Here is a 70,853-nt window from a genome sequence, read left to right as displayed (position 1 = left end):
GACTGCCTGCTCAAGGGCTGAATACGGGATGCTCCAGATATCAGCAGTAGGGGTCTGATCATTAAGGCTGAATACAATCTCTCTCTGCTGGAAGCGACATGGAGGTCATGCTGCTTTGCCGTCCCTATCAGCCTGCAGGTCCACTTCTGATTCTATCTGCAGTGATTCCCTGGGGACACTGTTTGTTGTGAATAACACACACGCACGCACGCGTGCACACACACACACACACACACACACACACACACACACACACACACACAGCTGTAAAGGGAATGAATGGGGCAGTTAGCACCAGTTCATCTCTGCCATGGGAAAGAGAGCCAATCATCCTTCCCCTGCTGGTCGATATGAAGAGCGTTTGTTTGCTCTTGTTTGAGTTAAGCTGGGGCCTGGAGGATGTGAGGAGGAAAGTTACAGACACGCTACATTAGTAGGTGACTTTTCACAAGGGCTGAGATTTCCATATAACATTGTGAAAGTAAGGTGACTTGGCTTTCATAGCACTCAGGTGGATCATGAATGAGGTGTAAAGTGACCCATTATGTCTCAACTGACAAGTGACAGCTGTTCCGGCCATTAACAAAGAGGATGCCATCGATCTGAGTGTCATCTAATAATAGTTGAAAGCCGAGAACTCACTTTTCTGACAGATAACAGATAACAGATAATTGCCTTTTAACACTTTCCTTTTTAATTTGTTGTATATGGTCCTTGAGTCTAAGAAAAACACTTTTGAAATCAAAAGGACTTTCTGCTTTGTCTTTTTCACCTGTCTCTGGATTCCGTTTAGTTCTATTCAATTCAATCCGGATGGAAGTGGAGAAGGACCTGTATCTGTGACTCTAGCAACATAATCTTTATCCCCTGTTTGCTATTATAAACTACTTAATAGGCCTATATCCAGGATATGTTGGCATTTTTCAGTGTTTGTCAAATGGATCAAAGCTGAGAACACATTTCTATATCCTTCCAGTTTTAGGGGAGACAATTTGAAATTGTTATTATCACTATTACCCTGTCCTAAATGATGTGTGCACCCGAAAACAATGTATTCGTTCCACAATTAACCTGAGCTCTCAGGGGCCAATCAGTCCCTATCACAGCCATCCAGGTAGCCAATCATATTAGAGGGAGCCTGTGGGCAACCGGGGAAAAGGTTACTTCTGATGGAGGTTTATCAGAAGTGGATTTCTGCCAAACTATAAGGCAATTTTGCTCACAGCTATTTTCAAATGTTAGAAATGGAATATGGTTTTCTCGGATTGACAGGATGCTCCCAGGCATTTTGTAAAAAGGCTAGATGGTCAGGTAGAAACCCTTTTTTTATTATCTCAGTGAATGAGTTTGTGCGGACAATGGAGAGGACAAATGCTTTATCTGAGATTAATTTGTTGTGTCTGACATTTGGCTCTGGATAATCTCTCTATTTTATAAATGAGCTGGAAAGACACTGTCTCTGTTCTTTTCATGCATTATATCCAACCAGAGGCCGTGTGTTGCATTAAGAGACATTCCTCATAATTATCCTTCTAACAGAATTAGCATGCCAGCTAAATGGAAATTGAAAATATGATTAGTGTTGAGTGGCCGGAAAAGGGAGAGGGAGTGAGAGGAAGAGCTGGAGGACAGGACCCTGAGCAGAGAGGACGGCTAGGGCCTCTGAGGGAGTGTCTGCAGCAGTAGATTGTGATAGATAGATAGATAGATAGATAGATAGATAGATAGATAGATAGATAGATAGATAGATAGATAGATAGATAGATAGATAGATAGATAGATAGATAGATAGATAGATAGATAGATAGATGGACGGACGGACGGACGGACGGACGGACACACAGACAGACACATACATTTTAGGCTTAAAATGTAAACTGTAAGTCGCTGGTAACTGTAGGTTAACTAAGTAACAATCTATACTATCTGAATTGACAAGAAGACCATGCAGTCGAGGCCTATATGGGGATTTACAGACTATATCCACTTCTTTTTATTTTCTTGGACACAGATTGAGTGTGTAGTGTATTTTGTGCCTCCTTTGTGCCTTAGTGTTTTGTATCTATTGGTGTGTTTTGTGTATTTTTTTGCTGGAACATAATAATTATCCTTCAGAGATAAATACATTTTATCTATCTATCTATCTATCTATCTATCTATCAAAATTATTTTGTTGCAGCAAAAAAATACACAAAACACACCAATAGATACAAAACACTAGGGCACAAAGGGGGCACAAAATACACTACACAGTATACGCTATGTGTATGCAGTATGCAAGATGCACAGAGTAGACTACTTATAGTGAAAACAAAGCTGAGAACACATTTCTATATCCTTCCAGTTTTAGGGGAGACAATTTGAAATTGTTATTATCACTATTACCCTGTCCTAAATGATGTGTGCATCATTACTTTTTAATTATTACTTTGAAATAACTGTGAAATACATTTCACATATACTGTATATATACACATTGCACATAATTTTGTATTTGCCCCTCGCTCCCTGCGTTACTATAGCCTACATTTTGCACTGTCCTGTCTTTGCACAGTCCTATCTAGCCTTTCACCCTGTCTATTGTTGTCAATCCATCAGTGTCATACACCAACAGACCAGAACAAATTCCTAGTATGTGTAAAAATCTACCTGGCAAAATAAAATCTGATTCTGACCACAGGTCTGTGTCTGTGGAGTACTGTATGTAGGCTAAGCATCAACCACAGCTGTGGTTATTCATATTTCAGTCACCCTTCACTACAACTGTCAAGTCAAACTCAATGATAGGTTATGCATTCTTTGAGGTAAACAGCATGACTACAACTGTAGTTTATGGCCCAAATGGCCGCCCCACTGAAACCAATATAGCTCTTTCCTACCACCCAGTGGCCATAGTCTGGAATGATCTAAGCTACCAGAGGTTTAGTGTCATTATACCAGAAATAATGTGTTCAATGTGGTGGATGCAGGGTGTTAAGTGTTCGTAGTGCAGCAGAGGTGTTCTGTGCACTGTGGATGGCTTCAGGTAGGCTACTGCTGGGTTCAAAACGTGGCCTAATGAATGTACACCTACAAACTATTTATTGCTGCGGGGCTGTTATCTAGTCAGAGTGACCGCTTAGTGCTGTGTGAGGAGGAGACGGCAGCCCTCGCTGTAGGACTACTCGGCTATTATAGTGAGCTCGGTTGTAACGTGAACCGCGGAACGGGATATGCATGTTAGATGCTTTTGCAGAGCTCTGTCAACACAATAATTCCCCAAATGACCGGAAAAACTCGCTAGATTTGTCCCTAGTCGCTTTTGACTAAATAAGTCGCCAAGGGGGTCTGGAAAGTCGCCAGATATAGCGACAAATTCGCCAAGTTTGCAACACTGGAAAAGCCCATGTATGAAGTCTCATCTGCGCATGTGCGCATCTGTCATTTTGTTCACTTCCCTCTCGCGCGTTTTTGTTTTCAGCCAAACAACAAAACTATCACAGGAATCGATTATTCGCCTGTGCGCTGTTTACGTTATTAGACGCTGTAAAGTCCACTTTCAATACTTTTACTCCGGTTAAGCATCTGACTTATATTTTCTAGCTAGCTAGCACAGTAGGCTACACCTAGCTAGACGTAAGTTAGCTGTTTTACTAGCAGAACCCGCCGCCTGGTTGTTGACAACATTGAATGCTTTTTGTCGATCGGCATATGTTTACGGGACTAACGTTAGTAGAGACGCCAGACACGTCGGTGCCATGAAGCTCCAGTGTGATGTGGAGGTGGTGAGTCGACTGCTGCCCTCCTTCGGGATGAAGAGAAAGGGGAAGGGGGCCCGGGCCGTGCTGTCCATAGGCAGACATGTGGATAAGCTGAACACCCAGTGCAGCAACATCTACCTGATGATCTGTACCAACAAGGACCGAGCTGGCTCCAAGTACAAGGCGAGTAGTTATTTAGCCAGGACCAGCTAGCTTATGTGTCTATCGTGTAGCTAACTTGATCTCAATAAGAAGTTCATTAGGAACCTGTCAGGAACACACAGGACTAGCTATAATATATCTAGCTGTGAGTCATATAGTTCATTGAACTATACGAAGTTCAGACAACTGAAAAAACCCTATAGCTTACAGCACCCCCTTTCTTTGACAGTGATATATGTCCATCCTCAAAGTTGTTATCATGTGTACACATAGATGCATGAATCTGTCTCTTGACATACTGTAGATTGATTCACACTATGTGAAACTGTCAAAACATCTCATATCAAATTTGGGATACCTGGTTATCTCCTTCAAATCATGTGATTGTGTCTGATGAGTGACTCAGTTCAGCTTAATGAGTGCTGATGAACCAATATGTCAATGAATGCAATACTATCCAGTGTGTATGCAAGGAACCACACAGTTCTGATGTGTTTTACAACTGCTGGTCTGATGTGTCAACTCCCTCCACAGTTGAAAGACAACATCGAGAAATTCTTCACATGGTTTATGGAGGAGGGCAAAGCCACAGTCAGGCTAAAGGAGCCGGCTGTGGACATCTGTCTGAGCAAGGTAGGAGTCTAACTGCACATTATTGAATGAGTATGGCAGGGCTCAGAGGCTTTACTTTCTATTTTAATGGAGGTGTGCTTAGAAGTAAATTTTCCAAAGAACTTAAGTGAGTCATTTTAGGGGTGAGGCAACAAAACAAGACCTGACAAATCAAATATTCCTGTAAATGCGTCTTCAACGGACATAATGTTTCGTGTCATACATATCCTAGAAGTGAACAACACCTACATGACTTTGACTGCCAGTGTAGCAGTAGTTCGGGAAGCATGTTTGCTTTCTTTACATATTCCTTGTAAGTAGGCAATATTCTGCCTGGTGAGAGTGACATCCTTTGGTGCTATCAGACTCCCAGCAGCCCCGTTGTTTCAGTGGGTGTGAATGCCTCCGGGTCATGTTGGGTCAGCTATGACCTTTACCCCAGAGCACAGTTCACTTCAGCCCGTCATCACATGGACAGGAGCATCACACAGAAAAACAGCCAGACTGAGACATGCAGCTATGGGCCTGTGTTAGTGGAACTAGTTTAGTGTCTATGCGAGAGAGACTCCTGCCAACCGCTGTGAGTGGTTTTATTATGTTAACTAGTAGGGCACTCGGAGAGCGCAGACCTCTGCCCATGATGCATGTTACAACAGTTAACACAATATAATAGTATAAAATAGCATTTTGTTTCTACTTCGTAGGGTGTAACACAATAAACCTTCTATTCAGGTGGCAAGTTCCCCCCCTTCGTAGCTTTTTGTGTCGGTGCTGCTGTAAACTGATGTGTGGAGGGAGATGTGGCGTATCGCACAGCTTGTTTTCTTATAACATTATGGTACAGCAGCCTGCCACCTGGTTTTCTGTATCTTTTAAGAACCATTTTCTTCAAAACTAATTTCTGATCTATAGAAATAACGCGGGACAAGATTTGTTTGGGACATCGGAGGCATGGTCTTATGAAATCAACCTTATTGGTTATTATTCTCAGTGTGATTGTCAGGTCAGAAAGGTCTATTACAGGTCCTTATCTGCACTGAGTTTATGTACAAGAGAATTCATCATTAGCGCAAGTATGCTACTCGTCCATTCTGTTCAACTTTTTTTAGGTCTTTGGAAAACTGTCTTTGTGATGACAGTCAGTCTCCCGCTCCTGATAAGTTATTGTGAATATTAAATATAAGAATACTGTGAGAACAAATCACCACTTTTAACACTAGAAATGTGTAGCTCAACAATGCCTCCTGGCGGTTGGTGTCACTCACTTTGGGGAACAAGATAAAATGATAACAAATACCGAGCTGCAGCCAGTGAAATTGCAATTGATAAAGGTCTGCATGCATCTAGTAAGTCGTACTTTCAATTTAATATGGCCACACACACCTTTTCCCTCGTCATAGTGAAGCTTTCTCTTTCTCATTTACAAGGAGGACATGTCTCAACTTATTTTTGAAAGGTGATTGGCTAATAGGCTAGATGTAAAAGCCTGCCTTTCATAGGCATTATCTTTCAGTGGTAGAACACCTTAATAGGCAAAGCTACTATAGGTATAGAAGCCTTTGTAAAAACCTTGTGAAATCTACTGTATGCTGTTGTTGTTCCAGGCTAATGTGTTTTGCTTTTGTTGTTGTTGTTGTTGTTGTTCCAGGCCGATGCCAATAACCTGAGGAACTTCCTGTCGGCTGCTCGGCTTGCCGACAGAGGAAGTGACACAGACAGTCTTGCCCTCTCCACACTGACACCGGTGCGAGCACGTGACGTGGAGAAGCCGAAGAAGAAGCTGAGCATTGTGTCTAGGAAGGACTACCCGCTGACCTCCAGCTTCCCCTGCTCCCTGGAGCAGCTGCAGGTGTCCTACTGCAGGCTGTCCCGCATCGACATGAGGATGCTCTCTCTCAAGTCCCTGCGGAGGCTGGACCTCAGCAACAACCACATCAAGAAGCTCCCCGCCACCATCGGCGACCTGGGCTGTCTGGCTGAGCTGATCCTGCACAACAACCACCTGGAGAGCTTCAGTGAAGCCCTCTGCCTCTCCTCGCTCCAGCACACCCTTCAGCACCTGGACCTCAGCCAGAACCGTCTGGCGGCCTTGCCCGCGCAGCTCTGCCAGCTCCGGGAGCTGGTCAACCTCAAACTGGACACCAACAAACTGAGATGGCTACCCTCCCGCGTGGGGAGTCTGTCCAAGCTCCGCTTCCTGTCCGCCGCCCACAACGAGCTGTCCCAGCTGCCTGGAGACTTCCGGAAGCTAAGCCTGGAGAACCTGGACCTGTTCGGGAACCCGTTCAGTCAGCCCAACCCCCTTGACCACCGCATGCAGCTCACCTTTCCCCTCAGCCTCCAGGAGACGGCCTCCAGAGCCGTGGTCAACCTCAGGTCTGTTTCACCCAGCTCCTCTCTACTCCCTGTCTACTCTCGTCTCTACCCTGGCCTCTACCTGGCTCTGTAGCCTTGTGTCTGTTTTATTCATCTCTGTCATTTGTAACACTCTTTGTTAAGCTCTTTTTACTTAATTCAAAGGGCCCTTTGAAGTTTTTCTGTGATTACGTCTTCCCCGTAGGGAAATTGCTACACTGACAATGATTTTTAAAAGCCTTTAAGCATTTAATCCAATTAATATTAACTTAAACAAGCGTGACTGTGCCCTTTTAAGCTCTGTTAGTGTTTGACACATCTAAGATCTGGCTTTAAAGATGTACGTCTGTAAACTTAACAGGTGCATGTTGCATCGTCTGATGCAAGACAGTGTGATGGCTTGACTTTGCTCTATGTTGATGTTGGCTGTCCTCCCCGGTTCGATTCCAGCTCCTGGCAGTGTGCCGAAGTGTCCTTGAGCACGTGTATTAAGAGTGTGCTGCATGATGAATAAAGATTTCTTCTTCCTTCTGCTCTCCACCTCCTCCCAGGATCCAGTACGGGCCCCAGCTCATCCCCGCCCACCTGTGCCGGGACCTGGAGAGGGCCGAGACCTGCGCCTGCGGCCGCACCTGCGTCAACCTCTTCATCCAGACGGCAGTGAGCATGAACCTCCACCAGGTGTCCCACACCGTGGTGCTTGTGGACGACATGGGGGGTACGGAGGCCCCCGTCCAGAAACACTTCTGCTCCCTGGCGTGCTACTCCAAGTTCCTGGACAGCTGCCTGCAGAGGGGCATCAGATGATGAAGATGGTGATGATGATGCACTCAGACTGTAATGGCAGTGTAGTGCCAATATGGGCAAGCCCGAGTACAATGGCAGCCATGGTCGTTCTGTAATACTGAGCGGGACCATGACCACCAGGGTGTGTGGAATGAGATGTCTCGGTGTAAAAGATGTCTGTGTCAGGTCAGGTGTAGTCTGAAAACTGGTTGTGATTTCTGAATGTAAACAGTGGTGACGAAGAGTGACTGTATGTGAGCCAAGCCGGGTCAGTACTGTTTATAATAATGTTTATTCCATGACGACTGACTGGAGCTCTGCTCAGACGTTGTCCAGACCGTCTTTGTGTGTGTACCTGTGATGTTTCCCTTGGGGCAGCAGTGATCCAGGTGGGAGGACCCACAGGGTCTGTCTTCCTTCTGCCTTTCTGGTTGGATATGGTGCTTCTAGATACCACTCATAAGCTGTCAGAAACCTAAATTTGTGTAGGGAATTTTATGTTGTTTATTTTTTACTTTGCTGACTGATAATTTTTGTTGACTCATAATTAAAGTGAATTTTAAAGAAAATTTAAACAATTAAAGAATGGAGGCTAAAGAATCCATCATTGCTTTTGTGTTTATTTGGAAATGAGAACACATGGTGCAACATTAATCTGGTTACAAGACCACTGAACAAAAACAGCCACTTGAACACAACACTACATAGGACTTGGTAGTATCTACTGTAAGAAGAAACAACGATTCATATCACTATTAAAGTAAATCTGAGTCACTGATGCCTTGGGCTCATGATGAACGTTCTGTTAACAGGTACATTAATATAGAACACATGAACATCTCTTAAATACTGTTGTTGAGGAACCCGTCACCTTCTGGGGGAGGTTATAGCTTTCAGCTGAGATCAGGTTGTACAAGGCTTAGGAACAATGTTCCAAATCCACTAAGTCTTACACAGACACTTCGGGGGGACTGATCCAGCCAAGAAAAGTAATTTTACATTAAACGTATATAAACCTATTAAATAAAATAAATATTTGCTGTCTTTAAACAAGATTGCATCAACAGTCGCATAGAAACCTTGCATAGCTTAGAATAGTCCACAACGGAACCTACAGAGTACAACAGAACAAAAAAATAGTTTTATTGCCATGAAACCCCTGGACAGAAATGTCAGTCCAGCTCGTACAGGAAGGAGTTGTTGAAGGAGAATCCGGCAGACGTGGCGTGGTCACGGATGACAACTTCCTGTCCATCCTCCCTGGTCTCCCTTAGCTCTGCTGGAGCTGGTCCAAACTGCTTCCTGTCACAGTCCTGCTTGAAGGTCTGTTCTGAGGGCAGGTCATCTTCGTCCACCCCCTCCTCCTCTTCCACCTCTTTTTCCTGCAGGGCCACAGCCACATCCTCACAGAAGTGCAAGGCATTCTTGCTCACCTTAGCAGGAGTTGGAGTTGGCATTCCTTCTGTTCCTCTGTCTGGACTTCCTGTCTCCCCCTCTAGACCTCTCTCTACATTTGCAGATCCTGTTTCACCCTTCAGACCCCCTGCCTCCTCGCTCAGGGCCCATGTCTCCCTCTCAGTAGCCCCTGTCTCCCCCTTGATAACCCCCATCTCCCCCTCGATAGCCCCCGTCTCCCCCACGATAGCCCCCGTCTCCCCCTTGGTAGCCTCTGTCTCCCTCTCTGGGCCTGTTGTCTGCCCTTCTGTCTCCCCCACGTGTCCTGGTCTGTCTGTGACCTGGTGGTAATGGTCGTTGGCAGGCAGGGGGTCTACAGAGGACCCGGTAGCTGTGAGATTTATCTCATCCACTACGCTGGAGGTCAGGGATAGGGCCTGAGATTCCTCCTACAGAGAGAGACACAGCGAAAGGAAATGTTGGGATTCAACGACATGGAGTACATGTTTGTTTTTTAGACGAAGTACTACAGAATTACAACGGCCTACGATGTACATCATGGCTCACCTTGTCCTCCTCTTGCTCCTCACCAGTCTGGCCGTTGGACTTATGGGGAGCGTCTGCGGTCTCGGCCTGGTCTGGGCGGCGCTCCTGACCCCCCTCCGGGCCAACCGGCTGGCCCCTCTCCTCTTCTCTGTCCCTCAGAGCCGAGGCGGGCTGCTGGCTCCCAGCATTGAGTGACGAAGCTGGATCAGACCCACCACTGTAAGCTGCCTCGGTGCCGTCTGCCAGAGCGGGGACACAGTGATCATCTGGAAACTTGTCCTGTAACCGCTCAGCCCGGTTGCCGTCCCCCCCCCCCTCCTCCTCCCCCTCGCTGCCAGCCACGGGGACAAACGGCAGGCAAGCCAGCGGCTGCTTCACAGGCAGGACAGGCAGGCTGATGGTCAGCTGATGGGTCAGCACGTTGAACTTGGCGTCGCCCTTGTGGTAGTCCACCGGGTACGCCAGGGGCACCTCCAGCCGGTAGCAGGGCTTCCCAGACTGCAGTAGGACGGTCTTCTCGTTCACCTCCAAGTCAAGCTCTCTGACAGATCCGAGCAGAGGCAGATCCACCACCATCACCACCTCCTTGGGTCGCGGGCTGCGGGCCGAGTCCCTGGAGCACCTAAAGTCCTGCAGGTCAATGAGCTCCCTGTATTTCAGGATGTAGTTGGGCTTGGTAGGGCCCTCGGCACAGTTGAGCTGGCTGGGTTTGGCCTCGACTTTGGGATCGTCCTGGGGATTGGCCTTTGGAGCCACGTTTGGACTCTTCTCGTCTGGGTAGGGGAAAGACAGCGGGTCAGGGTGAGCTGGCTTCTCCCTCTCTGGGTATCCAGGGATGGGTTTGCGAGTGACAGCCGGCTGTGGTGTCCCCTTATACTTGATATTCAAGACTCTTGTATTTTTTTTCTTGTCCAGCTTCACATTGAATCCATCTTGAATGGCCTGAATGGCGAGGCCATCAATCATGTCCATGAACCTTCTGTTCTTCCCCGCGATGTAAAGAGTGTCCGGATGGAAAATGATGTCATATATCATGAACTTGTTGCCCTTTACATCCACGTCTGGCCTGCCAGGCGACACGCTGTGGGGCAGAGACCAGTGCTGGCCCGGACTGCCATCAGCTGACCTAGCGGCTTTGAACTCGGGCTTATTAATGTACTCATTGGTGCAGATGTTGATGAAGCACTTCTGTTTGCCGTCTATAGTCGTCTGCAGGACCCGGCCAGGCTCTGGGTGAATGAAGTGGACGGCCATGCCCCTCTCCAGTTCCAAAAGTGTGATTTCCTCCTCGTACTTCCTCTTGTTCTCTGGGTCAGAGATTTCCTTGGAGTAGTCTTGTAACAATTCCCTGAATTTGGGATCTTTAAAAGCTTTGGAGAACCGGTTTATTTCGTCGGTTGTCATTTTCATTTCTTTGAGTTTTTCGCCGAACTCCATATTGTTGTTGTTGGCGGATGTGGCCATGGTGAGGCAGGTGCTGGCGATAACTAGCTAGCTATATATCTTAGCTCGCTATCGTTCGCAAGTTGACCAACGAAACTTAGCAAGCCTAACGTTAGCTACCACAAACTTTCTTGTTGGTGTGAATATTGATGGTACAGATACAGGCGAAGTCCATATAACTTGGGCAAATGAGTCAACTCAGTGCATTCAATCAAAACGGCTGCTTTCCTTCTTTTGGTTTGAGCCGCTCCGCAAAGCACGTGTGTTGACGTAACCATGGCAACATGGCACCGGAAGGTAGCTTTTTACATTGTATTTACTTTTATTGTGTAGTTGTCTAATGTTTATGTAGTCTAATGTTAAAAGTGAATTACGCTTTTATTCCCTTAATTAAATAATATATTTTGTAATAATTACATGCACAAACACATTACATTAATGTGTCTCTTTATTCAACATGCCACAGACAACTTTTTTCTAGAGGCAGAAGACACATAGTAAAAAAAACATATTTTAAAATATCCATTCAGATATAATTATGTAAATCACTTAAAACATTTTTTTATAAGAACAATGCCCCAAAACACCCTGATAGAAGGCGTAGGGAGCACTGCACTAAAATCAACTCTGCATTATCAGTGCCAATTGTTGTCTACTGACGAGCTGTAGTGCTTAAGACCAATGCACTTTCTTTTTCGAGGCTCTGTAGAAGGACATTCTCCTGTGGACGGCCTGCAGCAGTTTTGAGGGCAGCAGTGGGAGCTGCTTCTGAAGCATCCTGTTCGCCTTCACATTCTTTGCAATGTAATCCTCACATAACCTGTCAGATGAAAAAGTTGAGGAAAGGTTATTGGTTGGACATCATCATGATGACCTCACCAAACTCTGAATCATTCCTTTGTTAATATACTTAATATAGTTTACCTAAAGAGGGAGTGAGGCTGGATCTGGAAGACAAGTGCATCATTGCAGTGGCCCTGGAGGCAGAGAGAGAGAGAGAGAGAGAGAGAGAGAGAGAGAGAGAGGGAGAGAGAGAGGGAGAGAGAGTTCCTTTTATCATGCAACAAACACCATCCCTCCTGCTGCTAGTGGTAACATCAGCCTTGGGGGGGTATGTCTGTCCCCTGTGGTTTTATCAGAACACCTACCGTGTCAACTAGCAGGATGTAGTCACAGCTGCCCCCGAATACGATGACATCAGAGTCCCTGCCCGGGCACGCCGTGTGCCACAATCTGGAGACAGGGGAAGTTGGGTTTTAGTAAACGGCAGAAAAGTAGTTCACAGGGTACTTGTGTGATCTACTGTACATAATATATAATAGAGATGACTGATTCATCTTCATAGGTTACTGAGGCATTTAAGACTGGTTTTAGACTTAATCATTGCAACTATGTGTATGTTGGCTACCGTGGTTTGTTCTTGTAGGGATGCTCGACCTCTCTCCATCTCTTTGTCTCGACGTCCAGCACCCAGCCGTCACCTGGTGGTGAAAACAACAATAGGTTTTATGAAAACAAATACAATGTTTCCATGCAGTATAATGAGCTAGTTGACTGGATATGTAGACCGCTTACTCATAGGTTTGCAGTCTACACTCAGCCCACCGAACAGAAACAGAGCACTGTCTGATACTGCGGTCAGGGTGTGCCACGACCGCCCCACTGGCCCCGTAGAGGCAGGTACTCTAGAGATAGGGATAAAAAAAAAAAAAAAAAAAAAGTGTTTTCCTGATATTTGGGAAATCAATATAGTCACATTATCAGAATTTGTAACAGGTGGGGTGGGTCAGGTGTGAAATAGGATAGGAGTTCGACTAAGTGTAAACACCTACATCTCTGTCCATGTCCACATCTCTAGATCCAGACAGTGGATGTCACTGGTCCTAGTCTCCTACAATTGAAGAACATCACTCTTTAGTGTAGTCAAGAAGATTTTAAACAACTCAGTAGCTCATCGTGTAGTGAAATGAGTGTTTAACAAGTGTTAAAACATGTAAACATGTTGTCCCCCACCAATTATACATGTTCCCTTGTGGTAACAAGCCCCCTGCCTCTCACTGACTCTGGGTTCAAGTTCAATGTCTCCATCTAGTGGGCAAACAAGTCCATGCATCTGTATGGTTTAAAGTCCTATCCTATGTTGAAATACAAATATCTAGCACTACTAAACACCTCAAGCTCTGCTCTCTGCGGATGTAGATAGTATATGTTTGTCTGAGACTTTATTGAGACATCAAGCATAGTTTTTTGTGTAAAAATCAAAATGTACTTGTCAATGGAAGACTGACTGGCCGACTGCCTGACTGACTGACTGACAACATGACACCCGCTATCTTAAAGTCCCCCCCCCCCCCCCTTGGCTGTCGCCAGATGGGGGACAATTTGGATGTACAGTAGGACTCCACTTATCCGAACCCAACGGGACCGAAGGTCGTTCGTATCTCTGAAATGTCCGGATGACTGAAACTTATGTTAAAATGCACCAAATTCAATAAGTGGTATACTTGTTCCATATAGACTCATAATAGACCGATAAATAACCTTAATTACTTGTGAAAATGCATCAAAATTGCAATCAAATAGCCAACTAAACTCATATAGCCTAGCCTATAATAGACCTACAGTAGCCTATAATAAAATAACCGAATTTCCAATTGAGTGCGTGCTTTGATCAAATATAGTACTTTATTCTCAAATGAGGCGTACGCTGCATCGATAGGCTACTGTATTTGTAGAAAAAAATGGTATAGCCTAAAAACAACCCAACATTAGAACAATTAGAGCAAATTATAATCAATAAATAAATAAATGAAATGACAGACAAGTTGTCGTGTCTTAGGCTATTGTAGCCTAAAAGAAAGTCTCTAAAACAACCGATGTAGGCTAACGTGGCCTAGGCTGTAGGCTATTATTTAACAAATACAGTAGGTTTAGTAGGCTAATCTACATGCCCACAACACGTCTGTGTTCCTGAAGTCCATTAACTGGGAACGAAAAATGACTCGATGCTCCTCTGCTTCAGGTTGCTGACGCGCCTTCTGGCTACCAAGGAATGCAGCTCTCGCGCAGCAGACTCGTTTGCGTTTTGCACTCGACATTAAAGTAACAAAGAAATGAAACGTGACAGTAGGCTACAGCCTACAGGCAACATGTAGGTCTACATATAGTTCTGTTTTTATTCACAGTAGGATACAGTACTGTAATGAAAATCCCACCAGTAACCAGATAGCAGGCTAAAAAAAATAATAATAATTTGAAGCCTGTCCGGTAGACCGGGAGGTTTGGATCTCTGAAGTTCGGATGAGTGGGGTCCTACTGTAATCCCATTTACTGTGCACTGTGCTGCAGGGGTCCTGACTGTTCCTGGGCTTTTACACATTATGAGAAGGGTTGATACAGTATGAACATGTCTGAACTTATCCAGCTGGTTAATACTTGCACATTTACAGTAATGTTGATTAACATGCATGGTCCCTGTAAAACTAAATTCAACAGTAAAATAAAAGTACGGTGTAAACTATTAAGTCTCGTACAAATGCAGCTCTCACCATCACTCTGCCTCCACACACGTACCCTTTGTGGCCCAGGGTGGCACTGGCGTGGGCAGCCCGTGGGGCGGGGGCACGACCCTGCACACACAAGCAACCGTAACTTCTAGGAGTACTGTACAGTATTTCATGAGAATCATCATCTGGTGGCGTGGCTTTACGGCACGGGACCAGGGCTGTGGCAGTTCAGTGTCTAAGGCAATCGTGATGGTGAAGTCTTTATCTTATATCTTTGTGGATCCGTATGAATTTAATAACCGTTTTTTGTCTGTCTTACACTGGTGTGGGGTTCACTCCAGCTGGCTGCATTGGAATCAAACACATGGACCTCGTTGTTCCATCCCCAGAAGACGTCCTCCACCTGAAGAGCAGACCGTTACAATATCAAAAACTAGCACTACATTAACCTACCTGGAGTAATACACGTGTGTGTGCGTGTGTGTGTGCGTATGTGTGTTTGTACTGTTGTTAAGGAAACATTGACTAATTGGTTGCATATTACACATTGGTTGAATATTACATGCTTATGGATCCAGTCTCAGAGCTATTTACCCATGACGCCTCATCAAGTATGAAGCTTCTGTTATTGCTGATGTCTCCTAGCTGCTTGTGGCCATAGCCTCCAAAGTAGATGAGACTGCAGAGGGATGACAGAGATCCACACCGCCAGTGTCAGTTTGTCAAATGGTGCGACGAGAACCACCTAATCCTGAATGTCGGTAAGACTACGGAGTTAATTATTGAATTCAGGAATAAGAAAACCAAGACTGCCCCACTAATCATCAATGGTAACCCGATTGAGACCGTATCATCATATAAATATCTTGGTGTACACATTGACGAGTGCCTGAACTGGAAAAAGAACAACAATGCTGTGGTTATAAAAGGCCCAATCCAGGCTGCTTTTTCTCAGAAAACTGAGATATTTTGATGTGGGCAGGAGTCTCCTGAATATGTTCTACTAAAGCATTGTGGCCAGTGTTTTGTTCTATGCCATTGTATGCTGGGGCAACATCATCACGGCCGATGATAAGAACAGAGTAAACAAGCTAATCAAAAAGGCCAGATCCATTGTTGGTTGCCCACCAGATCTTACTGAGAATATCATGGAAGTCAGAACCAGGAGAAGGCGGAAGGCCATACTTGACCATGAGGACCATCATCTGTACGGTGTGTTCAGTGGTCTGAGGAGCTCATTTAGTGGCCGGCTGCTATTGCCAAAATGCTCTACTGAGCGCTTTAGGAAATCCTTTGTGCCTATGGCCATTAGGCTACTTAACAGTACACATGGGCGGTATGTATAGGCCACTTGAAAGAGTGTTTTTAATTTTCTATATTGCAGATTGTTATTTTAGCGACTGTACATTGTGTTCTTTGCGATTGTGTTTTAGTATTCCTGATGCCCCAGAGGAATGCGACTTGGGAATGTAAATGTCTGTGTGTGTGTGTATGTGTTTGTGTGTGTGTGTGTGTGTGTGTGTGTGTGTGTGTGTGTGTGTGTGTGTGTGTGTGTGTATGTTGCACTTCGTAAGTGTTTTTGTATTTTATGTGATGCTGACTATTTTAATTTCCTCCTCCTCGGATCAATGAAGTAATCAATCAATCAGTAACAACTCTCCCAGACCAGTGCAAAATACAGAATTATCATTTAGTACACTATTAGCCCTCTATTAACAGCCAACTACACTAGAGCTGCCCCCGATGGTAAAGGATGGTGGTGTATAGCTGCTGTACCCATATGTACCTGCCAGCATGGACCCAGCAGGAGAGCTTGTCTCTGGGGGAGGGAGGGGAGCCGCTCCCATGGACGACCCTCCTCCATGAGTACTCGCCATCCAGCAGGTTAACACAGTACAGCTGAGTGAGACAACACATGTTGTTACAGCATGTAAACTGAGCAAGAGGCCAACATATGAAATGCTTTAGTGATAAGATGTTGAGATGTGACTTGCTTTTTCATTAGTATTCCAGCATTTCTGTGTTGTTGCTTGCTAAATATAGTGTTTTTTCAGATTAGTATTTTACTGCTATTGTACTGTATGTTTGTCCTCTTCCACAGAACCTATAGCCTATATTGTGTGAGTTGGGGTCACCTGATTGGTCTGTCCATTGTCATCACAACCCCCAAATATGTACATATGTCCATTCAGAGAGCAGCCACAGGTGCCGGACATGGAGGGCGGGACTTCCCCAGACATCTGGAACATTTCCCTTCAGTGCAGGGAGTAAAAACGAGGTCAGGAAAACTAAAGTTTTGGCTTTGAAACAACAAACACACACACACACACACACATGAATAGATTATGAATGAATAATAGACTGATGTGTACTACAGTCATAGTGTTGTTGTTTATGGTGTGGCAGTGTGCCTATGTACACATTTTGCATTTGTATGTGGCAATCTAGACCTTTCTATCTTTAGCCATTCATGAACCTTTGGCATGCGTGACATCTCAAACATTCATAGACGTTACAATATTCTTACCATACACCTCTTTCTAAGTCATATACCCAGATTTCATCATTGGGTAGGAAAACTTCGTCATCAGCAATTGACTGGAGAGAACAATTAAATTGTGGCTATATTACTGTGGTTAGGCTACATGTTATGCATTTCTTGACATCTGATCAAATTGTTTTGTCAATGCCATACTGTAACACAGTTAACAAACGGCAAACCATGACGTCCAAAATAAAACAACATTAACATGACACTGCCAGTGTTTTCTTCATCATTATGTATGCATTACTGGTTTGCGTGGTTTCCCAGCTCTACTCACCACATAGCCTCCCCAAACATACAGCTGATCCCGCTCAACTAGAGCAGTGTGGCCGCTTCGCTCTCTGGCCACCAGCTCAGAACAGTGCTCTTCAAGTGCGGAATCCATAGCGTCTACATTTAAAGAAAGAGACGTTTTGCATTAAATAATGTCCGAGGAAGATCATAAAGAATCATGTTGACAATCCAGTTGCTGCTCGTTTCATAACATGAGAGGAGGAGAGGCAAGTGACGAAGCTAGTGACGAAGCTAATTATAGGCCTCGGTAGTCCTGTAGACCGACTGAAGTGCTTGAGAGCAACTGCTCGAGGCGAACGAGTTTTTCTGGTCTTGTGTGCACCTATTAAGTAAATGTCTCTTGACACCGGGCAATCTGCGAATCTCTAGCCTACAATAATTATTTCACGCCATATGTCTATAGAACCATGTAGACGCTAATACCATTGAATACCACGGAATCAGGCTACTCACAATCACTAACAAAAATGTACTCGCATAGCAGATCGTGTTTCATCTTATATAATCTAGTAATAATGTACAAATGTTTTCGGACGTTTCTAGTTGTATCCCATGTGTCCATTGTTTTGAAAACATCACGTGATTACTGTCTTGCAAAAGTGGACACGCCCACTTCTCCTGGTGTCCACTTGTGGGGGAACTTCCTGGTGGACACTGTCTATATATTTATAGTCTATATATATTATAATACCAATAAACTGTTCAAATACATCTCATATAGGCCTAGTCGTGTTTTTAAATCGGTGCTAAAAGGGAAAGGAATCCCATTGACACTACTGAGATTCACCCTTTGATCCACTAGCGTTCTTGCAAGGCATTTCAAAATAAAGGTCTCGAAAAACAAATGTAGGCTACTTGTTAGGGACAGGTGTTGTGCCGGACTCTCAATCCCCCGCAGAATATCCCACTCCTACTCTACATCTTCAGACTGTCCTCCACAAACAATCTTCACAGGTTTTTGAAATATATAAAATTGAGCCCACAGTGCATCAAAATGTTTTATTGTAAACAGCACTGTATGCAGCTACTGAAAATACTCACTCACATTTTTCATGACATGGTAGATGTATTGTGAAATTTTTCAGAATTGTATTATTATTATTATTATTATTATTATGATTATTATTATATTTCATTATTTAGTATTTTGAAGTCTGTTCTCATTTTGTTCCCTCAAACTACTGCTGTTCATATAGGAAAAAAGACAGCAATGTCTCCACCAATCAGAGATGTTATTGTTGGCCCCAATAGTGGACCCTGGGACTACAACTGGCTAAATTGACTCCGATTGAGAGTTCCATGTGCCACTGATTGTTTGATTGGTTTCCACCTGTCTTGTTAGTCTGTATATATAGCCTACATGTAGCTCCCCGCTGTTATTTGTCTGTACATTATTTGCTGTAGCTGTGCATTGTCCCAGGCATTTCTTGTGCCATCTTGTAAGTTTCTAAGCTTTGTCTTTTGTTCTCCACTTGTTGAGTGTGTACCTTGGTTTTATTTTTTTAGTCTTTGGTTTTTACCCCTTGTGGTACTTTTAACAAACATTTTGTGGAAACTGATGAAACATCCATGTAACATACACATGTTACATACATCTGTGACATTTACATGCAACCCTTGTGATTGTGATGTTTTAAGTCATAGTTTGAAACAATCTGTGGCTTCTCACATGGCCGTTAGCTCAACAAGAGTTCTAGTCCAGGGGAATTCAGAATAAAATTGTATAATGCATACTCAGGCATTGTGCTGTAACATGATTTTTTTTTTTTTTTTTTTTTAAGATTTGTAATTAAATAAGTTTTAAATGATGGTCTGGGCAAATACATGGGCATTATACATTTTACATTGTCTCCTCGTCCCATTGTCTCCTCGTCCTCTTCTATCTCATGCACACTTCCCCATAGTTTATTTGTATTGTGGCAACCCAGGGGACAGGGAAGACCACAAATGCCAAAATGGCAGTGGCACACAGACAACGGAACTAAGTTGCACAAAATAGCCAGCCTTTTAATAAACTCAACTTTGTGTTTCAAATGGAAGATCTCAAACAAAATCCACACATGAGGCTGCATGCTTTCTGCCTCACCCCTCTTCTCCAAGGCTTCTTCTGGCTTGGGTTTTCCAGTTTTTGGTGAGGGAAAGTGGCTGATTGTCACCAATCAGCCCAGGTACAGTCATTCAGCCCTCTAACCCACAACCTGTGGGGTTCTGGGAACTGCAGTCCCACAGCTAGTGGCCACGTTGTGGCACAGGCGGCCATTTTTTGGGCTGTGAGGGCCCCAGGTTGCCACAGTATTCTATCAAAATTCAATCATGTTTTCATGTAAAACAAAATGTGTGCTTAAGTACAGTAGTTGGACTGAACCAATATGACATCCAATAAGACTAGCTGTTGTCCACTGAAGAACATTTTATTTGTTCCCCCTGCCCCTGCCTGTAAAGTCCTCATTTGAATGCCTTGCATTTAAATGCAAACCTCCATTCTCCATGACAATTCTCCTGATCTACCGGCCACCCAAACCAAGCTCAGCTTTCATCCCTGAGTTACATGACCTTCTCTCTACACTCTGCACAACCTCAGCCAATATAATACTTGGAGATATTAACATCCATGTCAACACCCCCTCCTGCCACTCTGTAGCAGAGTTCCTGCATCTCTTAGACTGCCTCAACCTGACACAACATGTTGATGTTCCAACACACACCAGGGGCCACACTCTGGACCTTGTTATCACCAACTCCGCCCCCATCAGCAATCTTCAGGTGTATGATCTGGGCGTGTCTGCACACAAGGCCATTTCAATGGAGCTGCCGTTCCTGTACCCCCTCGACAAACCCAAACGACAAATCAGTTTCAGGAACCTAAAAGACATCAACCCGGATACTCTGGCCGTGAACCTCCAGCATCTCTCCTCGGTCATTTTCCCATCAGTCATCGAGTCAGTGGACTTCTACAACACATCACTGAGCGGCCTCCTGGACCTCCATGCCCCTGCCAAAACCAGAACAGTTACCTTCACGCGCTCTGCCCCCTGGTACACCACCGAGCTATGGAAAATGAAGAGAGTGGGGTGTGTCCTTGAACAACGTTTCATGGACTCAGGACTCACTGTTCACAAAATAGCCTATAGAGAACACCAGAAGGCCTACTCAAAGTCTCTCAGTGACGCACGGTCCCGGTTCTACTCCAATATCATCAACAATAGCCCTGGAAACTCAAAGCAACTCTTCTCCACCATAAATCAACTCCTCAAACCCCAAACTACCCTACAATCGGACACCACACAGGAGCAGTGCAACAACTACATCTCTTTCTTTAGGACGAAAGTAGATAACACCCACTCCTCTCTCTCCAGCACCCCTGCCCCTCCAGTCCCAACTGTCGACTCACAGCCTGGGACTTCCCAGCCTCTCTGCTGCTTTGTGGACATCATGAGGAAGATGAAACCCTCCACCTGTGTCCTGGACCCCTTTCCCTCAGCCCTGATAAAAACCCACTCCTCTGCCATAAGTCCTTTGATTACCAAAATCATAAACCACTCCGTCCTGGCTGGTCATGTTCCCACTGCCCTGAAAATTGCAGTCATCAAACCACTCCTTAAAAAGCTCAACCTAGACCCAGAAGTGTTTGCCAACTATCGGCCTATCTCCAACCTCCCATTCCTATCTAAGGTGCTGGAAAAGGCAGTTGCTGCCCAACTTCATGACCATCTAAAAACCAACAACTTGTTTGAGAAGCTCCAGTCTGGTTTTCGCTCTAGCCACAGCACAGAAACTGCTCTAGTTAGGGTCACCAACGACCTGCTGATGACGGCTGACACTGGCTCACCATCCCTTCTCATCCTCCTTGACCTCACTGCAGCATCTGACACCGTTGACCACCGCATCCTCTTACATCGCCTTCACTCCACCATTGGACTCACTGACACTGCCCTAAACTGGTTCCTCAAGGATCAGTCTTCGGCCCCACCCTTTTTACGCTCTACATGCTCCCCCGCCGTATCATCAGCCGGCATGATGACACCCAACTCTACCTGAAAACAATCACCTGCCTGGAGGAGATAAAGGCATGGATGAAGCACAACTTTCTGCAGCCCAACAGCTCAAAAACAGAAGCCATTCTCATTGGCACCCCACACCAGACCCGGACATCCACCATCACCAGCATTACCTTCTCTGGTCATGGCATCCACCTCTCATCATCAGTTAGTAACCTGGGTGTTAGAATGGACTCCCACCTGACCTTTGAGGCTCACATCAAACATCTCTGCAAGACCTCCTTCTTCCACCTCAGGAACATTGCAAAACTCCGCCCCACGCTCACTCTCTTAGATGCTGAAAAGCTTGTTCACGCCTTTGTCTCCTCCAGGCTGGACTACTGCAACGCTCATCGGGATCCCTAGCAAGAACATCCAGAAGCTGCAGTACATTCAAAAGAGCGCTGCTAGGATCCTGATGAAAGTGCGAAAATACGACCACATCAAACCCGTCCTCAAATCCCTTCACTGGCTTCCTGTCTCATTCAGGATTGAGTACAAAGTCTCCCTGCTTACCCACCAGTGCCTGCATGGAAATGCCCCCCTCTACCTCAAAGAGCTGCTCTCCCCCCAATCCTCCACTCGACACCTCCGCTCTGGACAGGCCAACCTCCTCCAGCCCCCGAGGACCAAGCTCCGAACCATGGGAAACCGGGCTTTCTGCTCCGCTGTTCCCAGTCTGTGGAACGCTCTTCCTGACCATCTGAGGGCACCACAGACTGTGGATGCCTTTAAAGGCCTTTTTAAGGCCTAAAAACCCATCTTTTTAAGAAAGCTTTTTGTTTTTAAGAAAGCCATTTAACACAGCTTTTTGTTAATGTTCTTTGTATGCTAGCTTTAGCCCTATGAAGCGTTCTTTTTTTCTAAATGTTTTTATGATCTGTAGCACTTTGAGATTGTTCATTCGATGTAAAGTTTATTTACAAATAAAATGTATTATTATTATTATTATTATTATCCACCTTCAATCTTCAACTTTCAGCAACACACAGCTAAGATTCATTATTTGGCTAGTTAGCAACAGCATGGCATGTCTTTGGGTGTTTGCATATACAGTAGGGATCTATTGTGATGTGAATGGTTTCTCGCTTTTAAATGTAGGTTATGTGAATGTGTGTACGTGGGAGTGAGATATCATCACTCAGTACTTCCAAACATGCACTATAGAATGAGTGAACAGCTTTTTGTGACCTTTCGCACTCCTCAGGAAGAGGGGACAGGAAACTGTTACTCCAAGCTATTGTTTTCAGTTCTACAGCCGTGACCCCAAATTTAAAATAACCTTTTATGTCTCAGTTCCTCCCTGATTGAAGGTTAGCCTGACCTCTTCAGTTCTTGAAAACCTTATTTTGTCAACCATTTAGCTGTACAATTCGGAAGTGACCTCATGGAAGGCCTTTAAAGCAACACATCTTGCATATCTGCATTCATAGGAGTTCACCGAGGCTCTGCGTGACCAACAACCTGTTTGGCTCCCCAGTAGTGCGCATGGTGCACTTTAATGTCAGTAAGATTACCCTGGCGTCACAGAGAGGTGAGGTGAGTGTTCACATTCGCAGAGTTGAATTTTCATGTAAACTCTTCACAAAATAATGGGGAGCTGCTTGGTAAAGTTTTAGTCACATGAACTTTATTAATGATGAGTGAATTAGGCTATGTGATTTTTTTGCATGTTTCCATGAGAGACGAGGAAAAAGATGTCCTGCAAATATTATAACCTATACAAAGTGCATGATTATTCACCTGCTCCCGTTTTGCTCAGACATTCTGATATGCAAATCAATTTCCTTAACTTATTGCTACTGTAAATTGGCAACCTTTTTATCTGATCTGGCAGCATTGTAAATTAGGATGAAAGATTAGCTCGACAGGGATATTTGTATCCAAGTTTAATAGGATATTACATATCATGGATTTTAAAAGATGTAGAATGTTTATATGCTTTGTTTTGTTTTGTTTTATGTTTATATGCTTTGTTTTGTTTTGTTTTTTACTTTAAAAGGCAGGAAGTGGCTTAGCCTCCAGGCATTTTCACATTTCACATTTCAAAGAAATATGTAAGGGTTTGATATTTTGTTGCATCAAAGGAAGCCATCTCCCTCGGTCTCTCAGTATATCATTCATATTCACCATTATACAAATATTCAGATGTTCAGTTTCACTTCTATGTTATACCCTCTATTTTTCTCCTCAGCAACCATGCACATGGTGGATACAACCCAAACTGCCACAGTCGCTGTGGTCAACCACACCTCAACCCCTAACTGCACCCTTCCATACAGTGAGGATCGTGTCCCCCTGGTGGCCTTGTACAGCTCGATCTTCATCATTGGGCTGCCAGCCAATTTGGCCACAGTTTACATGACCATCCTACAAGTGCACCGCAAGAATGTATTGGGGATCTACCTTCTGAGCCTGTCTCTCTGTGACCTACTGTACCTGGGCACCCTGCCACTGTGGGCTGTCTATGTGAACAGTGGCCACCAGTGGCCTCTGAGCACGCTGGCCTGCAAGGTGACAGGTTACATCTTCTTCAACAACATGTACATCAGCATTTTCCTGCTCTGCTGCGTGTCGGCGGACCGCTACGTAGCGGTGGTCTACGCCATTGAATCGCGAGGTCTGAGGAAGCAGAAGGTGGCTGGAACAGTGACCCTTCTCATCTGTCTTGTCGTGGCAGCAGGGCACCTGAGTGTGTTCTTCATGTTGGAGGGCGAGGTGGACAACAGTCAGGACAGAGGCTGCTTTGAACCAGGCCACAGCAGCCCTAAGGTAGCAGCTTTAAACTATGCCCGCTTTCTCATTGGATTCCTTCTCCCACTGGCCATCCTAGGGACCACCAACCATGCAATATTGTCGAACGTGCAAGCAAGCGCTGGACTGCAATCACAGCAAAAGGAAAAAGTCAAATACCTATCTGTTGCTGTTGTCGCCTTTTTCCTCATCTGCTTTGGTCCTTATCATGTTATCCTACTGCTGCGAGCCCTCATCTTTCACATCCCCATCTCCCAGGACAAGTGTGATTTTGAGAGAAATGTGTACACACCCTATACCATATCCCTTGGCTTGTCTACTCTCAATAGTGCATTGAACCCCATTCTGTACGTGCTGGCCAGCAACAGTATTCGAAAGGAGATTCGCCGTGGGCTAGCCAGCTTCTGTGGCGGGAGCTCTTCTCTACGACCACACCTCACAGATAGTGCTCAGCAGAGGAGACACAGTTTGAAGAACTCAGAGAGTGAATGCTGCCCTCGGGAGTCAGGAGTGAGGTAGTGTTCTGTGTGGAGCTACAAGTAGGACTGTGGATGGAGACCAGTCTATTCTATAATAAGTTTTAATTTTGAGCCTGATTGGGCTAAACTCCCAGTATTTACTTGTCACTGGACAGGAACAATCCAAAGTGGAATGTAAAATTAAATCAAATGGTGCTCACAGAGCACAGACCTCCACCCCCTAAATGTATTTTGTGGCTCTGTGTGCGCGAAAATTGAACGGGTTCGTGCTGCACCCCTCCACCAAATATCATTAAAATCGGTCAGGTAGTTTTTGTGTAATTCTAGCCCCAAAAATTAATAGAGGATGCTACACCCCTCCACTGAATTCTGTGAAAATCGTTCCAGTAGTTTTTGCATAATCCTTATCCAAACCTTGTCCCTGTCTTAAAAATATATAAAAATCAATCAATCAAAAAATGAATGGAGGTGATTGGCTGGCCATATTTGAGAGGCTTGTGGACCCACCCCATGATTCAAATCCACACCAAAATGTAATGGGTTCTAAGGTTGCCCATGCTACAGTCCTCCACCAAGGGTTAGGGTTAAAAAAATTGGTCTGGAAGTTTTTGCATAATCTTTACAAATACGGAAACAAACAAACAAACTAAGAAACGGCTTGTGGACCTGCTCTGTGATTCGGATCAGCTCCAGAATTTAAGGGGTTCTAAGTTGGTCCATGATACATCCCTCCACCGAGTTTTGTGAAAATTGGTTTAGTAGTTTTTGTGTAATCCTAGTCCAAAAAATGAAAAGAGGTGAATGGCCAGCCGTGTTTGGGTGGCTCGTGGGTCCGCTCAGTGATTTGGATTTGGATTTGTAAATTGTATAGGTTCTAATGTGGCCCATGCTACACCCTTCTACTGAGTTTTGTGAAAATCGGTCCTGTAGTTTTTGTGTAATTCTGCTGACAGGCGTACGGATGGACAGGCCACCAAAACATTACATCTTGCCCTGCGCTGGGGTGGAGGTAATGAAACGTTATTCATATAGCACATTTCATAAACAGAAGCAACACAATGCACTTCAGAGAAAGGAGGGAGGCGAAATGCATATTATATACCAAACCTGACACTCATTTGAAAAAGAATGTATTTAACTCAGTGTCTGTGGCTAGTTTCTGAAAAAGCCATCTGCACTCTGCACACACAGGAAGTTGGTTCGGTTATGTTCAGAGGAAGCTGGGTTATTTCTTGGTGGTGCTGTAGTCTACATTTTGGTGTCACACAAGCATTAAGCCATTCACCCTTGTGTCCATGTCACGACCTTCATTACATCAAGAGCTTAGCACCCCTCTATTTTATATTTGTATTTCCTGTTTGTCTCTTGTTATTTGCTACAATTACATTGTATTTTATCGTTTTAGTGCCTTTTAGCCGACTGTACAGTACTTTGTTCAACCACTCTTGTTTTTAAATGTGCTTTATAAATAAAGTTTGACTTGACTTACTCAGAATTTGTAGCAGGGGGAGGGCTGTTGCAATAGTCTAGTCCAGGTTCGTTGCTGGCGAGTGGCGAGCTAGTGTAGCAAGTCAAGCCATGGATGAGAGGCTATAAGAGAAAAAAAGAAGAAGAAAAGAAAAAAAACTTGACATACTCTCATCCTGTCAAGGCTTACTCTCCTAGCCTAGGCCTAGTTTGCTATTTTTTCTATAGTTTTGAGTGGCTTTGGCATCTTTATTTGTTTGTTGCTCACCTGCATATAGGCCTACAGTACTTGAAACTGCATTGTAAATGATCATGCATCAAATAAAAATAGGCAAATTATGTTGAAGGTAATTGTGATATCTGACACCCTCAGACATTAAAACCTGTTCCTCCTGTACATATAGCTTACCTGTATTCAAAAAATATATGTCAATGTTGTTCAGTGGCTCTCCTCTCCCTGTTGGACAGCCTGAAATGGAAAATTCCTAAATCAGTCGAATTCATTGCAATAACTTTTACAATTGACTATTTGGGAATGCCGTTATTTTTGTGCTATAGACTATTTTCATCAATGCACCAAAATATGTGTTTTTACCACACACAAAAATCACCATACATTAATTTTGCAATGTGTCTTTTCTATTTGAACTCCACTCTCACTCATCAAAATGACAACTAGGCCCATACTGATCAAAGCGATCAAGGTATCGGGGTGCATTGCATGCGTATCGAGTCCGCCCCGTTACCCCCTCCCCCTGTCTGCCTGGCTCTGCTCCACCAGCAAGCAGGAGTGAGCACAGAGAGCTAGACGTATGAGCAAGACTCGAGAGCTAGCCAAGCCAGTAGGACTGAAGCCGTGGCACGAATGATCTCATCCCAGCCTGATCTCCGCTATTTACAGAGAATCCCATGACCGACACTGGTATAAAGTAAAAACAAATAAAGGTACGCTGAATTGATTTATAACCAATAATATACATTATGGTCGTCAATTACTCTTTTTGTGTGCGGTAGTTAGCTAGCTAGCTAGGCAGCTACCTGGCGATCACCGAAACTAGTCTTCTTCCTGCTAGCTAGCATTAGCAAGCTAGCTTATCTGGAGTGACTGAGGACGATGGTGCCGCACCAGGGAGAGCGCCGCAGCAGTTAGCCAGCTAACTACGATACCACGCCGTGTCTCATACGGAAAAAGTTGGGACTCTTAAAATCTAAGTATGTATCTGTTGCTAGCTAACGTTACGTCCTTTATGTGATCTTGTTTCGCACGAGTAAGACCGCTAGCTAGCACTAGCTAACTGCTAACTAGCTAGCTAGTTATTTCAAAATGGCCTCATCTCCATTGTCGCCCTCGCTTCTCAGTGGCTAGACAAAGCATGTGGCTCCTCCACCACTGATACACAGAGGACGAACAATTGCAGACGAGTCTGGATAGCGCTGATTGCGTTATGAAACGTGCTTTGTGTAAATGTATTGTGAATTGCAGGACCAGCCCATCATCTCACTTGATGGGTTGACAGATTATTACTTCTCCATTCAAATAACCCGAGCCAGCAGCAGTAGGAAATACTATCAACGTCAGTGGTGGGGGAGGGGAGTCAATACCGAGGTGGAGCCAGAACAGAAAAGGAGGATCTCTGGTGAACAGCAACATTCTCATTATGTAGCTAGGATTCTTGTTTGTTCTTTCAAGTTTAACATCACTGTGCAAACCGTATCTGCTAGTACAGATAGCAATCATACCACATCAATATTGGTGCAATTTGGACAGATGAATGTTGTCTTCTTGACTCATATTTGACTTGTTTATTATCTCAATAACCTATTTAATCACTGTTGTCCATCAGTTTGTACCAGGCCCTAACAGAATTGTGTTGAACAGTCCTTTTTAGGTTTGCAGCCTGTTTTCTCATCGAGGATCGAAGCCCCTTAGCAGCAACCATACTATTTCCTGTTGCACTCAAGTTTCCTTGTTGTCTTGTCACGATTACTTCTCCCTTTTCTTGTTTTCAGACAGCCAACTAGTCAGATACATCCACTTAGTAACATGTATCTATTGTGGAAGGATTGGTGCATTGGCATGAACATCATTATTTGGGCTTGTATTTTTTGCTTGTACCCTATCTTTTCTTGGGTAGTTTTTTTAAACCATTTTATTGACATGCTTAACTCAGGAAAGGAAACTTTTAAGAGAATACTTTCAATTTGTCCACATGTTTTGTCTTTTTAATGGCAAGGTAACTAACAACCTCTTATGAATTCTTGTCAGACTACATGACAAATTCAGTTTTATACGACAGATGGTCCCATGTCACACTGCAATGACAGCAAGTTAAAATCTTAACAGCCTATGTCACTGTACAACTTGTTGTTCAGTGGTCGTACCCCGTGGACGAGTCTACATTGGCTGACACGAAACCGTGGGATCTCGGTACAACTGGCTCCTCTTAGACAGTGTGTTTGTTTACATCCCGGGGGACCATTGGTCAGTCGCAACAAGGATTGGCGTGTAATATCTGTCACACTATGCCACGAAGGCTCAACGTTTCTGACACTGCTAGACTTCAGTCAAGACTTAAGAGAGAGTGCGATTGTATTTAATGGCCTGTTCTTGAACCTGCAACTCTGAAATACAGGTCTATATGCTAGTAAAAGGCTTGGTACTCAACTTGGAACACAGATCAACCCGAGCTAATGTTTTGGTTTACTCCAGAGGTTTGTATGGGAAAACAGTCCTCGACAGATTAAGTTGACGTAGCTAACATCATTGTCTATTTCAGGAGAAATACAAGTGCACTCTAGTGAAATATGATTTCTTAAATCTAATAATTAGTTCGCACTCCAAACACTTTGAAACACTATCGTGGGTGGGTGAAACATGGATGAAAAGTATCCTTGTGATACCATTTTGTTGCAGCATTGTATCGATGTCCTTAGGGGTAGGACAGCTTGATCTTCTTGCTCTGGGCAGACATGTAGTGTTCCCCAATGAAGTGCAGTAATATCCCTAGAGTAGACCCAAGTTATCCCTTTTGTTGAAATGTAAGCACAAGGTGCTTCAATATCAAGTCTACGTACTACAATAGTGTAGTAAATGCTTATAAATCTTTCAACAATCCAAGTGTGATGTCCAAAATGTATCCTGTATATTTTGGTCTTCATTACATGCTTGCCTCCCGTTTGAAATCCTTAGTTGCTTCTCAGATGGTTGATCAATGTAGCGGAGTAGTAATTCAACTGCCTTACCCACAGCTCTCCCTCAGTGGACACTCATCCTGACAATACTTTCTTTGTTTTGGCCCGATGGGAAATGTAGTTTCAAATGTAGCAAGACAATTGTGCTCTGTTCAATCCTTATCATGGTGACTTTCTTGTTTGTTCCTTGGAATCAGGAGCTAGCCATTCAAGCTGCCAGGCATGTTTATTTTGAGGCAAGTGTTCTTTCTGACATCTCTTGAGGAAGTTCGGTCAGGAATGGGCTTCTTGATTTAGGACGTTTAATTGATAATTTTCCCCCCTGCACTTCTAGTTTTTGTAGCATGGTGTGTATACATGGAAACGTAATATCACATGTGCTTATGTGTGGTATTAATTGAAATTGCCTTACTAATATTTTTCGTATTGTCTTATGTTAACACTAGCAGATTGAAGCACTTCACTTTAGGACATCTCTTGACAACAGGTGGCAGTGGGAAATGTAATCGAGATGAAATTTAAGTGTTTTGCTTTTGAGAACGGCCTGTGACTCATGCTTACTTTAACGCATTGACGGCAGTTGATTGGTAACATGCTATATTTCCGGTGGTTCCGTGGGTCTGTTAAAAGTGTGGTTGTTCCGCCCAGCAGGAAGACTGGCCTAAAATGGGCAGAAATGGTGCAGAACAAAAGCTGCTTGTTGCTTGTACAAAAGTACTGAAGCGCTGCAGCCGGGACCAAGCTGCTATGCTAGTGCCTGTGCCTCTCAACAGGAAAGGTATAGCCAATTTTCAGAAAAAAAACAACCAGCCATTTATACTATAGCCTACATGATACCTGTATTACAAGTCTCTGTCTGCGATTTACAGTATCTCCTCAATAGTTTCTCTTTTTACAACACATTTCAATACATCACATTTTACAATTTCATCCCTCATATAGAATATAGTTTCTGAGTTGTGAAATTCAGCAAAAACAACACTTGAATTTGTGTGTCTGTCAGTGTGTTTTAGATTTTTGCGGATAAAGCTTTGTCCAGTCTGACAATTCTCTATCCTCCCTCAACGCAGAAAGCCAAAATGTTCCCGAAGGGCACAAAGCGCAAGTTTTCCGACTCCAGGGACGAGCCTGGGTCCGGCGGCGGTGAGGAGAACCAGTCGAGCTCCCTGGCCATGCGGATGCTGTCCTCCTACAGCCTGCAGCGGCAGTCCCTGCTCGACATGTCCCTGATCAAGCTGCAGCTGTGCCACATGCTGGTGGAGCCCAACCTGTGCCGGTCGGTGCTCATCGCCAACACGGTGCGCCAGATCCAGGAGGAGATGACCCAAGATGGCACCTGGCAGATCATGACCCAGGCGCTGAGCGCCGCCCAGTGCCCCGCCGACCGCCTGGTGGCCACCGAGGTGCTGTGTCGGCAGACGGAGGCCGCTCAGGGCGACCAGGTGGCCAAGCCACTGTCGGAGGACGGGGTGGACGGCTGTCACGCGGAGGAGGAAGAGGAGGAGGAGGAGGAAGAAGTGGTCGTGGAGGAGGAGGGGGAAGGGGAGGAAAAAGTCACCATGTCCAATATGTCTACTGTTATCCCACAAGCCCCGACCCCCTACCTACCAGGTACCTTCGGCCTAGATCCCTGCTGGGAAGAGGAGGACACCGGTGAAGATGACGACGAGGATGAGGATGACGAAGAGGAGGAGGACAGTGAGGAGTGTGGGTCTGGGTCGGAAGGGGAGGAGGGAGACAACAGGCTGGTGGGGGACTCCAGGACAGCAGAGCAGGTCTTTGGCACGTTTGAGATCAAAAATCCCGCGCCCAGCCCAGACCCCGCGCTAGAGGAGCTGTTCTCGGACGTGGACGCGTCCTACTACGACCTTGACACGGTGCTAACGGGCATGCAGAGCACGCCCAAAATGGGGCCTTACGACCTCCTGGAGAGCCTCTCCTCCCATGCCCCCTCCCCGCTGAGCTCCAGCGCGAGCTGCCGGTCAGACCTGAACGAGCTGGACCACATCATGGAGATCATAGTGGGCTCTTGAGATACGTAACATTCCTATCCTCTCACTGACATTGCAGACGCTTACCAGGCTGTGCACATTCTCGGTGCATGGATGTGGTCTTATTACACATGGAGATGTTGAAGGTTTATGAAATCAAAGACTTCACAGTGTTATATATCTGTGGAGAGGGCAGCAATGATTACTTATACCATGTTTTTTTTTTTTTTTTTACATATTTTATACGTTTCCTTTTGTCATACATTCTATATTTTCCAGTCTTGTTTATTTATTGCTGTATGGACTGAAAAACAATTCCACACTACATGACGAGAGATTCTGAACAAATTGCAATGCGTATTTTCCTAAAGAGTAAAACAAATATGAAATATATGTATATGTACGTATGTATATAGAAATATATTTTTTGCATTACACAGCTTGGGAAATTTACCTGTATGACTTAATATTATTTTTTGTTGATAGTTTTTAAAATGTTCATGTAGCGAGATTCACCCTGTCTTCCTCTGGTTTGGTATCCAGCAGACTACATACTGTAAAGGTGTCAAAGACTGACGTGGTCATGATATTCAGGCACTGCTATTTCACTTGCTTAACATCTTTTATTTGTATGGAACTATGGACGGTCTCCTGAGGTATTGAAACCCCTGAGCTTTATCTGCATAAACAAGCCATATTTTCTGACATTTGTAGAATTACAAATGATGAATTATGGGTCAACCCACCTAAGTTATTGCATTTTAATTTATTTTATTTATTTAATACAGATATGAACATGCCAAGTTGTATTTCATAGAAATACAGTAGTACTTCATTCCTTGTTTTCTTAATAACAAATATGGGGTCACTATTCACTATGCAGTTCTTTCATACTGTTCACGGATTATTGTACACAACAGCAAGAGTATCAGTGGTTTTCTTATTTACAGGCAGTTGTACTTTATCTAATAACGTTCCTTATCATGATGAAGAGATTACTCAGGCAAAACGTATTGGTGAAATCAGACAGTATTATGACATGCTTATTACCTTACTACCACACTCCTCTTCGAATGATGTCACTCTGGTTCGTACAGGAGCTAGAATTTCAAAGACCTTAACAGTTGTAAAGTATATGCATTTTTATATTCTGAAAAAAAAAAACATTGTACCATCTTTGTAAATATTTTTTATAATAAAAGGTGCAAGTTTATTTGTCGTTTCATTATGAGTGCAGGCCAGTCACTTGATTGTATTATGTTTTTTTGGGCCAGACAAAAACCCTGTTTTATTATGAAATGTGTAACTGAACAGTTCAGTCTCAACTAGGTCAAGATCATGGAGACCAACGTGTTTTTGAACACAAAAACCGAATGTTCCATCATGAATTTCCCCCATCTTGTGATGGTTCGCCGGCCGTAAAAGATGGGGACCTTTGTCCCCAAGTGGCGCGCACATAATGACCAAGGCCTGTAGCTGATTAATTATGTCAGAGAGATTTGCAAGAAGAAGACTTATTAACATTGAACATTATACACGTTTTTGAAATGGACTGCGCTGCTGTATGAAGTGGTTATGTGGCCCACAGGAGTCCACTTTTGCTCTCACAGGACAAGTGACTTGGTCATATTTGCACATTCGCAGCCCCGTGAGTGGCGAGACCGCCCCCTGATATGAGACGGAGGCTGGGTTTTCTAGCCGGCCGGCCAATCGCTTTACCGGAGGAAGACGATCTCCGCCTTTCACTGTGCGCTCTTTGGCACGCCCTGCCCCGTGCTTGTTCAGAAGCGCTGTAAACGTCAGCCTCTCTCGTATAGACACTGTGTTTATCAATCGTCGGGGAAGAATATCCCTTCCCATGGAATTTGGAAAACAAGGCATTGCTTTTGTCCGAGACTTGTCCTGGAGGCTATAGCGTTAAGAAGTTGATGTATAGGCCTATTTGCTGAATCTCGACTGGACGAGGAAGAACCAAGTCACGCGTCAACAATGCGGAGGATCTGAACGGAGAAGTTGGAATAAAGCTTTAGAAACCAAAGGTATGTGAGATAGTCTTGTAAACTGGGATTTTGTACGTTTCCAAACAGTCTCTGCAAGTAATTAGCTACTGAATACTGCAGTCGATTTACTTATTGTACAGTAGGCTAGCTAGCCTATACTGTAGCCTAATAAGAGCATGGTGTCACCGACAGTGTTTCTCCCCGTCCCATTCATGTTCCATTAGTGAAACTATGCCATACGACAGATAAAGGGTAGCCTATAGTGGTGCAATGTGCAGCAGACCTATCCTCTCACAAAAAATCAATTGCATTGATACCTCATCCATTGCTAACATTCAGTCCTGACTCTTGCAGACAACTAGCTAAAACGTGTATTCCATATCTGCTGATCAATTAAAATAGTTTATTTTGATTAGATCCCATGTCGGGCCGTGGTGTGAAACGGAAGCGGAGCTGTTCTGAGGAGGTGGAGGAGGAGTTCGCCGTAACAGCAGCAGGGAAATACGAGGTAGGCCTACCGACCGAAGGTAGGTCCGACGATTCCGACCTAGCCCACCTGCAGCAGCGGCAGCTGGTGCTGAGACTGGGTCTGGATAAGCTGCAGCGCCACCACCAGATGGGGACGGAACACCGGTTGCACCGCTCTGTGTTGCTGGTGAACACCCTGAGGCAGATTCAGGAGGACATGCAGAGGGATGCGTCTGGGTCTGTCCAGTTGCTGTCCCCCTACCCTGGGGCACTGGTCAACACACCAGACCTCTCAGACGCACCGTCCAGCTTACCTCCTGGCGGTGCTCCACTCGGCTCTTTCCCTAAGAGAGACCGTCCGAGGGAAGAAGTTCCACCGACGTGCCCAGGGTGCGCTGAAGCTGACCAACTTGCCTTTGCTTCGCCACACCCCTCCCATCCCACATGGTTGGAAACCCCTTCACGCGAAAGCTTGTCCGGATGCTCCAGACTACCCATTCACCCAGTTGATACAGCAAACTTGTTGGGCTACCTCGCCGACTTTGCCCTGGATGACATCTTTGAGGACATCGACACCTCCATGTACGAGTCGACGGAGCTCCCCTCTGCCTGGACCGCCTACTCCTCCTGGGCTGTGGGCGTGTCCTCCTGGCGAGACGAGGAGCTGAAGGTGTTCAACAGCTACGCCTCGGCCAGCACTCTGCCGTCGTGTCTGACAGTGAATGATCTAGACCACATTATGGAGATTCTGGTAAACTGCTGATTAAGGGATCACATACTGGTAATAGGACTGGTAGCAACTTGGCCTTGGCTGCTCTGAATTTTAAATGGTATTTTAAAGGTGTCAATAGTATTTTGGTACTGAAGGTTTTACAGTGAGAGAGGCTGGCTTAATTTGCACATGCTGTAGGCCATCTCATGGACACAACAGTTGTTTAGAGAGTAGAAAGCACAGAAGACGATAAGGAAAAATGCATATCTGCCTCCTCTTCATCAAGGTGAGCTTTACTAATACAACGAATCAGCCAAATTATTTCCAACTCTACCTCTTGATCTGCATATTGTACATAAATCACTGCTTGTTGTGGAAACCATTGAATAGCCGTTTCCATATAAAACATTGTGCCTTAGTAAGGAAATAGTTACCATGTTGATATTTAAGTCTCATATACAAAGTCCTCCAAGTAACATTTGAGCAGTGAGCCCCTTTCTCAACATGCAGGGCTGTCATGTTGAGATATAATACACAATCATGCTTGCCCTCTTCACCATGGCTCTCAGTCCCTGTACTCTTAATTAATCCTGACATCTTGTCTGCACTGGCTGAGGACATGGCACAGCAGTCTCATCATGTAGGAGGGACTTAACGGAGAAGAAGTGATTGTTTTGCTGACTGTCAGTTCTCCATCCACCAACCAATCAGGGGTTCAGTGTAGGAAGTTTTGCTCATCCAGACGTCCACTACCCCTTTGTTTTTGTTGTACTTTCAAGAGCAAATCCTGGTACTGACAAAGTGGGAAAGATGCAGAGCACAAACTTTGTCCTGCAAATACTGTATACTGTATGAAATACCTTGGGTCCCTAGCATCTGTTACTAGGTGATGTTGCTTTTCAGCATAGTCCCTTTATAAGTGCTCAGTCAGATTTCTAATTATGATGAATGTTGTTTTGTGTTGAAGATGTTATAGATTTTGGTATAATCTGTTTGCAATTACAATGCAAAACATTATGCAATGCCTTGTGTCCCTGTTTTTCTATATTTATAGTAGGACTTGTAAGAAGGAATTAATGAGACTAGTGCATTGTTTTTAAATATTTATAACACCGTAATTTTAAATATTTACATTGTAAAGTAGGGTACAAATATTTGTTATAGTGCAAAAGTATCATTGACCTAGTAACCACTAACAAAAATGTAACAAATAATAAAATTCTGTGTTTAAAAGTGCCCAGTGGAAGCAAGCTCTTTCAACCATGTACTGTACAGTACAACACCTCAATTTTCAGGTAGTACTACTACAGTACTTGTTTACAGGAATTCTGAGGACAGAAAGGAGTAATACAGTATCAGTCTCCTGACTGCCCTCTAGTGACCATGTAACAGAGTGCATTATATAGTCTATCCAGAGTTGCATCATCTCAGCAGAGGAGGATCCTGCCCTCATCTTGAGCATAGAGCTAACAGCAGTAAAACATATCAGAAGCACTGGATTCTATATGAAAAGACAGACCCTCTGCAAACCAATGACATAAAATTCCATGTTAACTACATAAATAAAATACTGTATTCTTTTAAGTGTTGCAATTCTAAACCTACAGTCCCACAAAGTGCAGCGTCTCCAGCTCTTTGTCCCCGGACATAGTTCACTGCAGGAGATCTTTCTTGCGGTGTTGGGGTTGCAGGCGGACGGTGCACTGAGCCAGCCAGTGGCGAGAGACCTGGTACAGGAAGGCGGGGGGGTTACCATGGCAGGGCGGGGCCAGCAGCTGAGAAGACGCAGGTGACAGATGAGAGTGAGGCGATGCTATCTATCTGAACTTATCTTCATCTATTCAACGTGTAATAAAACATATACATCTGCACATGCAGGCACATACACACACAAACACAAAGACAGACAGCGACGCACACCTTGGTTTGGATAAGAGGAACAGCTGTCGTGGGGAAAGAGAGCTCCTTGGTGGTTGTTTCATGGTCCTCCAGAGAGTAAGGAACACGCTATGGAAGAGACATGAGAAAATAAGGTTTGTTTGTTTTTTCATGCAGAGAACAGAGCGCCACCAAGTGGATATGAGGAATAACACCAGCTTCAGCAATATACAGTATAGTATACAGTACCTCCTGTGTCTTGCAGAGAAAACAACATTATAGTGTTTTCCCGGCCGTTGGAGGTGTTACTGAATGTAGATAGCTATTGGTCTATCTGTCTATTGATCTATCCATCTCCATTCAGTAGCCTAGTACCTCCAACATGAAAACACTTTTATTGTCCCTCTGATGTAGTCAAACAGTAATGTGCTAGGCTACAGAAATCGAAAGAGATCCTCATAATCATCAAGATTACAGTGTGAATCAATTTGTATTTACATTATTTGTTATTTTGTGTTTTGGCCTATTAACATATTCCATTCATGTATAAAATAAAAGAAACTGAGGTAATTCCTTCCTTTCCTCTCTTCACTCCTGACCGTCTCACCTGGCCAGAGACGCTGTGTGAGGGTGTCATTCCGAGGGTGGACACCAGTCTGCTGTGGCTGTGCAAGATGGGCTTTGGCTCTGAGAGTCTCGGTGTGTTGGTCTGAGACAGCAGACGGCCCCACAGACTGGCACTGTCACTGAGCAGGACGGGGGGGGGGGGGGGGGGGGGGAAGACAGTCAAGTCAATACAAAACAAATGGTTTTGCCACATAAAAACTTTACTCCTGACACAGTATTGGTAATTTGATGGTCAATCAGGGGAGAAAAAGGCATGTTTTGACAGGACAGTGGATAGCTCTGACAAGGAGGAAGGAGAAATAAGTAAAAACACAAGAATGTGTACCATAACAGTAATTTTGGGTGCTTTCCTGTCCAAAGTAACACCATATTCCCTTACAGATTTCCCCAAGGACTATATTCACTTAAAATGGGTCAGGAGATAAAACTGAAAAAAGATGGGTCACCATATTGTGTCTGATGGTTGAGGAGGCTTGGCAGGGGAGTTATGGGGCAGCTGAGACAATGTTGCTATACTGCGGTCCTCTTTACATTCACCAAAGTCCTGGAAGCACTCTTGGAAAACCAACCCGGGTTTCGTCACATAAATCTCCACCTGTATACAAACAAAATACAGCCAATTAGGTGTTATGAATCGTAACGTATGAATAAAGTAAACCGTATAACTAAACATGGAGACTACAAAGCACCTTTGCACTGAGATCAAACACTTCTATTTCCTTTGGTAAGAATTTAGAAGCAGATTGAGGAATCTCAATTGACTCCAACTCGCAGGAGGCACCGTTCCAGTCTCCAAATGCGCTGGCCTCGTCATCGATCGACCCCCAGACAACTTTTCCCTCAACATCCCCGAAACCTGTGGGCCTAACTAATGCCGCCTCCATCGAATGGAAAGGAGGTGGTTCTGTTCTGTTAAGGGACAAGACGGAATAGCCGACAGGTTGACAATAAAATGGAACCAGCAATTGATCGTTGTTATCCTAAAAATAGCTAAGCGGACTATATACCCAGTTAAGCCTACATCTTCTGTTGGCTACACGACACCGACGTTCTTCGGCTTCTATCGAGGAAGGCCTCCGAGTCCATTACACCGGATACCGGCTGGACAGGTGACAAGGAAGCGCACCAGCCAATACGTTGGGGACCCGCCCCGATGACGCGTGGACTGAGGACGTGGTGATATTATGAGGTTGAATATGTCATGTGAGGCAACGGTGTGATTATGTGTTTGTCTGTTATAGCCTATAATTTGGATCTAATGTTCGATTTTTTTGCTTAGTCACATATACAGCATATTGAGTGAGTCATTGTATTTTGGTTGGATCTAAATCGTTTAAACCATGTTGATGTCATAGGAAATATTTAATTCCTGGTCAGATTCTGCCTACTGTGCCGTGTAAATGTAGTGTGCTTGACTTGACCTAATGGTGTCAATTATGTGTAAGTGATTTACTATGTCTAGACACCATGTCACTTCAATTGAACTTGTTGTAAGCTATGCACAGAACACATGCATCATTGTTAAGACTTGATTTAAACTCATTTTGACCCCAAATAGTGATTGGCCCTAAGACGAACAGTATATCATCTTTATGGGAAAATAGTATATGTTATATGCTTCTTACTGTACAGTATGTTTGCACTGTTGTCTACACAATGTACTGTATGACTGGTGTTGTTGTTGTTGTTGTTGTTGTTGTTGACAGGCATTGATCGGGGGGTAAGTCCCTTCGACACACTAGCATCATGTCCAGGTGTACTTGTAGGCCTACATCAAACTGCCCCAGACTAAGGAATCAGGAGATAGGCTCCTTCCCTAGGCTACTAAGGCTACTTACCTTACCTGTGCAGCAACCTTCAACAAACACAACACTCCATGTGAATATCCTCCATGTGAAGGGAATGAAGGAGTCTGACACCAAGGACTGGACACCAAGATGCCAAGGACTCTTGACAAAAATCACAGTGTCTGCTGACTCTATGACCTATGATCTGGTCAACTGTGGAAAATCATGGTATCCAGGCCAAGGTCTACATTTCAAATGGAAAATAATTTCCAATCAACAATCTCAACATTTCACAAATATTTACTTCTTCATATGTCAAGCCCGAGTCATGTCACCATATGGAAATATGTTTTGATGAAAAGCTAAATCATGTTATATGGCCAGAACTACAGTAGATCAATCAGGGATCAGGGAACAAACAACCTAAAGTCTTGATATGACTCGCTATTGGCCTGAAACCATGGCATGTCTTTCTCCTTCCATGATGAACAAGAGCCATACTATGCCACAGGCATAGTGGTTTACGCTCTTCTTCAATCGAATTTTCTCAAAACCAATTATGTACATGGGTAATTAAGGACAGAGTATAAGTTATTAGTGGCCTTGCAGTGCGCTGACATAGATTCAAAACCCTTTCACCTTACTCCATGCTTAGCATCATTCGACAGGTTTTGTATCAGAAGGGTTCTCCTCAAGGGGTCTCATTCACATGATTCACATTCATATGAACACCATAGAACATCTTGAACACCTGTAGATTTAATAAGGCTCTTTCTACTCATGGGATGTCCTGTATAAGAGTAGGTTTATGTCTTATCCAACAGTGACATTCATCAGACATCAGGGATCATGAACTGCCACCATGGATGAAGACACATCATCTGTTCAGCTGCCCTGATTGCTGTAAATCAGATTGTCTGATTTACCAAAAATGAACGGAATGTCATTCTAGCATTCTGTTTTTTTTCCTTTTCTGTGAGTTACATTGTGTTGTCTGTGAAATAAATGTCATATAACATTCAGTTTGATTTGATTAGCCTTTTTTGTGGAAATGTGAGTTTGCTATTGGCTTAGTCTGGGGGTTCATGTTGTCCTCTGAGTATTCTTGACCTGAGAATATCAGGCAGATATGCTCTGTTATGTTCTACAGAAAATGTTCTGTCACGCTTAAATTGGTGGTAAGACCACCATAAACAATATGTTATCTCTGTGCCTAATTTGCAAAACAAACCAGGCACTTGAATCATACTGTAACCATGCCCTGAGAAAGATCCCAGAGGAAAAAATACTACAGTGGTTCGATTCATTCCTTGTTTTCTTCTCTTCACAGCTCCCTTATGAGTAACGGGACAGAGGTTATGGCAGGGCAATCAGCACATCTAAAATGTATCTGTCTCAAATTATGTGGAGACCAGGTATGGAAATTGGAGATTGAGAGATAGGGGCTGGTAAGAACTAATTTTTGTACTTCTCTCTCTCTCTGTGCTTCTGTTTCTCTCACATGTCTGGCCATGAGACTTGAGAGGACCAGCACTGACTTATCTGATGCAGCTTTCCAATAACCACATGGCCAACGGCATTCAAACGTTGTTTACTGGGAAAAGGAACTCATGTCATGTGGAAACACAAATCCATTTTTCTGGGTTGACAACTGGAGCGTGCAGTTCAGCCTGACTTCCAGGAAACGTCACTGTTCCTTTTACGACGACACATACCCAAGGTCATGGGAGGAGAATGAGCTTCACCCAAGTGTCAGTTTTGTTTTGAGACGGACACCATGTACAGCTGCAGTCTATATACTGTGTGATGAATAAATATGTTTGTTTGTTGTTTTTGTTTTGTCTGTATATATATATATATATATATATATCAGACATCAAGGCATCATGTCCTGTATACAGACAGAAATATGCATGACTTCAGATCTCCTGATGCTGTTAGCTGCTCAGATTCCAGTTGCGTAGTCATGGATGCAGTTTGTTCGCCTGAGAGGTGTGTGTATGTCTGGGGAAGGGGGGGGGTCTGACATGCCACCATACCAGAGTCATGTGAGGCTAGGATATCTCTTGGAAAAACAAGCGCTGAACCTTATCTCTCACAGGATCAGACATGCTTCAACACAGCAGCTGATCTGTAATGGATCAAGCTCACTTTGTGCTTTAGAACTTCTTTTGAACTACATCATTCATTATTCAGACAGTGACACAGCACAATACACATTATTACCACTTTGTGTTCTGGCAGCGCATGTAATGTTATGCACACGATACCTAGGCTATATCCAATAAGAATCACAATGTTGACTTCCTTGTTCTTGTCAGCAATATAAGAGGTGTGAAGACCTCTGAGGAAGTTGAAGAGATCCTTTTTGATGATAGCATGATGGGTCAGGGTATTGTTTTGTTAGTCTCTAGCCTAGCATTTTATTCCAGTATGGAGTTGTTTCTTGATCTTGTGCCAAACGCTAATGCAGTATCATCTTGCTGCCCACAGTCTAAAAAGGGGCCTGCAGACAGACCATGACTCTCTGCATTTCTCCTGACTGGATCAAGGGAAAGGTTTAGAAATGTGAACAAACGCTTGATTATAGTGTCCCAATTAACCAATGAGTGTTGGATTTCACTACCATTCAATCAAGACAATCTTAAATCTGCCTTATTTAGTTCTTGTCATTTTAAAATCAAAATAACTTCTGCTTCTATGTATTAACATGCTGATCAAAGTGCTATTGCTAGATATATCACTCAACTTACCCAGTGCTGTCCATCAGTGTGCTACCTTGCATTGATGTTAATATTGATCAAAATCACTCTGAATGCAGCTGTGTTCATGGCTAGTTTAACTGTAGAGCCTTAACATCACTTAGTGATGACAGTCAAACACATCAGTACCTAGCTATGGGAGAGATGTCAGTGTTATTCTCTGTGCTCTCTAAGTATGTTGGTATTGTTATGTGTGCTATGTTCTGTGTGCTATAAGACGTGCTAGAAATATTGGTCCTCAGCCACACCCTGACATGATGTAGGAGCACTTACAGTACAAAGGTGCTTTTACGTCATGGATTTCTTCTGCAGATTTGAACAACTCGATCATCTGGCAAAAAAGAGCCAGATTTACTAAAATATATGTATAGTTACTTTATTAACCTTTCCCGTCAAGCAAACTCATACAGTAAAATACATTACTTTTACTGTGGTATTTGATCGCAGCATTATGTGATCTGACGCTTTTGTATTAGTAATTTCAGATGCTGACTCATCCTCCTTGTCAAGTGTTGAGTGCTGTGCTCTGCCTGTCTGGCTATGAGTAGAGGAAACTGCACCTCTCTTTTGCAGTGACCTCATATTCTATTCTGGAGCTCAGACTCTTAAATCACTGGACCAGCAGCATCCCTCTGAAAATATACACCTAGGCACAGCAAGACGGCCCAATAACTACAGCGCCTCTATCACTAACAGTCATCAAAATATGATAAATCAAACTACATCTTCTCTCTGGACATCAGGATATTATGAAAGTCTGTCTGTTTGTTTTCCCTGTGAGACAAGTGTCACATAGTGTCATGATTTGTTAGCTTCTCCGAGACATTAATGAATGGCATGTACCGTGTCAAATTCAATGATATGCTTCCTCTCTATAGCAGAAGTCCAGGAGCTGCTGTCCCGTCCTGAGTGTCCTTGCCTGCTTAGCTAGATCGATTTTGCTGCGGGGGGCGGGGGGGCTGAGGAGTGACGACGGGGGCTGAGCAGAGGAGGACGGCCCCTCCCATAATTGGGTTAGCGTGCTGCATCGGAGGTCCGTGTTTACTGTACAGATTAGGAGAGTACTGCCTCACTCCTCTGTGGACTGCCCTGCGTGTGGATGCATCAGAAATCTCTCTCTCTCTTGCCACTCGTTCACCCGCTCTCCTATCTGTCTCTCTCTCTCTCTCTATCTCACACACACACACTCACTCTCTAGATTGTGCATCTCGTCCCACCCAGCCGTGACTGACGGCGAGTAGGCAGAGGCTGCGGTTCCAGACGTTCCGGGACAGGGAGGCTTCTAAGCAGCCCTGTCCGCAGCTGCTGACCGGGACCGCCCTACGCTCCCCCAGGACCCCTGCGGACCGCCAACATGTGTGACTGTTTCCACCTGGCGTTCCCCAACTGGCACGGCCCACCAGGCACGGGTGGGCATCTCTCTCTCTCTATGTTTATGTTATCCCTGCATGGTTGCCTGACTCAGCAAGGCTGTGTGTGTGTGTGTGTGTGTGTGTGTGAGTGTGTGTGTGTGTGTGGCAGCAGGGTGGTGCTGATGCTGAGTCGTGCTACTGACCTGCAGTGTGTGCCTGCCTGGGTGTGTCTGCAGTGTGCTTCAAGAGTATGTGCTAATGTTTTTTCATGGTGTGTGTGTGTGTGCGTGTGTGTGTGCGTGCGTGGGCAGTAGCAAAGAGTTCATGCTGGGCGACCCAACTGATTGTGGAGGAATTGTTTTGTTGCGATAGTATTCTCTTAGATTTTTTCTGATAAAACTACATAAATCAGTCCTCATATATGTCATACAAGACACTTGTTGACACTATACCACCAAGCTATAGCCAATGAATGTTGAGTAGAACATGAAAGCTGAGTAGAAATCCATTACATGTACCACTAGAAACATGAAAAGTAAAATAGTACTCTATCTCGTTGCTTCAATATCTAGGCAATAGCTTTTACCCTTTCTTCCAAGATATATGCATATATATATATATATATATATATATATATATATATATAAAACATTAACTTCCTTTAACTTAAGTTCATATATATATATAAAAACATTAACTTCCTTTCCACGGGGAATATTGTCTGCCTGTTCAGTTACCTAAAAAACATTGTTATAACACAATTCCTGGATTCTCTATGTTGTTCTCGAACACATTGCTTAAAGGTTCTGGTCAACAACATATCGACTATTTCTGAGTGCAGGGCCCGAGTCCTGAGAGAAGACAGATGATGCCAAGGTGTGGCAGAAAGTGAGGGATGCGTGCCCAGTCCCTTGAGCTGAGACCTGGGCCAAATTACCCCTTGTTGAAACTAATGCCTGTCCATTTGAGTCATTATGTTTATTGTGCATCCATGATACACCCATGACTTGAATATCAAGAGTTTCTTACATACACCTTAATGGGTATTGCTGACATGAGTACACACTTTTGTACTTTACCCTCTGCATGATGTACAGTGCAGTGCTGCTGGTTAGTTGTGGGTGGGTGTTTCTGCATGACGAGCACTGTTTGTTTTTTGATCACTTATAGACTTAACTCGGTGCTGTGTAGTTGCAGTGTTTCAGTCGCACCACTCGGCTGCTGTTGTGTGTGTTCGTTAATTGCGAGAGCCTCCTGTGGGGGAAAAGGGGCGAATTCCCATACCTGAGTTCCACAACTGTGGTGAAATTCCTGGCACATTACCTCAGTATCAATTCATGTTCCAGATTGCTAGATTGAAAGCATGCTGCATCTCAGTCCCATGTTCACATAATCGATGGGGAAAATCTAATTCTGTCTTTTTCCCCCCTTGTGGCTGAAATCTTATTATGATTTGGATGCAAAAAACCACCCCACAGTGAAAGGAGCTTGTGTCTGTTATAAAAAAGTGTTTGGGGACTGAAGCCCTGGTTCTCTGTAAATTCTGGTGAAGTAATCAGTTCTATTACTTAGGCTAATAGGCAGAGTCGGGGTCCTCCCAGGTGCAGGTTCTGTGATGAGAGATACAAACTCTAATGTCTGTAAATGTGGTCATGGGGGAACTGGTTATGTTCAAAAGTTGCTCAAAAGAGAAGAGAAAACGTACTGCAGTAGAGCCTTGTTGTTATGTAATATCATCAGAGATGTGGGACAAGTTTAATTGCATCTGAAACATTTTTAGCCTTCTAAATGAACAACAACAACAACATAGCCTCCAAAGTACAGTGTGTACGTACACTATTCAAAGTCGTATTCACCTAGCCACTTCTAATTCCATATCATGATATGTAATGACATTGGCTCTTTAGTTAAGATTGAAGTTTGCTTCTTATCTAAATGCCTAGCTCTGTATAGACAGGATAGCCCTAGCTGCGTAGTGGAACATTCCATTGTACATTACTACCAATGGCAAGCTTTGGAAAATGACCACACCCTAAGCCAATGCTGCAGTTGCACCCAATCTGAATGATAAGAGATTAGCACGACGAAAGGTTTCGTCATCCCTTGTACTGTTTTGAACAATGCTGCACTGATAGGTCATTAGTGGTAATACATTTCCTCAAGTTATGTGCTTTGGGTCCTAAAATGCAGAGGAAAAGCAAAAACCAGTGGCATAGACTGTAATGGAGAGGTTGTCTCTGTCCATGTATGACATGGATGCATATTGAGTCTTAGCCAAAACCATACAGTACAACTCATTCAAAGGAACAGGTAGTTGAAAGGAAGGACACACTTTTACTCGATCAATCATGACATTTTGAATTTGTCATTTGCTTTTGATTATATTCGGATAATTTTGGTCAACACAGTAAGTGTTCATATCATCTCTGCAGCACCCATATGACAAATATTTGATTAGGGAGTTTCTGTATGTTAAGTGTCAGTGACAGTGCAGCCACACCAGCCCTTCGCCAACATTCGCCAATCTAGACCTGAGTGAAGCACTTATCTTAAAAACAATGCAAATGTCAGGTCTATAAATCCCCCCCACCCTCTCGTGTCCTGTTATGGGTTGTTTTGGCATTGTGGTCACTGTTCACACATACATTTGAAGCATCCTGTCCATTGAGTCCTGGAAGAAAAGCCCCCCCCCCACTGTCTTACCTCTAGCAAAATACAGTGCAGTATGGATGATGATAATCAGCTTCTCTAGGAAAACTCTGTATGATATGGTTGAGAAGAGGTCCTCGTGAGATAAGATACTAAACATTGCAAAAGGGAGACTAGTTTACATTCATGTTGAATATGCAGTCTTATCAGGTTAGATTAAAGTAGAATGCACATCCACACCCTCTTGCAAGATCCTGGAACGTTGATGACAGGCCTCTGCTGTGTATTACTCATTCTACTCCAAGGCTGAACTATAGTTGACTTTGCTGTAACTGGAGTGGAACATACTGTAAAAAGTGGGCAGTGTCCTCCCTTATATGTCCATCAGAGGCTGGTCCTCCTCTTGAGCCAAAAGCACTGCAGGTAATATGCCAGTCAAAATCTGTCGTTTGGTGCAAAGTGTAGTTTGGGTGAGACGGTATTATTGGATAAAGCACGTTGTATATTCAAAAGGTGAGTCATCTATTAGTGTATACTTTCCTATTGATAGAAAGACCTTTTCTGAGAATAAGAGACTCCATTTCTGCATCAAACTAGCAGTGATTTTGGTTTCTGCTACTGTTTAGGCCTGTCTGTAGTGTTGGCAGTGGCACCATGTTTAACTACAGTAGACACCTGATAATCTCACAACCATGTCTAGACTGCAGCATGTCAAAGCAATCAACAGAGGCCAGATTCTGGTGAATCTGTCTCATATGGGTCCACTGTTTACTGAGAAAGATATGTTCCACAGACTCAGTTAGGTTTCTAGGTACTCTGTCAGTTGAAGTTATGTGTCTATACCTAGTATTTACAGCTGATAGCACTGTGATGGTGATAAACCAGCACTACTGCAGTGTGATTGGACAGTTGCCGACGAACTGTCTGAACCCCCTAACATCAAACAGTAATTCATTCTTGCTACTAGGGTAATGGCACACTCATAGGAGGTATCAACACACACACACACACACACACGCATGCACACATGCACACACACACACACACACACACACACACACACACACACACACACACACACACACACACACACACAAGCATGCACGCATGCACACGCGCACACACACACACACACACACACACATGCACACATGCACAAACACCACACACGTTATAGCAAAATAATTTTTGTGTATGTGTGATTCATTAAATAAACAGTTATACAATGCCATTGACAGCTGAGCTCTGACCACTGGTGGTTACAGCTGGCATTACAATGCATTGCCTGGTTTGACTATGATACTTGATAAAGCAGATAAACGGTTCTGCGTTCATGATTTTATGTTTGCAAATGTACGATTTAATTCAGTAGAGCTTCTCTTTTGTTTTGTTCATGAATGCTGAGTGATGCGGATTTCAAGTATGCTGAGCCAATGTCTCTCTGAAAGGCAGCATCTGTTTCAAGGACACCACAACCCTTTTAACCCTGAAAGTACAGGAACATTTCGAATATTAATTGGATTTTCCCTATAATACTAGAAAGCGCAGTTTCTCAGCTTTCAGCAAGTGTTGGAGTGAGGAATTTTTTAGATTTGTTAGATATTTTTTTTATATTATTAAATATTTGTTAGATATTTTTAAAATGTTGCCGGTGACGTGGTCGTATCGAAAGGGTTAAGGACACTATTACATTGAATTGAACTGAGGAAATTGAAACTAATGCATGTCTAAGAAAAAAAGGTTTCCTGATAAGAAGGCTTTCAAAACCGATTGTTGCTAATATCATTTGTCGGCGCCGATCAAAAATAATGATGTCTCAGATTTTACCCTATACTAAGCAGCCATTGTTGCACAGGTATTAAAACTAAGCCCATACTATAAATAGAAAGCATTGACACATGAATTACTTTCTCCAGAGAAAATTGTTGAAACGGATACTGAAGTGGAATTATACTGTAGCATGGATACATTTACAATGGAATAATTAAATAGTATGACTGCGTATCAGAGCAGAGATGATAATAACACCATATTGATCAGGCGGATACATTAAAAAGAAACTTTGCTCCCTTCTGCATAGACTTTAGGGCCAGCATCAGCAGCTGTAAGTCAAATCTCTGGGTCGATAGAGTGGATCACTTAACAGGAAGCTGGTCCCCTAGGGAATTCTTGCCAGGAAAAGCTCCCAATAATCTCATCCAAGGCTCCAGTGTCTCTCAACAGGCAGGGTGGATCTTTCAGTGTACAGTATGTTGCAGTATTAAGCCCTCTTAACAAGAGCCTGTGTTTAATTCAATGTGGTTTGAGACAGTTTCATCATTATTTACACATTAAAATCAGATGACCATTGTATCTTGTAGAGCTTACATGCACTCCAGATAATGAAACCTACAGTATCTACATTTACCAAGTGAAAACGAAAGTTACATTTCACTGTAAAATGCTAAAATATTTTTTATCTTAACAATTCTAACAGGGACTGGACGAAGGCTCAAGGGACCAGAGCCTGGTGGAGAGGATGACTCGGTATGTGACTAAATTGATAGTGTGGAGCCATTACAAATACTGTATGTGGATACCAGACTGAATGGCAAAGACTCTGGAAAGTACAGTGGGGTAATTGTTTCTGTTGACTACACAGGTATGTGAAGAGCCATCTCAGTTCATAGAGGGGGAGAGACCTCGCCCTCAGGGATCCTCCCCTGTTGAAGAGTACCCTGACACTGAGAAATACACAGACGCTGACAGACAGGTAAACTGTGCTTCTCCAGACATTCAGTTGCCTCTTGATGTAGTAGTAATCTAAAACAGTGGTGATTAATGTATGATAAGATAAGATTTATTTCATATTAATTTCCAGGGTGAAGGAGAGCTTTATGACCCCCACCACAAACGTGGTAAAAAAGGAAAAAGGGTTGGGTTTGGGTCTCTGTTTGACAAACGCTCTACTCCCAAGATGAGTAAGCTGCAGGTAAGAAGCCCTGTATTATCTCCACTAGCTATGACTGCACCAGTTCATGTTATTTTTTTCGATAAATAACTTAGAGAGCAAAATAAATGATCTGTTTTTGTTTTGAAAATCTGTTACAGGAAGTTCATAGCCCAGAGTCGGGAATGATAGTGAAAACAGCAAAAGAGGGATATGCAGAGGGTCTGGTATTCAGTGGGGGAGGGAAAGAGGGCATCTTCATCAAGGAAGTGAGACCCGAGTCACCTGCCTCAAAGAACCTGAGTGTGAAAGAGGGTAAGATGATAATTTTGTTTAAGAATTTTAAAGTGAGATAAACTGACCAACTGCATATGTTGCTGTTTATGTTTGTGAAATTTCCAATCACACTTTTTTTGTACTTCAGGTGATCAGATACTAAGCGCCACAGTGTACTTTGAAAATGTGACATATGAAGACGCCCTCCAGATCCTAGAACATGCCCAGCCTTACAAAGTGGAGCTCTTACTGAAACGCAAAAAACCTGAGGCAGCTGCCCTTGAGAGTGATGCAGCCTTTCAATCTGAAGATTCCAATGTAACTGACTATAACTTCTGAAAGTTTTCATTCTTTTCAGTGCAGTGATATTATGTGCAAAATTGACATTTACATTTTCTATTGTCCAACAGGTCGCAGAACCTTCCTCTCCACAGATGAGGGAACATGGGAAGGCTAAAAGGCATGGTGACGGACGAATCTCCTGGCCTAAATTTCCCTCATTCAGCAAAGGACGAAAATCCCATTTCAAGAGATCTCACAGTTCCTCAGAGGCTGATGAGCAGCGTACGCTGGAGCTCAGCCCCACAACGAGTGACACAGAGTCACCAATCAAATCTCAGGAAGCTGTCAAGGCAAAGACAAAGAAGCATAAGATAAAGCTATCAAGCCTGCGAATGAAGGGCCGCAAGACCAGCTCTGTTGACCAGGCAGACAAGGATGCTGAGATACTAAAGGCAGGAGCGGGGGATGGTGTGGAGATACATGCTGGCACATCAGATATACACTCACCCGAGGGTCTAGAGAGCACATCAGGAGAAACGCCTCAAGTATACGTGTTAGACGATCCAGAACAAAACTTGACAGGCTCTGAAGCCAAACACAAGGTAGATCTCATCAGCTTGGACACAACTTTGAAAACAACAGATGTAACAGCTGCAATGGCTGATCAAGGAAGTCCCCCTGTCAAGATATCGCCAGAGGGAAAGAAAAAGAAGAAGAAGGAAAGATCTGAACTAAAGCTTAGAATTATGGGAAAGGAGAAAGCTGCCAGTCAAAAGAACAAATCTGCACACAAGCAGGATGTACCAGTTCAATCCTCGCCACAAAGACTTAGGACGCCAGGAGGGAGTACAGGTGCCTCAGAATCACTTCTGAATGTAACAGTGGGCTACAGTGTTGTATCACACCCTGAGCTGGAAGGGCACAAACTCCCCGTTGACATCAACACTGAAGTAATCAACAATGCGAGTTCAGGAAAAATCCTAGCCCCACCTCACTCTGTGACAGCAGACGTTGAAATGAGCATGCCAAAAGTAGACCTATCCCTTGACATGTCAGATGTAGGACTTCTCAGGAAATCCCCTCAGATTCGCAGAGAGAAACTACTGAAAGAAACATATGGTATACGGACTAGAGGTCCACTAGGAGAGATGGGGACAGTAAAGCCACGGATGTCCGAAAATGAAATGGGACCTGAAACAAATATCAAGTATACAGAGATGGAAATTCAAGCTTCAAATCGTTTGACGGAAACAAAAATTGAAGGTGTTTTATCAGACCTTGGGACAAGAAACACTCCCACTTTCAAACTGCCTCAGATGGACCTTGGTGCCATTGTAACTGATCAGCGTATAACAGTGACTGATGTTAAAAGTCTTACAGTTGAGGTTAAAGGGAAGAAGGAAGAAACTCAACCAACTGATGACCAACTGTCTCGAGATAAGCTTTTCAAGACTCAACTTCCCAAACGTGAAGAAATAGAGATACCAGGCATGGAAGATGCATTGTCAACTACCACCAAAACCCAAGTGATAAAACAACCTAAAGCTGTATTTGCGGATCCTATTGAGGAAATTCAAACTGAAACTGTACAAATGGCTATTGATGTTGACAGGGTTAAAGAAGCGGTCTCCAAACTACCAGGATTCAAGCTTCCCAAGGCTGACATCTCAGGACTGTCTGTTAACCAAGAAATTATCAAGACAGATGTGAATGCAGAAAAAATTAAAGTGACAGCACATACCACCATACCAAAGGAGAACACACTTATCAGGCAGTCAGACATAAATGCCTCTCCAGTAAAGTTGATCGGGACCAAAGTTACCCCAGTAAAACTGCCAAAGAACCAACTTCCTGATTTAGATAGCCATGAACCTATCACCGCAACCAATGTAGATGACACAAAAATGACCACAGGGGTTGGAATCACAATTCAACTTCATAACCGAGAGGACCTGGAGATAACTGGAATAGAAGAAACACACAAAACAGGTATTCAGAAGTCACGTGTCGAGTTGCAAAAAGAACAAAAGCAGGCAGAAGCAATCTCTGAAAATAGGCTTGATTCTGAAAGAATCAAGAAAGGAAAAATGTCATTTCCTGATTTTGGAATCTCAAAACCTGACATACGATTTCCAGAAACTGGGATTGGGCTCCCTATGACAGACACCACTATGCACAAGGAAGGTGAGGTCAAAGATGAAACTCAACTCTCAGCGTCTGGAGAACCATCCATTGACATCATAGGAGTGAATACAGACATATGTGTTCAACTTTTAAAAGAGGATACGAATAATTCAGAATTGATTGAAGAGCAGAAAAGCAAATTTAAACTGCCAAAATTTGGAATCTCATTTTCAAAAATCACAGGAGTGGAGAGTAATGTTGATGGAGCAAAGTCACATCTTGATGTCTCCATACCAGAAGGAAATGTAAATGTCAAGGCCCTTGCAGCTGAAGGAACAATAGATGTCCAGCCACTTGAGGTTTATCTCAATAAGCACTCAGTTGAGGCTACAGATGTTGATATCACAATGAAAAAGTCAAGTGAGTCATTCCCCAAATTTGGATTGCCCAAAGCTGAGATAGTCCCTGGGATGTATACTAGTCGTCCAACGTTAAACATTCATCCTCAAGATGTAAAAGTGGAGGTCAAAGAGGAAGAAGTGAATATTGAAGCATCAGAGACTGAAACGGTTGCAAAGGATGTTGAATCTAAAGGACAAAGCAGTACATTTAAACTACCAACATTTGGAATATATTGGTCAAAGGTTCAAGGACCTGAGATTGATTTAAATGTGACAAAGAAAGATGAGAAGGTCACTTTACCAAAGGTCAAATCAGAGGTCCAACTGCCTGACATAGAACCAAAAGAAAAATCTTTGGAGGTTGAAATACCAGATAGAACTGCTACAAACACTGATGTGAAAATGAGAAAGCTGGAAATATCTAGACCAGATGGAAAGATGGAGGTCACAGGGACAGAAGTAGAAGTTAAAGTACCAGTAAGTGAAGTTGGAGAGAAAGGCTCCCTCACAAAATTCAAAATGCCAACTTTGAAATTCCCTAAATTAGGAACAGATGCACCAAGTGTTACAGTGGAAGTGAAAAAGCCAGACATTGGTATAAATATGTCAAAGACAGACATTGATGTGACATTACCAGAAGCCAAAGCAGAGGTCCAACTGCCAGTTCTTGGACGTGCTGCAATACAGGAGGGAGCAGATGATGTGGAAGTAAATAAACCAAAGATATCATTCCCTAAATTTGGGTTGTCAAAACCAGACGATAAAGCCTGTGAAGTTGATGTCAGTCTTCCAAAAGTGGATATGACTCTACCAGAGGGAAAGATGGAGGTCAAAGAACCAGAAGTGGAAGTGAAAATACCAGATAATAAAGGTGAGGTCAAAGGCTCCCCCACAAGATTCAAAATGCCAAGTATGAAATTCCCTAAATTTGGACTGGATGCTCCAAGTGTTACTGTGGAACTACATGATGTAAAGAAAGATGTTAACATTGATGGGGTTGACATACCAGACTCCAAGCTAACAATGTCAGTAGAAGGATGTGCAGTTGACATACAAAAACCAAGTGTTGACATTGAAGGCCCATCTATAGATGTTGATCTGAAGAGTAAAGGAACAATGGAGGTCAAAGATCCAAAAGTTGAGGTCAAAGGCTCCCCCACAAAATTCAAAATGCCAACTATGAAATTCCCTAAGTTTGGATTGGATGCTCCAAGTGTCACTGTGGACCTAGCGGATGTAAAAAAGGATGTCAGCATTGATGGGGTTGACATACCAGACTCCAAGCTAACTATGTCAGTAGAAGGACATGCAGTTGACATAGAAAAAACAAGTGTTGACATTAAAGGTGCATCTATAGATGTAGACCTAAAGAGTAAAGGAGTTGAACTTGAGGGTCAAGGAAGTAGGTTTAAAATGCCAAGTTTTGGAATCTCACTGCCCAAAGTAAAAGGGCCAGAAATTGATATAAATGTGCCAAAGACAGACATAGATGTCACATTACCAGAGACCAAAGCAGAGTTTGAACTACCTGTTCCTGATGTTGAAGTAAAGGAGCCTTCTGGAAGAACTGTGATACCAGAGGGAATACCTAAAGACATTGACGTGAACTTGAAGAAGCGGAAGATATTCCCTGGATTTGGGCTGTCAAAGCCAGATGTCAAAGCACCTGGAGTTGATGTCAGTCTTCCAGAAATTGATATTTCTCTACCAGAGGGAAAGATGGAGGTCAAAGAGCCGAAAGTTGAAATCAAAGCACCAAAAAGTGAAGTTGAGTTCAAAGGATCCCCCACAAAATTTAAAATGCCAACAATTAAACTCCCCAAATTTAGACTGGATGCTTCAAGTGGCAGTGTGGAACTACCTGATGTAAAGAAAGATGTCAACATTGATGGGGTTGACATAACAGACCCCATGCTAACTATGTCAGTAGAGGGACCTGCAGTTGACATACAAAAACCAAGTTTTGACATTGAAGCCCCATCTACAAATGTTGACCTGAAGAGTAAAGGAGTTGAACTTGAGGGACAAGGAAGTAGGTTTAAATTGCCAAGCTTTGGAATCTCACTTCCCAAAGTAAAAGGGCCAGAAATGGCAGTAGGTGTGTCAAAGACAGACATAGATGTCACATTACCAGAAGCCAAAGCAGAGATTCAACTACCAGTTCCTGATATTAAAGCCAAGGAGCATTCTTGGGGAACTACACTACCAGAGGTAGAAGCTCCAGATGTCGATGTGAAAGTAAATAAGCAGAGGTTTTCATTCCCTAAATTTGGATTTTCAAAACCAGACCTTAAAGCCCCTGAAGTTGATGTCAGTCTTCCAGAGATGGATATGACTCTACCAGAGGGAAAGATAGAGGTCAAAGAACCAGATGTGGGAGTGAAAATACCAAAGAGTGAAGTTAAGGTCAAAGGCTCCCCGACACGATTCAAAATGCCAACTATGAAATTCCCTAAGTTTGGACTGGATGCTCCAAGTGTCACTGTGGAACTACCTGAAGTAAAAAAGGATGTCAACATTGATTCGGTTGATATACCAGAGTCCAAGCTAGCAATGTCAGTAGAAGGACCTGCAGTTGACATACACTTAGAAAAACCAAGTGTTGACATTAAAGGCCCATCTATAGATGCTGACCTGAAGAGTAAAGGAGTTGAATTTGAGGGACAAGGACGTAAGTTTAAAATGCCCAGCTTTGGGATCTCACTCCCCAAAGTAAAAGGGCCTGGAATGGATGCTAATGTGTCAAAGACAGAGATAGATGTCACATTGCCAGAGGTGAGAGCAGAGGTTCAACTCCCTGAGATTGAAGTCAAAACTATTTCTGGAGGTGCTTCAATACCAGAGGGAGCACTTAAAGACAATGCAAAATTGAAGAAGCAGAAGATATTCCCTGGATTTGGGCTGTCAAAACCAGATATCAAAGCACCTGGAGTTGATGTCAGTCTTCCAGAGATGGATATTTCTATACCAGAGGGAAAGGTGGAGGTCAAAGAGCCGAAAGTTGAAATCAAAGCACCAAAAAGTGAAGTTGATGTCAAAGGATCCCCCACAAAATTTAAAATGCCAACAATTAAACTCCCCAAATTTGGACTGGATGCTTCAAGTGGAAGTGTGGAACTACCTGATATAAAGAAAGATGTCAACATTGATGGGGTTGACATAACAGACCCCATGCTAACTATGTCAGTAGAGGGACCTGCAGTTGACATACAAAAACCAAGTGTTGACATTGAAGCCCCATCTACAAATGTTGACCTGAAGAGTAAAGGAGTTGAACTTGAGGGACAAAGAAGTAGCTTTAAACTGCCAAGCTTTGGAATCTCACTTCCCAAAGTAAAGGGGCCAGAAATGGCAGTAGGTGTGTCAAAGATAGACATAGATGTCACATTACCAGAAGCCAAAGCAGAGATTCAACTACTAGTTCCTGATATTAAAGCCAAAGAGCATTCTTGGGGAACTACACTACCAGAGGTAGAAGCTCCAGATGTCGATGTGAAAGTAAATAAGCAGAGGTTTCCATTCCCTAAATTTGGATTTTCAAAACCGGATCTTAAAGCCCCTGAAGTTGATGTCAGTCTTCCAGAGATGGATATGACTCTACCAGAGGAAAAGATAGAGGTCAAAGAACCAGATGTGGGAGTGAAAATACCAAAGAGTGAAGTTGAGGACAAAGGCACCCCTACACGATTCAAAATGCCAACTATGAAATTCCCTAAGTTTGGATTGGATGCTCCAAGTGTCACTGTGGAACTACCTGAAGTAAAAAAGGATGTCAATATTGATTCAGTTGATATACCAGAGTCCAAGCTAACAATGTCAGTAGAAGGACCTGCAGTTGACATACACTTAGAAAAACCAAGTGTTGACATTAAAGGCCCATCTATAGATGTTGACCTGAAGAGTAAAGGAGTTGAATTTGAGGGACAAGGAAGTAGGTTTAAAATGCCAAGCTTTGGAATTTCACTCCCCAAAGTAAAAGGGCCAGAAATGGATGTTAATGTGTCAAAGACAGAGATAGATGTCACATTACCAGGAGCCAAAGCAGAAGGCCAAGTACCAGATATTAAACTTAAAGAGCCTTCTGGTGGTATTGCAATGCCAGAGGCCGCAGCTCTAGATGTTGATGTGAAAGTTAGTAAGCGGAGGATATCATTCCCAAGATTTGGATTTTCAAAATCAGACGTTAAAGCCCCTGAAGTTGATGTCAGTGTTCCAGAGATGGAAATTACTCTGCCAGAGGGAAAGGTGGCGATCAAAGAGCCGGAAATGGAAATTAAAGGTCCAGACATTCAAATTGAAGTGAAAGATGTTGTGGGTTCACCCACAAAATTCAAAATGCCAACACTGAAATTCCCTAAATTTGGAGCAGCAACTCCAAATGTCAGTGTAGAAGTACCTGATGTGGAGACGGGGGTCAACATTGATGGAACTAACGTATCAGGACCAAACCTAAAAATATCAGTTGAAAAACCTGCAGTTGATATACAAGAACCTAGTATTGACATTGAAAGTCCAACTATAGATTTGGATATGAAGAGCAAAGGAATTGAACTTGAAGGACAAGGAGGCAGGTTTAAGTTGCCAAGGTTTGGAATAACACTGCCTACAGTAAAAGGTCCTGAGATTGATGTAGATATCTCAAAGGAAAACATAGATGTGGCATTACCAGAAGCAAAAGCAGAGGTCCAACTACCTGATGTCGATGTCAAAGTGCCCTCTCTAGGTGCTGCAATACCAGATGTATCAGCTCCAGATGTTGATCTGAAAGTAAATAAGCGGAAATTTTCATTCCCTAAATTTGGATTTTCAAAACCAGATGTTAAAGCCCCTGAGGTTGATGTCAGTCTTCCAGAGGTGGATATGACTCTATCAGAGGGAAAGATGGAGGTCAAAGAACCAGAAGTGGAAGTGAAGATACCAGAAAGTGAAGTTGAAGTCAAAGGCTCCCCCTCGAGATTCAAAATGCCAACTATGAAATTCCCTAAGTTTGGATTGGATGCTCCAAGTATCACTGTGGAGGTACCTGATGTAAAAAAGGATGTTAACATTGATGGGGTTGACATACCAGAGTCCGAGCCAACAATTTCAGTAGAAGGACCTGCAGTTGACATAGAAAAACCAAGTGTTGACATTGAAGGCCCATCTATAGATGTTGATCTGAAGAGTAAAGGAATTGAACTTGAGGGACAAGGAAGAAGGTTTAAAATGCCAAGCTTTGGAATCTCACTTCCTAAAGTAAAAGGGCCAGATATTGATGTGAATGTGTCAAAGAAAGACATAGATGTCACATTACCAGGAGCCAAAACAGAGGTCCAGCTACCTGTTATTAAACTTAAAGAGCCTTCTGTGAATGTTGCAATGCCAGAGACAGCAGCTCCAGATGTTGATATGAAAGTTAGTAAGCGGAAGATATCATTCCCAAGGTTTGGATTTTCAAAACCAGATGTTAAAGCCCCTGAAGTTGATGTCAGTGTCCAAGAGATGGAAATTACTCTGCCAGAGGGAAAGGTGGCGATCAAAGAGCCGGAATTGGAAATTAAAGGTCCAGACATTCAAGTTGAAGTGAAAGATGTTGTGGGCTCACCCACAAAATTCAAAATGCCAACACTGAAATTCCCAAAATTTGGAGCAGCAACTCCAAATGTCAGTGTAGAAGTACCTGATGTGGAGACAGAGGTCAACGTTGATGGAGCTAACATATCAGGACCAAACCTAAAAATATCAGCTGAAAAACCTGCAGTTGACATAAAAAAAAATAGTATTGACATTGAAGGTCCAACTATAGATGTGGATATGAAGAGCAAAGGAATTGAACTTGAAGGACAAGGTAGCAGGTTTAAGATGCCAAAGTTTGGAATGACACTGCCTACAGTAAAAGGTCCTGAGATTGATGTAAATGTCTCAAAGGCAAACATAGATGTGACATTACCAGAAGCAAAAGCAGAGGTCCAACTACCTGATGTTGACATCAAAGAGCCTTCTGGAGATGCTGTATTACCAGATGTAGCAGCTCCAGATGTTGATCTGAAAGTAAATAAGCGGAAGTTTTCATTCCCTAAATTTGGATTTTCTAAACCAGATGTTAAAGCCCCTGAGGTTGATGTCAGTCTTCCAGAGGTGGATATGACTCTACCAGAGGGAAAGATGGAGGTCAAAGAACCAGAAGTGGAAGTGAAAATACCAGAAAGTGAAGTTGAAGTCAAAGGTGCCCCCTCAAGATTCAAAGTGCCAACTATGAAATTCCCTAAGTTTGGATTGGATGCTCCAAGTGTCACTGTGGAACTACCTGATGTAAAAAAGGATGTTAACATTGATGGGGTTGACATACCAGAGTCCAAGCTAACAATGTCAGTAGAAGGACAAGCAGTTGACATAGAAAAACCAAGTGTTGACATTGAAGGCCCATCAATAGATGTTGACCTGAAGAGTAAAGGAGTTGGACTTGAGTGGCAAGGAAGTAGGTTTAAAATGCCAAGCTTTGGAATCTCACTTCCTAAAGTAAAAGGGTCAGACACTGATGTGAATGTGTCAAAGACAGATGTAGATATCACATTACCAGGAGCGAAAGCAGAGATCCAACTACCTGATGTAAAACTCAAAGAGCCTTCTGGGGGCGTTGCAGTGCCAGAGGCTGCAGCTCATGATGTTGATGTAAAAGTTAGTAAGCGGAAGATATCATTCCCAAGATTTGGATTTTCAAAACCAGACGTTAAAGCCTCTGAAGTTGATGTCAGTGTTCCAGAGATGGAAATTACTCTGTCAGAGGGAAAGGTGGGGATCAAAGAGCCAGAAGTGGAAATTAAAGGTCCAGACATTCAAGTTGAAGTGAAAGATGTTGTGGGCTCCCCCACAAAATTTAAAATGCCAACACTGAAATTCCCTAAATTTGGAGCAGCAACTCCAAATGTTAGTATAGAAGTACCTGATGTGGAGACAGAGGTCAACGTTGATGGAGCTAACGTATCAGGACCAAACCTAAAAATATCAGCAGAAAAACCTGAAGTTGTTATACAAGAATCTAGCATTGACATTGAAGGTCCAACTATAGATGTGGATATGAAGGGCAAAGGAATTGAACTTGAGGGACAAGGTGGCAGGTTTAAGCTGCCAACGTATGGAATAACGCTACCTACAGTAAAATGTCCTGAGATTGATGTAAATGTCTCAAAGACAAATATAGATGTGACATTACCAGAAGTAAAAGCAGAGGTCCAACTACCTGATGTCGATGTAAACGTGGCCTCTGGAGGTGCTGTAATACCAGATGTAGCAGCTCCAGGTGTTGATCTGAAAGTAAATAAGCGGAAGTTTTCATTCCCTAAATTTGGATTTTCCAAACCAGATGTTAAAGCCCCTGATGTTGATGTCAGTCTTCCAGAGTTGGATACAACTCTACCAGAGGGAAAGATGGAAGTCAAAGAACCAAAAGTGGAAGTGAAAATACCAGAAAGTGAAGTTGAAGTCAAAGGCTCTCCTTCAAGATTCAAAATGCCAACTATGAAATTCCCTAAGTTTGGATTGGATGCTCCAAGTGTCACTGTGGAACTACCTGATGTAAAAAAAGATGTCAACATTGATGGGGTTGACATACCAGAGTCCAAGCTAACAATGTCAGTAGAAGGACCTGCAGTTGACATAGAAAAACCAAGCATTGACATTAAAGGCCCATCTATAGATGTTGACCTGAAGAGTAAAAGAGTTGAACTTGAGGGGCAAGGAAGTAGGTTTAAAATGCCAAGCTTTGGAATCTCACTTCCTAAAGTAAAAGGGCCAGACATTGATGGGAATGTGTCAAATAAAGACATATATGTCACATTACCAGGAGCCAAAGTAGAGATCCAACAACCTGATGTGAAATTCAGTGAGCCTTCTGGGGGTGTTGAAATGCCAGATGCAGCAGCTCCAGATGTTGATGTGAAAGTAATTAAGCGGAAGATATCTTTCCCAAGGTTTGGATTTTCAAAACCAGAGGTTAAAGCCCCTGAAGTTGATGTCAGTGTTCCAGAGATGGAAATTACTCTGTCAGAGGGAAAGGTGGCGATCAAAGAGCCAGAAGTGGAAATTAAAGTTCCAGACATTCAAGTTGAAGTGAAAGATGTTGTGGGCTCCCCCACAAAATTCAAAATGCCAACACTGAAATTCCCTAAATTTGGAGCAGCAACTCCAAATGTTAGTATAGAAGTACCCGATGTGGAGACAGAGGTCAACGTTGATGGAGCTAAAATATCAGGACCAAACCTAAAAATATCAGCTGACAAACCTGCAGTTGATATACAAGCCCCTAGTATTGACATTGAAGGTCCAACTACAGATGTGGATATGAAGAGCAAAGGAATTGAACTTGAAGGACAAGGAGGCAGGTTTAAGTTGCCAAAGTTTGGAATAACACTGCCTACAGTAAAAGGTCCTGAGATCGATGTAAATGTCTCAAAGGCAAACATAGATGTGACATTACCAGAAGCAAAAGCAGAGGTCCAACTACCTGATGTGAAATTCAGTGAGCCTTCTGTGGGTGTTGAAATGCCAGATGCAGCAGCTCCAGATGTTGATGTGAAAGTAATTAAGCGGAAGATATCTTTCCCAAGGTTTGGATTTTCAAAACCAGAGATTAAAGCCCCTGAAGTTGATGTCAGTGTTCCAGAGATGGAAATTACTCTGTCAGAGGGAAAGGTGGCGATCAAAGAGCCAGAAGTGGAAATTAAAGTTCCAGACATTCAAGTTGAAGTGAAAGATGTTGTGGGCTCCCCCACAAAATTCAAAATGCCAACACTGAAATTCCCTAAATTTGGAGCAGCAACTCCAAATGTTAGTATAGAAGTACCTGATGTGGAGACAGAGGTCAACGTTGATGGAGCTAAAATATCAGGACCAAACCTAAAAATATCAGCTGACAAACCTGCAGTTGATATACAAGAACCTAGTATTGACATTGAAGGTCCAACTACAGATGTGGATATGAAGAGCAAAGGAATTGAACTTGAAGGACAAGGAGGCAGGTTTAAGTTGCCAAAGTTTGGAATAACACTACCTACAGTAAAAGGTCCTGAGATTGATGTAAATGTCTCAAAGGCAAACATAGATGTGACATTACCAGAAACAAAAGCAGAGGTCCAACTACCTGATGTTGACATCAAAGAGCCTTCTGGTGGTGCTGCAATACCAGAGGTATCAGCTCCAGATGTTGATCTGAAAGTAAATAAGCGGAAGTTTTCATTCCCTAAATTTGGATTTTCAAAACCAGATGTTAAAGCCCCTGAGGTTGATGTCAGTCTTCCAGAGGTGGATATGACTCTACCAGAGGGAAAGATGGAGGTCAAAGAACCAGAAGTGGAAGTGAAAATATCAGAAAGTGAAGTTGAAGTCAAAGGTGCCCCCTCAAGATTCAAAATGCCAACTATGAAATTCCCTAAGTTTGGATTGGATGCTCCAAGTGTCACTGTGGAACTACCTGAAGTAAAAAAGGATGTCAACATTGATTCGGTTGATATACCAGAGTCCAAGCTAACAATGTCAGTAGAAGGATCTGCAGTTGACATAGAAAAACCAAGTGTTGACATTGAAGGCCCGTCTATAGATGTTGACCTGAAGAGTAAAGGAGTTGAAACAGAGGGGCTAGGAAGTAGGTTTAAAATGCCAAGCTTTGGAATCTCACTTCCTAAAGTAAAAGGGCCCGAACTTGGTGTTAATGAGTCAAAGGCGGACATAGATGTTACATTACCAGGAGCCAAAGCAGAGATTCAACTACCTGATATTAAACTTAAAGAGCCTTCTGGGAGTGTTGCAATGCCAGAGGTAGCAGCTCCAGATGTTGATGTGAAAGTTACTAAGCGGAAGATATCATTCCCAAGATTTGGATTTTCAAAACCAGATGTTAAAGCCCCTGAAGTTGATGTCAGTGTTCAAGAGATGGACATTTCTCTGCCAGAAGGAAAGGTGGCAATCAAAGAGCCAGAAATGGAAATGAAATGTCCAGAAAATCAAATTGAAGTGAAAGATATTGTGGGCTCCCCCACAAAATTCAAAATGCCAACACTGAAATTCCCGAAATTTGGAGCAGCAACTCCAAATGTCAGTGTAGATGTACCTGATGTAGATATGGAGGTAAACATTGATGGAGCTAACATATCAGGACCCAACCTAAAAATATCAGCTGAAACACCTGCAGTTGACATACAAAAAAATAGTTTTGGCATTGAAGGTCCAACTATAGATGTGGATATGAAGGGCAAAGGAGTTGAACTTGAGGGACAAGGTAGCAGGTTTAAGCTGCCAAAGTTTGGAACAACACTGCCTAAAGTAAAAGGTCCCGAGATTGACGTAAATGTCTCAAAGACAAACATAGATGTGACATTACCAGAAGCAAAAGCAGAAGTTCAACTACCTGATGTTGACGTCAAAGGGCCCTCTGTAGATGTCACAATACCAGATGTAGCAGCCCCAGATGTTGATGTGAAAGTAAGTAAGCAGAGGTTTTCATTCCCTAAATTTGGATTTTCAAAACCAGACGTTAAAGCCTCTGAAGTTGATGTCAGTCTTCTAGAGGTGGATATGACTCTACCAGAGGGAAAGATAGAAGTCAAAGAACCAGAATTGGAAATTAAAGTTCCAGCAAGTCAAGTGCAAATGAAAGATAGTGTTGGCTCCCCTACAAGATTCAAAATGCCAACTATGAAATTCCCTAAATTTGGAGCACCAACTCAAAATGTAGAAGTACCTGATGTTGATGTTAAAGACAGTAAAGCCTCTGAAAGTAAGATTGAGGTCACTGCAGTGCCACCTGTCGTGGAGACAAATATCAAAGCAGAGGTTCATAGGGATTATCCCGAGCTGGAAGTAGACATAGATGTGGAGACACCAACAGTGATCAAGTCTGAAACACCAAAGCAGGAGACTGACAGTAAGACTCATGGCTCTCCCAGTAAGTTCAAACTTCCAGCCTTCAACATGCCTAAGCTCAGTATTTCCAAATCCAAACCTGAGGATGAACATGAACATGACAGGGAGTCTGGACTGAAGACTGAAAATGTAGAGATTCAAGTAGAACCACAAGGAGCAAAAAAATCTACCACATTGACTTTGACATCATTTGGAGAGATGCTGAAGAGTTTTGAGGTTGAATTTGAGGTACCAACATTAGAGGAATTGGAAGAGAAGGTTGCCTCAAAGGAAGAAACATGTACCACTGTAAAAAACACTGATGCCACACCTGAGAAGGTTGATTGGTTTAAGTTCCCAAAGTTTGGAATGTCTTCTTCTTCAGAGCCCGCCAATATTTTTGAAAAACAGCCTGAGGACCAAATGAGTGAGAAGAGTCCTTCAGGTGCCACAATGGATGAGGATCAAAGCTTTACCTCCTCTGTGAGGTCTTCAGATGCCTTTGCTGATATCAGTTCTGCAGTGACAAGTGAACAAGTTGGCCTCTCCTGGGCCTCTCCAACAAAGGTAACAGTTAAATACTCTGACCACAAAGCAACTTTGGGGCATGGTGAGGTACCAGGCGATGTCATTACTTCCACAGCAAGGACGGAACTTATTTCCCTTGAACCTCACTTGCCAGAGAAAATCACCATTCAAATGTCTTCTGGAGCCTCATCTTCATCAGTAGACACCCTTAAACTTGATACTGGCAACATACATGTCATCACATCAAATATACAAGCCATACCACGGGCACAGCAAGCTGCACAACTCACTGATTTCCAGGTGCACTCTACCTTTAAAGATGCTCACAAAATACAGAGTGGAGAGAGTACGGTTATTGAGAGGCATGTTGTGCAGAAAACGCCAGGCGATGACAGAGAAACAGTTGTCATATCTCAGAGAGTTACACATGTTGTAGGGGTCGACTCTGGTGAGCCTATCTCAGATGAGACAGCCTCCTCTATCAAACGGTTAAAAGACACCGTGCACTCTGAGAAAATGAAGTTCTTTGATGAAGATGAATGATCAGTTGGTATGATAATAAATCACAACTGTGAACATATATGTTATAGAGACTATAATTGTGATCTAATCTATGATTGAGCTTTAGTACCTGTATATGCAGTCCTTATTTACTATGCTACATAGTGCACATGTACATGTTTATGTAAACTAACTGGTATAGAGATTCATGATATAGGTAAATAATGTCCGGTTCAGCCATGAATACAAATATGTAGACCATGTGAATATATTTTCCAATGAATATTGGAGAGAATCCTATCAATAATCATGAGCTTAATGCACAATCTCTGATTTATGCTCTGCATTTCATTTCAGAGCTGCGAATGAATTAAATGTGGTTACTGTAAATTTGAAAAATGTTTATATTTATTTAACATTAAAGATATATAGAGTGCATAATGTGTCGTAATAATGCAATGACAAAAATACATTATCAAGCTACTATCAAAATACAACTTGGTACATGTTAATTAAGTATTAATCAGCAAAGAATCCACTTTTTGCAGGAAATTATTGCTTGGGATGAAAAAGAAAAGAAAGAAATATGTTGATGTACTATATTTTCATTAGAATTATGTACGCATTTAATTTGCTATTGAAAAGCTAACCTACTACTCATTTGTGTCTGCCATGTGCATTTGTCACTGAATAAAGTAGGAAAATTGAATAGTCTTTGTAAATAATAGCTGATTTTAATAACTTCTTTTGAAGAGTTACTTTGATTGTGGCTCATATTTGTATCCTGTCTCCACTGATGTAATGTAGGCTACTTGCTAAAGTATACTTAATAAATATTATGAAATGTATTTGTTTTACTTTTTCTTTTGGGTCTGTGGGGACATAAAGTAATGAAGCCTATGCATTATTATCGCTAGTAGTCAGATATCGCTAGTAGTCTGATATTGTTCAGTAGGCTACTATTTCATAAATCAATGTCATATATACAACGAAGAGGTATTATCTTCAACCGTCTGGAAAGCCTTCGATAGCTTGAGAGGCTGGCCTTCATGATATTACACCACTTGAGGATAGCAGAGTTCTTCTGAACTTCAACTACGCTTATCACTTGTCAGAATCCAAAATTGTTGCATCATGTCTCAGGTCTGACGCTGAGAGGCAGTTAGTAATCACCGATAATCAACCGTTTCCCATTCACATGCATTGCCTTAGGATAGTTTACTGCAAATTGATGTACAAACTACTAATGTAGCCTATTGCATAAAAAATAAGATGCAATGACTATAGGCCTATTGGGAAGAAAACATTTCTAATTAAATGTAGCCTAGTATGATGGGGGCATGATCAAGTATCACAGTGACATGTGCGGGTTTGGTTATATTACTTTCAGGGTTCCATACTCAAATTCATTGTGCGTTAAGCTATTTGAAGAAAATATTTTAAAAATTGGGACCCCCCCTCGAAAACGAGATGATCCATAGGGGTTTATCCCGTCTCAATAAATCTCTCTCTCTCTCACACACACACACACACACACACACACACACACACACACACACACACACACACACACACACACACTCTCTCTCTCTCTCTCTCTATATATATATATATAGGCTATATATATATATATATATATACTATAGTATAGTATACTATATAATACTATATATAATATATATTATGAGTTTGCGTATAGCCTAGGCTACTTACAACGCTTGATAAAGCCAAAGATTCCTCCATCTCTCTGGCGTGTCAATCGAATGCGCGCTCTCGACCCTAATGCGAGCGGCAACTTCATTCGGTACGTAGCTCTCGTCTTCCGCTTTCCTCATATGATTCGTGAGACTGGAAAAGAATATTGATACCGGATGACTACCTCGAAGAGTTGAACGACTACAAGTAGGTAAAGCTACAATTGTTGCCACATAAGTGTTGAGGTTTAGTGGTGTCGTTTTTGGGTGTCAGAAGTTTATCCAATCGCTTGTAATTACAGGTTTGGCATAGGCTACACCAACGATGTTACTGCGAACTTATTCACACACACACACACACACACACACATACACACACACACACACACGCACACACACACACACACACACACACACACACACACACACACACACATACACACCTGACCAGACCTGGCATGACAGCAGCAACAAATATTATTACAAAAACGACTAGGCTACTATTCAAATTTCTACTACTGAGAACAGTGTGATTTTAAAAGCCATTTTTATTCCAAAGCAAAGGTGGAATAATAATATGACTAAATTAATGGTTTCTTATTTCATGAGGTGGTGAAAGAGGTTATATAAAAAGCAAACAATATCTGTAAAGCCAACTTTCATCCAGAACAAACAGGTCATTGATAAACAATAGTGTGAAAGCGTATTCTAGCCTAGATTGAATGTTCTACATCAATTGGTGTATGCCTCCTGTTCATATTTTGGGGGTTCATAAATATAATAATAATGGAATGTGTGCCCAAGGTTTCACAATCCAGTAGACCTGTGGAATCACATGTTACAAAATAACATGGGTGACTCCACAAATGAGGTTGATGCTGCTAGGGAAAGGGATGTCTGGGGCCCCCTGCTGGAGCTGCTGCCTCTGCGACCCGACCCTGGATAAGCGGATGAAGATGAAGAGAGACTCCACAAATGAGAACAAGATACATCTCCCCCTGAGCTGGGGGAGCAGGAGGTCAAGACCACTGAAATTACAGAGGGACAAGATGTGCTTTAGTAGGAATAAAGGCACCATTGTCTTGAAAATATGCCATGGCACTAATAAGGATTCTGTCCACACATCCAGGTTGAGAGTAGTCTCACAACAGAATACAGTCTCATCAGCCATACTTGCTCCATAACACACACATGAATAGGCCTACACCCAAATCAGCTCTCCTTTTTACGCACTGCCAAGTGCACTACTCAAACAATCAAAAGCTTCACATCTCGATTGCTCGTATCCATGGCAACAGCAACTTCCAGTCCAATTCAGACAGAGAGGGATAATTTATGAACTTGTACTTCTCAGTACTCGCCAGCCTGTCTGAGATTCCCAGGCGCCCTGCCTTTAAATATGAAAGTCTGCCGGGCTCAACTAACGCCGATGGTCTCTTTATGAGTGCTAGCGGTAGCTTTTGACAATCCGACACCGTCATCATGGGACTGACTGCATCCATGAATAATGAGTGTGCTTTATGTCAAACAGCCCCTGCTCATACGCATCAAACACCTTTCGGCATTTATGTCCAGCAGGTTTACATCAACATCATTCAGATCTATCAAAAAGACATTCGGTTTGTGGATGTTTGGTGCAGGCCCATGGTTTTGTAGTGCTGAGTCTATTTGCATATGACACTGCCCGTACAGGACCGTAAAGGGTGGCTTTGCTTTCCCTGTCAAAACACTCAAAGTGAAACACCATGATTGACTATCATATTTGAGGAAGTTAATGATCCATGGAGATCGGCATGTCTCAACTATGAAAGACGTTGCTAGTGTCGTCAGTGTGCCACAGCACTTTCTCATGCTTCCCTTTCAAGTATTCCTGTTCTGGCGCAATGGATTCATTCACAGTACCTATAAATAGTGGAATCTGTATTATTGATATTCATTAAACGTGTTATAGGATCTAAGCAGTCGTCTGCTAATTCAAGGCATGTTCCAGATGTGAGGAGGGATGTGTTAATTGGTTGGTATCACCTCCTTGTTCTCCGTACAATAGGATGACTGAGGTGATGAACTCTCGGGAGCCTGTCGTAGAGGACTTCGACACGCCTGGAGTGGTAGGCAAACAGGCCATACCGTTTCAGGTGTGTCCACAGTTGCTCCATCAAAGCATCCGCAATCACAGATTTGTCATTCATCATTTTTGTGAAAGTTGACCTGTTACCTTCACCTGAACCTAACCAAACCCCTCCTCCCGCTGCTGCTGCTCCCAGATTTTCCCAGATACCCACGAGAGGTATCCGAAGCTGTCTAAGAGGCTCCCGTCCATAGTAGTGGAGCCCACAGATAGTGCTGAGGTGGAGAGCGGAGAGCTCCGCTGGCCCCCAGACGACCAGAGCTCCACAGAAGCACCGGCCAAGACACAGCCAGACACACACACTCCTCCTCACCCCACACAGGACCAGAGAGCAGGTATAGGCTCACCAGGCATAACGTTCTCACAGCCCAGTTCATCATTGTTCATCACAGTTAACAGTATTCCTTTTGTTAAGGAAGTTTCTGTTTGTTTGTTTGTTTGTTTGTTTGTTTGTTTGTTTGTTTGCGTGTGTGCGTGTGTGTGTTAATGTACTATCCTGAATGACACTTCCCTCTCTATGCCTTTTCCAGATAAGAAGCTGGGTGGTGGGGAGATCAGCTACAGTCAACAGGACGTCTAGGGCAGAAGTCCAGGACTGAACACACCATCCACCCCCATGGTAGCTCTACACTGTGACTGTAGATGGTGGATAGACAGATAGACGATAGATAGATGAGCACATAAGTCGGGGGGGCTGAGAAGGTTTAAGCTGTTACATGCTCACTGCCCAAATCAAGTTCTTCAAGTGTACTCAAGTGTACTCTAGTCATGTAGTAGAAGGTTAAGCGAAGGTTCAAGCATAGATTGTTCTATTTGTCAAAGACAAATCTGTTGGACTGCAATTGCATTTACCCTGTTAGAGAAACACTTGATCTTTTTTTTTAATATATATCTATTGGTCTATTAAAATCTAATATATTACCCAAACAATGAACTGTCTATGGTTTATAATTTTAACTTGAGAAATAAAAAATGAAATAAAAAAGAACAAGCAAAAAAAATTTGAAAAAAATGGCCTGCTCACAGTCACATGATCTGTCATGTCATGCCCTGTTATTCTTTGTGCTTCACGTGATTCAGAAAACAGCCAACACCTCGTCTCTAGGTTGTTCTCAGCTATTTATTTTACAACATTCTGATTCTTAAAATCATTCTAGAATAACTAGAATTACTCTCCCTCTCTCTCTCACACACACACACACACACACACACATACACACACACACACACACACACACACACACACTGTATGGATAATAACCTGATAAAGGTCATATTGTCTTCATCCAGACACAGAGACAAGTGGCAGGTTCTCATTTTTCTACCTGTGTTTTCTATCCCTCTATCTTTTCTGGATATGACCTTTCCACAGACAACCATGTGAAGAGCACTTCGGTGCTACAAACAGGCTCATCCCTGGGAAAACGATGGGCACTGAAGAGCAAGGGAGCGAGTGGAAAGAAATGCGCTTTGCTGTGTGTGTGGAGGGTTTTCAAAATGCCAAAAGACTAGTTTGCTCTCGCAGAAAAAGTGAGGATGCACTGTTTAGATGTTCAGTGTTCAATGTGAAAAAAAAACAGCAGTGAAAACTGCTATAGTACAGGCACACAGCACCTTTGTGAGTTGTGTATACCATGTATACTTTGGACACTTACTTTGGACACTTGCCGATTGTATTTTCCTTTGCCATTAGAATTCCATATTCATGCCGGTTCCATTTCAAAGGACACAGAGTGAACAACATTAACCAGCCACTTCTCTGTAAAAGTGCCTTTTGATAAAGAACCATTAAAGGAGTAGTAAAGGGAAAATGCATGTTCAGCCCTGTTTAAGGTTACTTATGATCATATCCTATGGTTCAGATCAAAACGTTGACAAAACTAGCACTTTCAAGAAAGTCTGATAATTGCTCTACCACCGTTTTGGTCATACAATGGATGTGGGTGGGCACCTTGAAAAATCATTCAAAAACATGTTAAACTCTCGATTTCAAAGACAAGAAGCTCACCGAGGGGGTAATTGGTGTCTGTTGGTGTTCTGACATCAAATTCGCCGCAAAGTATGAATCCTGTAGGGTTTTATTGATAATTATATGAAATCCATTGACTTGTATTGAAGCGACCGTTGTAGATGTGTAGATCAATCCGCAGAGGGGATTCAGGAAGCGGAACTACTTACGGTAGCTGTTGTTATTGTTTATGTTGCTAGGCTACTTACTTTGCGGAGGTTTACACACGTATGTGCTGCGACTAAATAGTTCTATGCTAAATATTTTAATAGCCTTTCCAGATGAATTAGAATCTTACTTTATGACGATTTATATGTCAGAACGCCAACTAACACCTCATTGAGTTTTTTTTATTTCTTGTCTTTGAAATTGAGAGTTTAACATATTTTTTTTAATGATTTTTCACGGTGCCCACCCACATCCATTGTATGACCAAAACGGTGGTAGAGCAATCATCAGACTTTCTCAAAAGTGATAGTTTTGTCAACGTTTTGATCTGAACCATTGTATATGATCATAAGTAACCTTAAAACAGGGCTAAACATGCATTTTCCCTTTACTACTCCTTTAAGGCTTAGAGCATTAGTCAGGTGAGTGTTTTATCAGCTGTTAGTTTTGGTGATGTCTAGACTGTATTAGTACTTTCATCTCCCACTTCCGCTGGCTTCAAACAGATCCTTCAAAGGCAAGTTCAATGGGGCGAGGTAGACCACCCCCCCCCCACCACCACCAAAGACCCTCAGCAGCACCCTCTGGACTCCCAGTCCCGGCAGCCATGTTATCTCTCCTGAGTGTCACAGAGGGGGTATTCAATTACTCTGGGTCTTCTTAGCGTCATGAGTTAAGAATGATAGGGTATATTACTATTCTCTGGTGTCCCTGTCAGACTCCCATCTCCTACCTTTGGTACTCACAGACAACACACAGGTGATGTTACAATATAACTTTATGCATTATTTAAATACCCACCCTCCATTTGGCTGCACTTTTAGAGCTACCCCTTTGGCTCACATTACCCTCCCTGCATGCCTATTCATTGGGACAGTGGCACAGGTGTGCTGTCATACCTGGTGTGGCACAGCTCACTTGCTGACATACTCAACAGATGGCCCTTCACTTTCAATCTTGGTTTCACCCAGGCACAGATGTCCGTGACACTGATTGATGCTGGGGGAACAGTCCACATGACCTTGAACATAGTACTGTATATTCGTGAACATGTACTATGGAGAGACAACTAAGCTCCGACACAGATAAGGTTCCTCTGAGTTCCACTGCCATGCTAGACAAGGACTTTACAAGCAGCCTGGTCTCACTTGGCAGACTTCAGAATTCAACGTTTGTCCATTGCCTCCAAACATCATTTCTAGACAAACATCTAATTCTGCCAAGTGAGACCAGGTTGTTACAAGCGTTGTCTTATGTACAGTATATAATATTTAGCATGTGTTGTTGCTGTGTCTCACACTGACCACTTTGGGCACTCCCTCAGTATGAAGTCTAAAAAAAAGTCTGTCACTTTTGGTTTCACGCTCATCTCCTCTGTCTCCCCCTGTCCACTGTCTCTC

General features: G+C 43.1%; 9 protein-coding genes across 12 annotated transcripts; 7 read left to right on the top strand and 2 right to left on the bottom strand.

Annotated features, from left to right (window-relative positions):
• Positions 1-3,487: 3,487 nt before the first annotated feature.
• lrr1 (leucine rich repeat protein 1) lies at positions 3,488-8,192 on the top strand. Its single transcript, XM_084437834.1, has 4 exons — positions 3,488-3,923; positions 4,437-4,535; positions 6,163-6,890; positions 7,421-8,192. The coding sequence occupies exons 1-4, from the start codon at positions 3,738-3,740 to the stop codon at positions 7,674-7,676; spliced, it is 1,269 nt and encodes a 422-aa protein (XP_084293960.1). The 5' UTR covers positions 3,488-3,737; the 3' UTR covers positions 7,677-8,192.
• A 635-nt stretch (positions 8,193-8,827) lies between these two features.
• dnaaf2 (dynein axonemal assembly factor 2) lies at positions 8,828-11,033 on the bottom strand (the record flags this gene model as incomplete). Its single annotated transcript, XM_084438447.1, has 3 exons — positions 8,828-9,037; positions 9,371-9,499; positions 9,618-11,033. 3 exons carry the CDS (start codon positions 11,031-11,033, stop codon positions 8,828-8,830), a joined length of 1,755 nt encoding a protein of 584 aa, XP_084294573.1.
• Positions 11,034-11,527: 494 nt separating this feature from the next.
• LOC311309494 (kelch domain-containing protein 1) lies at positions 11,528-17,952 on the bottom strand. Of its 2 annotated transcripts, XM_084438811.1 has the most exons (14): positions 17,838-17,952; positions 17,368-17,480; positions 17,073-17,143; positions 16,681-16,798; positions 16,332-16,444; positions 15,140-15,224; positions 14,865-14,948; positions 14,588-14,668; positions 12,872-12,930; positions 12,615-12,724; positions 12,448-12,520; positions 12,188-12,272; positions 11,964-12,016; positions 11,528-11,859 (listed from the first exon to the last, which is right to left on the bottom strand). In XM_084438811.1, the coding sequence occupies exons 1-14, from the start codon at positions 17,944-17,946 to the stop codon at positions 11,712-11,714; spliced, it is 1,302 nt and encodes a 433-aa protein (XP_084294937.1). In that variant the 5' UTR covers positions 17,947-17,952; the 3' UTR covers positions 11,528-11,711. The 2 variants fall into 2 exon arrangements, with proteins under 2 accessions (XP_084294937.1, XP_084294938.1); XM_084438812.1 differs by lacking the exon at positions 17,838-17,952 and having other exon boundaries at positions 17,368-17,549.
• Positions 17,953-23,620: 5,668 nt separating this feature from the next.
• On the top strand, positions 23,621-24,694 carry LOC311309263 (putative G-protein coupled receptor 132; the record flags this gene model as incomplete). Its single annotated transcript, XM_084438446.1, has 1 exon — positions 23,621-24,694. The coding sequence occupies one exon, from the start codon at positions 23,621-23,623 to the stop codon at positions 24,692-24,694; it is 1,074 nt and encodes a 357-aa protein (XP_084294572.1).
• Positions 24,695-26,944: 2,250 nt separating this feature from the next.
• LOC311309856 (cell division cycle-associated protein 4-like) lies at positions 26,945-32,432 on the top strand. 3 transcript variants are annotated; one of them, XM_084439190.1, is made up of 2 exons: positions 26,945-27,066; positions 30,384-32,432. In XM_084439190.1, exon 2 carries the CDS (start codon positions 30,393-30,395, stop codon positions 31,344-31,346), a length of 954 nt encoding a protein of 317 aa, XP_084295316.1. In that variant the 5' UTR covers positions 26,945-27,066; positions 30,384-30,392; the 3' UTR covers positions 31,347-32,432. The 3 variants fall into 3 exon arrangements, with proteins under 3 accessions (XP_084295316.1, XP_084295317.1, XP_084295318.1); XM_084439191.1 differs by having other exon boundaries at positions 26,982-27,066; positions 29,965-32,432; XM_084439192.1 differs by lacking the exon at positions 26,945-27,066 and adding an exon at positions 29,685-30,091.
• A 1,293-nt stretch (positions 32,433-33,725) lies between these two features.
• Positions 33,726-34,535, top strand: LOC311309262 (SERTA domain-containing protein 2-like; the record flags this gene model as incomplete). The annotated part of the gene is made up of 1 exon (XM_084438445.1): positions 33,726-34,535. One exon carries the CDS (start codon positions 33,726-33,728, stop codon positions 34,533-34,535), a length of 810 nt encoding a protein of 269 aa, XP_084294571.1.
• An 8,357-nt stretch (positions 34,536-42,892) lies between these two features.
• Positions 42,893-52,263, top strand: LOC311309261 (uncharacterized protein; the record flags this gene model as incomplete). Its single annotated transcript, XM_084438444.1, has 8 exons — positions 42,893-42,947; positions 48,016-48,065; positions 48,181-48,291; positions 48,400-48,510; positions 48,630-48,783; positions 48,893-49,062; positions 49,155-50,084; positions 52,189-52,263. 8 exons carry the CDS (start codon positions 42,893-42,895, stop codon positions 52,261-52,263), a joined length of 1,656 nt encoding a protein of 551 aa, XP_084294570.1.
• Positions 52,264-59,048: 6,785 nt separating this feature from the next.
• LOC311309260 (uncharacterized protein) lies at positions 59,049-61,962 on the top strand (the record flags this gene model as incomplete). Its single annotated transcript, XM_084438443.1, has 2 exons — positions 59,049-61,652; positions 61,909-61,962. 2 exons carry the CDS (start codon positions 59,049-59,051, stop codon positions 61,960-61,962), a joined length of 2,658 nt encoding a protein of 885 aa, XP_084294569.1.
• Positions 61,963-62,219: 257 nt separating this feature from the next.
• Positions 62,220-63,497, top strand: LOC311309259 (uncharacterized protein; the record flags this gene model as incomplete). The annotated part of the gene is made up of 1 exon (XM_084438442.1): positions 62,220-63,497. One exon carries the CDS (start codon positions 62,220-62,222, stop codon positions 63,495-63,497), a length of 1,278 nt encoding a protein of 425 aa, XP_084294568.1.
• Between the last annotated feature and the right edge of the window lie 7,356 nt (positions 63,498-70,853).

This window comes from Borostomias antarcticus, assembly GCF_949987555.1.
Source record: "Borostomias antarcticus genome assembly, chromosome: 5".
Classification (NCBI taxonomy): Eukaryota; Metazoa; Chordata; class Actinopteri; order Stomiiformes; family Stomiidae; genus Borostomias; species Borostomias antarcticus.
This window is presented reverse-complemented; position numbering and strand designations above follow the sequence as displayed.

Coding starts and splice junctions, on each gene's coding strand:
- LOC311309856 (XM_084439190.1), top strand. CDS start 30,393: ATGTTCCCGAAGGGCACAAAGCGCAAGTTTTCCGACTCCAGGGACGAG.
- LOC311309494 (XM_084438811.1), bottom strand. CDS start 17,946: ATGGACACATGGGATACAACTAGAAACGTCCGAAAACATTTGTACATT. Junction 17,144..17,367: donor ATGTTTGGGGAGGCTATGTG/GTGAGTAGAGCT, acceptor TGTTCTCTCCAG/TCAATTGCTGATGACGAAGT. Junction 12,725..12,871: donor ATGTGGACATGGACAGAGAT/GTAGGTGTTTAC, acceptor CCCTATCTCTAG/AGTACCTGCCTCTACGGGGC.
- lrr1 (XM_084437834.1), top strand. CDS start 3,738: ATGAAGCTCCAGTGTGATGTGGAGGTGGTGAGTCGACTGCTGCCCTCC. Junction 3,924..4,436: donor GAGCTGGCTCCAAGTACAAG/GCGAGTAGTTAT, acceptor CTCCCTCCACAG/TTGAAAGACAACATCGAGAA. Junction 4,536..6,162: donor TGGACATCTGTCTGAGCAAG/GTAGGAGTCTAA, acceptor TTGTTGTTCCAG/GCCGATGCCAATAACCTGAG.